Source organism: Lampris incognitus, chromosome 2 (assembly GCF_029633865.1).
Source record: "Lampris incognitus isolate fLamInc1 chromosome 2, fLamInc1.hap2, whole genome shotgun sequence".
Taxonomy (NCBI): domain Eukaryota; kingdom Metazoa; phylum Chordata; class Actinopteri; order Lampriformes; family Lampridae; genus Lampris; species Lampris incognitus.
The window spans coordinates 95562615-95619994 of NC_079212.1; the positions used below are offsets into that span (position 1 = coordinate 95562615).

The window sequence follows — 57380 nt, forward strand, 5'->3', positions numbered from 1 at the left end:
GGTGGTGAATAAGTGTGACTTTTCATGGAAAACACGAAATTGTTTGGGTGATCCCAAACTTTTGAACGGTAGTGTATATATATATCATCTCATCTCATCTCATCTCATCTCATCTCATTTTCAGCCGCTTTTCCGGGGTCGGGTCATGGTGGCAGCAAGCTAAGTAAGGCACTCCAGACATCTCTCTCCCCAGCAACGCTCTCCAGCTCCACCTGGGGGATCTCCAGGCGTTCCCGGGCCAGATCGGACATGTATTCCTCCAGCGAGTTCTGGGTCTACCCCGGGGTCTCCTCCCAGTTGGCCGTGCCCAGTAAACCTCCAAAGGAAGGTGCCCAGGAGCATCCTAATCAGATGCCCGAACCATCTCAACTGGCTCCTTTCGATGCAAAGGAGCAGCGGCTCTACTCCAAGCTCCCTCCGGATGTCTGAGCTCCTCACCCTATCTCTAAGGCTGAGCCCAGACACCCTATGGAGGAAATTCATTTCAGCCACTTGTATCTGTGATCTCACCCTTTTGGTCACTACCCAAAGCTCATGACCATAGGTGAGGGTTGGAATGAAGATTGACTGGTAAATTGAGAGCTTTGCCTTCCGGCTCAGCTCCTTCTTCACCACAGCAGTCCGGTACAATGTCCGCATTACTGCTGATGCTGCACCAATCCGCCTGTTAATCTCCCGCGCCATCCTACCCTCACTCGGGAACAAGACCCTGAGATACTTGAACTCCTTCACTTGAGGCAACAACTCATCCCCAACCATTTTCCGGTAGAGAACCATGGCCTCAGACTTGGAGGTACTGACTCTCACCCCGGCCATTTCACACTCAGCTGCAAACCAACCCCAGTGCGTGCCAGAGGTCGCATTCTGATGAAGCCAACAAAACCATATCATCTGCAAAGAGCATAGATGCAATTCTGAGGTTCCCAAAACGGACACACTCCTCACCTTGGCTGCGCCTTGATATCCTGTCCATGAATATCACAAACAGAATCGGAGACAAGGGACAACCTTGGCGGAGTCAGACACCCACCAAAAACTTGTTTGACTTTGTGCCAAGAATGTGGAAACAGCTCTCATGTATTCAAGGACCGGATGGCTTGTAGCAACTGCCCCAGTACCCAATACAAAACACATGTAGACTGGCTGGTCAAACTTCCATGCCCCCCTCAGCACTTCCGCAAGGGTAAAGAGTTGGTCTGTTGTTTCACGTCCAGGAAGGAATCTACATTGTTCCTCCTGGATCTGAGGTTCGACAATCGGTCAGAGCCTCCTTTCCAGCACCCTAGAGTAGACTTTCCCAGGGAGGCTGAGCAATGTGATGCCCCGATAATTGGAGTACACCCTCTGGTCCCCTTTTTTGAATATGGGAACCACCACCCCAGTCTGCCACTCCACAGGTACTGTCCCCGACCTCCACGCGACACTGAAGGGGCGTGTCAACCAAGACAGCCCAACAATGTCCAGAGCCTTCAGGATCTCAGGGCGAATCTCATCCACACCCAGCGTCTTGCCACTGAAGAGCTTTTTAACTACCTCAGAGGCCTCTGCCAGGGATATGGGTGGGGCTTCTCCTGAGTCTTCAGACTCTACCTCCTCCACTGAGGACATATTAGTCGGGTTCAGGAGCTCCTCAAAGATTTCTTTCCACTGCTCAACAACATCCCCAGCCTGGGTCAACAGTTCCCCTCCCCGGCTGAACACAGCCTGAGTCAAGCCCTGCTTCCCCCTCCTGAGTCGCAGGATGGTTTGCCAGAACTTCCTTGAGGCCAACCGAAAGTCCTCCTCCATAGCCTCGCTGGACTCCTCCCACAACTAGGTTTTTGCTTTCACGACCGCTGAAGCGGCAGCCCTTCTGGCCTCCACCCAATACCTGTCTGCTGCTTCAGGAGACCCCTGGGCCAACCAAGTCCAAAAGGCCTCCTTCTTCAGCCTGACGGCTTCCCTCACCACCAGCGTCCACCAGCGGTTCTTGGATTGCCACCTCGACAGGTATTGATGACCTTATGACCACAGCTCCTGCCTGCCGCATCTACAATAGAGGCTTTGAATAAGGCCCACTCCGACTCCATGTCCGCGGCCTCCCTCTGGATACATGAGAACTTCTTCCAGAGATGGAAGTTGAAGACCTCACGGACAGGGGCCTCTGCCAGACATTCCCAGTTCACCCTCACTACACATTTGGGTTTGCCAGGTCTGTCCAGCAGCCTTCCCCGCCATCTGATCCAACTCACCATCAGGTGGTGATCAGTTGACAGCTCTGCTCCTCTCTTCACCCAAGTGTCCAAAACATACGGCCACAGATCTGATGAGGTATGACTCTATTCATGTTACTGTCACTCATATCCGAATATCCGAGATAGCTGGCTTGTATAGCCTTAGGAGTCTAAGCCAAGGACTCTTATATACCTGTGATGGCCTCCATCCATCCATTATCTTAACCACTTATCCTGCTCTCACGGTCGCGGGGACGCTGGAACCTATTCCAGCAGTCATTGGCCAACAGGCGGGAGGCATCCTGGACAGGCCGCCAGGCCATTGCACAGGGCCGACATACACACACACACACACACCTAGGAACAATGTAGTATGGCCGATTCCCCTGACTTACATGTCTTTGGACTATGGGAGGAAACCAGAGCCCCCGGAGGAAACCCATGCAGACACGGGAAAAACATGCAAACTCCAACAGGATGACCCAAGATGATCCCCAAGGTTAGACTACCCGGGACTTGAACCCAGGACCTTCTTGCTGTGAGGTGACCGCGCTAACCACTGCGCCACCGTGCCACCCATGGAGATATTAGAAACTGTTCTTGTGGTGTGAGGTTTTGGTCCTGATGGACCTCAGCCTCTTGCCAGAGGGCAGAGTCTCTAAAAGATGGTGACCAGTGTGGGAGGGGTCGGCAACAGTCTTCCTACCTGTTCTACATGCTACAATTCAATTTCAGTTAAATGAATCAACTCATTAGCTGATATCACTACTACTACTACTACTAATTATAATAATAATAAGGATAAATTCTGGTAGTGAGCAAAGAGAGTCTTAGAAAATGTTCTCACCCAAAAGAAAAAACAAAACAGGAACCATCAAACGCACATGAATATGGTAAACGAGACCAAGAGCCAGTCATTAAAAGGGAACAGCATGGACCAAAAAAACAAGCAAAAACAATCTATGAGGATAGGAAATACATTAAAATGGTGCTGTTAGGGGGGCGCCCGGGTAGCGTAGCAGTCTATTCCGTTGCCTACCAACACAGGGGTCGGTGGTTCGAATCCCCGCTTTACCGCCGGCTTGGTCGGGCATCTGTACAGACACAATTGGCCATGTCTACAGGTGGGAAGCTGGATGTGAATTGTAGCGTAGTTGGCCAAGTACAACTGGGGAGGAAAAGGGGGGAATGGCGCTGTTGCACTCAATGAAATGTTGAATTGTGTGTCTGACTGTGTTGATGTGGAAGTTCAAGAAGAAAGTGTGTGTGTGCGTGTGTGTGTGTGTGTGTGTGTGTGTGAGAGAGAGAGAGAGAAGATGTGCACCATTTCAATTAAATTTGAGCTATCTGATATGAAAAACTAAACTGATCAAGCAGATAAAAATGCAAGTCTGTGGTTAAAACCAATTACAGATTCAATATTCATGCAACATGTGACCTTCCTCGGTTAAAATGGTCGACACAGCCCATCAGTGGCTGCATCCTGCGGTCCGGGAAGGTCATGTTTGTGAGCGTCTGCTACTGTTCCAGCTGAAAGTAGGTTTTGCCGGTTGTGTGAATTTATGAATATAATGACACGAGAGAGAAGGGGTGAATAACCATGCTCTTGCAAGGATGGGGTTTATGTTTAGCCTCTTGCAGAGGACATTTACCAAGCGGTGACAAATCATTTAAGGGCCCATGCTTTTGTTTTTCTTCTTTTTGTAGAAGCGAGCAGACCTTTTGTACATCCAGCTTTTCTGATGATCTATCCGACATGCACATTAGTGCTGCATGCCTTGTCTGCTGACTAAAGTGACGTCCGGATCTCACGTCACTCAGCACAATAAGTGAGATATTCTCGCTGTTCATGAGCTGCTGTTGTTTTACCAAGCCAGCCCTCGACTCTCCTCTCTCAGAGCAGGGGCCGTAATGGCTAACCAGCAGACGAGGGTACAAATTTTAGAAATGCCAAATTTCTGAAAGTTGCCGAGATGTGCTAGATGAAATCCAGTCTAGTCCAGTAACAAAGACGCAGTTCAGTTTAATATTTGGGCATAACCTCTGCACTTTAAGCACAGGGCAACCTCCAGCTTCCTTGTCATAACAGACTGAATAGCCAACCAAGATGGATTGATGTGTAACTTTGGGTGGGCTTGGGGGTATATACGGGCCTCTGGTGTGCATCTCTGTATCCCCCGCAGTTGCAGGTGCCCCTACAAGACATCTGTACTCCTGTCCCAGCCAGCATCCAGGACCCACACACAGGATGGGCGCACTAAAAGACCTGGTAAGTGGAGGGGTAATTGACTTTCTTTTTAACAAAAGAGTAGCATTTCACCTTTTAATGATTCATTTTTCTAAGTAAAGTTGGAATATGTTTTTTCAAACCGTGAATCTGTGAAAAAATGCATGATGTGAAATGTCCGCATTCGATCAGTGAGGTTTTTACAGCCTCTCTGTGATGAAGTGACCCTGGTGTATTTATTTTCAGCCCTTCAATTTCACAAGGGCGAAGTCTTTGTTATGAATTTCTGTTTCCAGAGAATGTTTGCTCTTGTTAAAAAAAAAAAAAGAGCCATTTCTGAAGCATGGGATTGACCTGGTAGAGAAGACGGAAGTAGAGCAAACCCCCGCTTGATGCTATGACAATGAGTTGTTGCTAAAGTGATGGCCTAAGACGACTTTGTGACCCTGTCCCAGGTGCAGTACTGGAGGCTTTACCTGCTGATGCTGGTGTTGGGAATTGGGGGATCATTTCAGTATGGGATCCAAGTGTCCATCATGGCCTCTCCAGCAGAGGTAGGGTTACTGCGCTGGTGTAATGCATTCCTCAGCACCTTCCTAGACATAAAGATTAACATTCGACACGCAGCACATCATTTAAGAAATGCCACATCCCTGTGAAATAGGAGAATTTAATTTCATGCAGTGGCTGTATGTGTTTTCAAAAACCCATGGGTAGCGCACCAACACGAGCATCGCCTGTTCGAATCCCCGTGTTACCTCCGGCTTGGTCGGGCGTCCCTACAGACACAATTAATTGGCCGTGTCTATGGGTGGGAGGTCGGATGTAGGTATGTGTCCTGGTCACTCAACTAGCACCTCCTCTGGTCAGTCGGGGCGCCTGTTCAGGGGGGAGGGGGAACTGGGGGGGAATAGCGTGATCCTCCCACGCGCTACGTCCCCCTGGCGAAACTCCTCACCGTCAGGTGAAAAGAAGCGGCTGGCGACTCCACATGTATGGGAGGAGGCGCGTGGTAGTCTGCAGCCCTCCCCGGCTCGGCAGAGGGGAGCAGCAGGAAAAGAAATGAGATGCATGAGAGATGAGATTGAATTATTCTGCTATGTGACGCAGCCGTTAGATTCAACGCATATTAACTAACCAGCTGAGACACCAGAATGACCCACTACCGACGTCTTCGTCCAACTTTCCAACCTCAGCATGTGCAGAGCTTCGTGAACCAGACGTGGCTGGGGAGGTACGAGGTTCCAGTGGAGGACTCTACCAATCTGTTCATCTGGGCCTTCATTGTGTCTGTGTTTAGCCTTGGTGCATGGGCTGGGGCTATTCACAGTGGTAGCCTTCCTGTACGTTATGGCAGGTGAGACATTAACGCGGACATTAATGTGTACGCGTACACACAGAGTCAAGCCCAGGCACATGCATACGCACGTTCACACACACGTACACAATGGTCACAGAAAGTCCTTAATGTGTGTTCTGATTTTGTAGGAAAAAGGCTCTTTTGTTCAACAACGTGGTAGCCATTGCTGCTGCCGTCCTGATGCTCTTCAGTCGCACGGCCAAGTCATTTGAGATGATCCTGCTGGGCAGATTCCTCTATGGATATAATGCAGGCACGTTTTATTGATATGTACTGTACATGTATTCCAGTTGTGTGTGTGTGTGTGTGTGTGTGTGTGTGTGTGTGTGTGCGCGCGCGCGCGCGCGCGCGCGTGTGTGTGTGTGTGTGTGCGCTTACATGTGAGACAACGTGCTTCTGTGATGCTGTATCTTGGAAAACTGATTTCGATTTAAAATGTGGGTAATACTTTCTATGAAGCTTGCCTCTATAATGCCCCATAAGCATCTATAACGCCCTATAAGTGTAGCTATAAGTCATTGTAAGATTCATTATAACCATGTATACGCCCTCACAACACCTCATAGCCACCTTTATGATACACTATGTCAATTTAAAACGGATTTATGTATTGTAAATATGTCATCATTAGCCTGTTTATCTGTCAAACGTCATAATGCATCATAGTCCAATTGTTTTGCTGAAGTTTTGTAGAGATGCATGATGAGACTTCAGAGCTATTTCAGTCTTCAGCCATAGCCGTTAGTCATTGTAATACACATTATAGGAAAGTATGGGCGTTATAGATGCAATAGATGCTTATAGGGCGTTATAGATGCTTATAGGGCGTTATAGATGCAAGCTTCATAGAAAGTGTTACCAAAATCTGTACCTTTCTTTTCTCTCTCAACAGGTCTTGGACTGAGTGTGCACTTGATGTACCTTGGAGAGATTTCCCCAATGAAACAAAGGGGTTTCCTGGCCCTCACAAGTTCCATCTTCATCGGCCTGGGCAAAGTCATGGGTCAAATTATCGGCATCAAGTAAGAGTCAGCTGCTTAGAGTTCGAAGTATTCGTTTGCCAAAATTTATAAACTTAGATCAAGAAACAGTGCGACACAACAAAATCCAAAATCTTCCCACTTTCTTGTTGAAGGGACTAAGAAATATTTATTGGGTTAAAAAAAAATCCGTCTTGCGTCATTCTAGATCACTGCCTCCTTAGTGCTCCAGATTAAACTGGTGGTTTGCCGTGCACAGAATAAATTAGCATGCCCTCAATTTAAATTCATGCATTAATTTTTCCCGATTTATTCCTCATGAGTGTATAACATAATGAACTACACTTATTCAACACAAACTCGTAAATTAATGTCCCATTCCTTTTCCTGTGAAATTGTATTTTTTGAACTGGTTTTCATGTTTCCCTCTTCAGGGAACTAATGGGCACAGAAGATATGTGGCCTTATCTCTTGGCTGTGAGTGGCATCCCTGCCATTCTGCAGTCTGTAGCATTGATGTTTTTCCCTGAGGCACCTCGATATCTTTACATCGACAAAGGCGACATTGAGGGCTGCAGAAAAGGTTGGCGGAAAGTGTCCAAGTCTTGTATTCACTGCCAAATGCAGCGAACACAATCTTTATTTGAATGTGGCCGACTATGAGCACATCCACGAAGTACTGAAGGTCTATATTGGCTATTAAAACGTGAACTGCTAGGGCATCTGGGTAGCGTAGGGGTCTATTCTGTTGTCTACCAGCACATGGATCACTGGATCGAATCCACATGTGGGTATGTGTCCTGGTCGCTGCACTAGCGCATCCTCTGGTCGGTCAGGGTGTCTGTTCGGGGGGGGGGGCACTGGGGAGAATAGTGTGACCCTCCTCCTCCTCCTGGTGAAAATCCTCACTGTCAGGTGAAAAGTAGCAGCTGGCAACTCCACATGTATCAGAGGAGGCATGTAGTAGTCTGCAGCCTTCCCCGGATCGGCAGAGGGGGTGGAGCAGTGACCAGGACGGCTTGGAAAAGTGGGGTAATTGGCCAAAATATCGGTTGTGGAGGGGGGGGGGACTTGAACCGCTTTGTTCTAACTCATCTTTACAGAGGAAATGGTCTCTTGCTGTTTGCAGAGCCAGTCTTGCGGTTACTACATGTACCAGCAAGCATTGCATGAGGACGCAACCATTTTGACAAACCGCTCCAGCTGTAACGCTTCTAATATGCCCCCACACTGTCTCTCTCCTCTCCCGTACTCTCTTAGTTCTTTACTTCCCTAGTGTGTGACGTCATCCGTAGGTGGCGCCAACAGAGAACAATCGAGTCTATGTACATGGAGTACATTTGGTCAAGCAAATCACCACTGTCCATGTGATTGTATCGCGCACGAGTTACCGAGTCTCGTGTTGTTTTTGAGCGCAGCCTTCCTTTAACGAGCTTACGGTAGCTGCTGGAGAGGCGCAAGAGTAGTTGAAAGAAATGCTGCACACCATCACAGCCAGGCTGCACCTGCTGTGTGCAGATGACCAATAGGTAACATGTGGAAAGTAACGCACAAAGGAGTGCATAATGCTCCGATTGTGTTACAGACGATCATACTGTGTTACAGAACCTCATACAAACATGAGGTGGTTCTCACATTTCTGTACGTGTGGCTTGTGTGCGTATGTCGGCAGCCTTGCAGTGGCTGTGGCAGGAGGACGACCTGAAGCTGGAGCTTGAAGACATGAGCAGAGAGAGAGAAGGCACGCTGGGCGAGAAAGCAAAGACTGTCCTTGATGTGCTCCGCTCAAGGTGTGTGAGGTGGCAGCTGTTTGCTCTGGTCATCCCCTGTTCTGGTGTCCAGCTGTGCGGCATCAATGCAGTGAGTTCATATCTCTCTCCTCTTAAAAACGTAGCGTTACATTAAACAGGGCGCTGTAGAAGGTGGCTTTGCTCTACGATCCCATCAGCCTCATACTTTCTTCATGTGATGTCCAATCATCCAGCTGTACTTCTACGCCTTCGACATCTTCCGCGAATCAGGAGTGGCGGAGAGCAAAATCCATTACCTAGCCATCGGCATTGGGGCGACCGAGGTGGTCACTGTAACACTTTGTGTGAGTATCAATACGTTTTGACGTCCACTTTGTATTGTAGCGTGCACGAATAGGTAGACACGTTAGCCCTTGGCTAACGGGTCGGACCCTTTAGTCGACTGGTTAACGTAGTCGCTTGCGGTGTGGGAGCCATGGGTTCGCGTCCCGGATGCGGCGTCCCGAGCTGCCCCCCCCCCCGACCGAGCTCGCGATATTGGTGTAAACTACTAATAAGACACGTTAGTCCCTAGCTAACGGGTCTGACCCTTTGGCCGAGCGGTTAGTGATGTCGCCTTGTGGTGCAGTACACCCCGTATCGAATCCCGCACCGGGCAAGAAAATAACCGGTTACATTGGTATCCCGGCTGCGGCGGTTCCTGCGGTTGTCCCCCGAATTCGCTACGTGTCAGAAGTGGGATCCCCGGCTGTGACGGTCCGGCCGGGTACGCCCTATCCCGAAGGAGGGGGGGGGGGTACACGAATAAGTAGCACTTGGCAAACGGGTCGGACCCTTTAGTCGGGTGGTTAACGTTGTCGCTTGCGGTGCGGGAGCCACGGGTTCGCCTACCGGCTGTGACGGTCCGGCCGGGTTACCCCCCCCCCCCGAATTCGCTACAGTATGGACAGAATAAAAAAAAAATTTTTTTGGCACTGAAGCAACCCCCTTATGCAGCGGTATTTTGTCCCAGTCTCTGCTGATAGATCGTGCCGGGAGGAAGAAGCTGATGGGATACGGCTATCTGTTGATGGGTGTTGCAATGTCTGTGCTAACTGTCACCTTGTCTATAAAGGTAACTCAGATCTACGTATCTTCTTTTTTATATATACATATATTGGTCTATGTCCTGCTCTTTTCTCCTCTGTTTTGCATGAGACAGATTATAAACCCCCACACCTCTCTCCCTGCAGAACCTGTATTCATGGGTCCCATATCTGAACATCGCCCTAATATTTTCTGTCATCTGTATTTATGGACTTGGACCTTGTGAGTTTTGCGTTGATTTTTTTTCCAGTTTGTAGTTGGAATTACATTTACAGGTACCACTTTACAACAAGACTTCCCTTATAAATGGTTTATGAATGGTTTATAATTTGTTTATTAATTAGGTTGGGAACACTTTATAAATCATTAATAAACGGTTACAACACATTAGATAAAAAGGGCAACAGTGACCTGTTGCTTGCCAAATAGTGAGCCCACATTTATCTTTACTATTAAGCCTCAGACTTCACTGGTTACTTAGCTAGCAAATAGCAAGATCTGCTAGCAACTAGCAAGTTCTGAGATTTAACAGAATAGATAAAAAGTGAAGCAGTAACTTGGTCTTGCCAAATAGTGAGCCTGCATAGATGTACAAAAACTCTGTTATAACTTGTTTATAATTTTTATTAATGATTTATAAAGTGTTTACAACATAATTTATAACCTAATTATGAACCATTTATATATCCTTTATAAGGGTATTGTTATTGTAAAGCGGTACCCTTTTATATTTACATTGACTCATTAGGCATACCCTTTTATCTAACATGACCTACAAGAGAGTCAGTATTTAGCAAATGAATTTGATTGTTACCAACTGGCATCACTGAGTGCTAAATGATAATTATATCACAGTATTACTAGATGTAGTAGTAGCAGTACATTTGCTACATAGTAATCATAATATAGTAGTACAAGATGGGCTAATAATAGCAGTGTATCTGCTACATAGTAATAATATCATAGTAGTACTATATGAAGTAGTAGTAGTAGTATATCTACTACATAGTAATCATATCATAGTAGTACTATATGAAGTAGTAGTAGTATATCTACTACATAGTAATCATATCATAGTAGTACTATATGAAGTAGTAGTAGTATATCTGCTACATAGTAATCATATCATGGCTTACATGTCAAGTGCATGTAGTGTGAGTGCACCTTAGATCATCAAAAGGTAGATATAGTATTATCAAAGTACACAGTAGAGTTACATTGCCACTTATAACAGGGAAATTATAACCATAGGTGATACATTTTTTGGTGTCTAGAAAAGCGCTATATAAATATTATTATCATTATTATTATTATTATTATTGTTATAGATGAAATGGAAATGGATGATCCGCTGTGGCAACCCCTAACGGGAGTAGCCGAAAGTAGTAGTAGTAGTAGTAGTAGATTATTATTATTATCATTATTATTATAGCATCTTAAGTAGGGCTGAGCAATATGGACAAAATCAAATATCACGATATTTTGGACCAAATACCTCAATATCGATATCTCGTTGATATTGTAGAGATGACTGTAGGTGCTCTAAACACGCATTAGTAATGCGAATATGATGTCCAAACAGTAGCGAGAAATAAGGAGCTAGAACAGTCTAATAAGTTCAGAAAATTGCTTCTCTTCACTGTAATGCAGCCTTTAGAACCATGAAAAGACAAAACTTATGCCACATCACATTATCCAAAGTCCCAGATAATATATATCTTACATCACGATGTCGATATAATATCAATTTATTGCCCAGCCCTAATCTCACGTACAAGTAGATCAGGGCACCATAGAAGACACCAACAATAATGGCGTTTAAGTAAGTAAGGGCTCAGTAGTATAATGGCACGGGATCTCAGCACTGATTTAGTTTGGTGCTAGTTGAGTTGGTGAGGCTGCAAGTGGAAATGTTATTTTCATCCCCTTCCAGCTGGCGTGTCTATGGCCCTCCCTGCTGACCTGTTCCTGCAGGCCTGGCGTCCCTCGGCCTACGTTATCAGTGGAACTGTCGGCTGGCTGAGCCTGTTCCTCATCAGCATGCTCTTCCCCTACGTGGTGGTGAGACACTGGCTTAGTCACCCGATGAACTGTGGAGTGTGCACTCAAAAAAAAATTAAATGTTGGATTTACTTTAACGTTATATCAAGTGGTTCCACGTAACTGTGTTAAGTAACTTCCTAAGAAGATGACTTATCAAATTGTCATGTTTTTTTGTTGTTGTCTTTCTTTCATTTCCCCCTATAGGAAGGACTTGGGCAGTTTTGTTTCCTGATCTTTGTGGCTTACTGCATATTGAGCTCAGCGTTCGTGCTTTATTTCATGCCAGAAACCAAAGGAAAGACAATGGTGGAGATTATGGAGGACTTCAGCAAACTGAATTTCAGCAACAGAGGGACTGACAGCGAAAAGGCAAACACTGCTTTTGAGACTAAATTTTGAGATTTTTTTTACATTTTTCACCGCAAGTTTTTCCACTTTATAGCTGTATTTTTTCATATCTTTTCATTCCTCTACAAATCTGTCGACATAACAAGCCATTTATTAAAGCCTCAGTGTTAAAAAGCAGCAAAGTGTGTAGTGTGTCTGTACATTGGTGGAAGTACTTACTGGTAATACGGGTAGTCTCCTTCTACATAGAGTCCAACGGTCTCATAATGCATTAAAACATGGGAATTGGCAGATGTTTCTCAGGCCATGAAAGTGAAAAAGAGACAACAGAATGTGAACATGTTGTGTAGAGAAATCTGCCCTGCAGTCCAGGTAGTGTATGTATCATTACACAGAGAACAAAAGAAAAAAATGGCGGCCCAGTGGTTAGTGCTTCCGCCTCACAGCAGGAAGGTCCTGGTTCGAACCCCAGGGTTGTCCAACCTTGGGGGTCATCCCAGGTCGTCCTCTGCGTGGTGTTTGCATATTCTCCCCGTGTCTGCGGTGGGTTTTCTCCAGCTCCGGTTTCTCCCACCATCAAAAGAAACATGCATTTGTTTACCGACCAGAGGAGGCGCTAGTGCAGCAATCAGGACACATACCCACATCCGGATTCCCACCCGCAGACACGGCCAATTAGTGTCTGCAGGGACGCCAGACCAAGCCGGAGGTAACACGAGGGATTCGAACCGGCGAGCCCCGCGTTGGTAGGCAGCGGAATAGACCGCTACGCTACCCGGACGCCCTCATTACACCGTTTTGCCTCTTTACAATTTGGAATTTGGCCCCGGATATGAGCGTTTCAGACATTTGTCAGCTACAGGGGGCAGAGAAACACTTGTTTGGGGTCCTTTTTTTAACCAAGTCTCACAATAGGACACAATGCCCATCCATCCATGTACGTGCTTAATCCAATACAGCCTTGCAGGGTACTGGAGTCTATCCCAACAGGCGTCAGGCAGAAGGCTGAGAGACACCCTGCCTATGTCACCAGCCCATCACCGTTTATTTGAAACAGTTACTTTGATTACATTGGATCAGTACCAACTAATAATAGTAACACAGGCGAGGGGAGATGAAATCTTTTTCAAATGCAGTTTATTTTGATGCTCACCTCTGTATCAAGGAGATGAGACTCAATAACTGAGTAAAAAAAAAAAAAACATCTATAGAAAAGTATGCTTGTATTGAAATATGCTCAGACTTTATAACAAAACATGTAACTCGTATGTTTTAGGAACAATCTTTTCAGTTACAATGGTTAAAATACCGATTTGACATTTTGTACATCTTTTGCGTGTGCATGTCTTTTCATACAAAAGTGTCGATGCCAAGTCACTGTGTACGAGTTTACCTACCCTTTAGAAAAGGGGACCTACACTGATCAGCCAAAACATTATGACCACTCACAGGTCAACTGAGCAACGATCATCTCCAAACGAGGGCACGTGTCATGGTCTGGGCAGATTAGACGGTAAGCGAACGATCAGTTCTCGTAGTCAACGTGTTGGATGCAGGAGAAATGGGCTGGAAAGACCTGAGTGACTTTGACAAGGGCCAAATGGCAAGACTTGTGGGGTGCTCCTGGTCAACAGTGGTGAGTACCTACCGACAGTGGTCCGAGGAGGGACAAACCACAAACCAGAGACAGCGTGTTGGGCGCCCAAGGCTCATCGATGCGTGAGGGCAATAAAGGCTATCCCATCTGGTCCAAACCAACAGGTCTACTGTGGCACAAGTCACACACATTTTTAACGATGGTTACGGGGGAATGTGTCACAACACCCTGGGCAGTGCCCATGATGACCCCTGTCCACCATCGAAAGCACCTACAATGGCCACTCGAGCGTCGGAACTGGGCCCTGGAGCAGTGGAAGAAGGTGGCTTCATCCAATGAATCTCGTTTTCTTTTAGATCACACAGATGGCCGCGTATGTGTGCGCCGTTTACCTGGGGAAGTGATGGCACCAGGATGCACTGTGGGACGATGACAAGCCGGTGGAGGGAGTGTGATGCTCCGGGCAATGTTCTGCTGGGAAACCATTGGTCCAGCCATTCATCTGGACATCAATTTGACACACGCCACCTACCTAAACATCATTGCAACGGTATTCCCTGATGGCAGTGGCCTCTTTCAGCAGGATAATGCTCCTTGCCACACTGCACACATTGTTCAGGAATGCTTTGAGGAACATGATGAAGTGCTCAAGGTGTTGCCCTGGCCTCCAAATTCTCCAGATCTCAATCCAACTGGGCATCTGTGAGATGTGCTGGACCGACAAGTCCAATAAACGCCGGCACTACCTCACAGCTTACAGGACCTGAAGGATCTGCTGCCAATGTTTTGGTGCCAGATGCTGCAGGACACCTTCAGGGTTCTTGCGGAGTCCATGCCTCGGCGGGTCAGTGCTGTTTTGGAAGCACACGAAAGACCAACGGCATATTAGGCAGGTGGTCATAATGTTTTGGCTCGTCAGTATATCCAATCCACTGCTGTGCACAAGTAGTATTTGGAAGGCACTTTGCAACAGACCAAAAGCATAAAGCAATAAACAAGAGCCGCAGCCTAAATAGCCAATGAAAACATTGAGTACCAACATGAATGAGGCAAAATTATACCACCAGCTGAAAGTAACAGCGCGTTATTTGGTTACCGGAAAATTCTAACATGTTATTTTTCGTGTTTTGTTGACAGCGTCTTCCATTTGTTCCAAAATGTAACACAAAAAACGCCCCCCCCCCCGATTCCCTCTACGTAGGGCAGTTTACCAGTGCATTATCTCAAAGTGGATTGAAAAAGGAAACCCAATGGTCAAGATGCATGAATAATGCAGAACTGGCGGCGTTTGCACCACCGGAGCAGAGAGACAGAACGGCGGACAGTGATACGACTGCTGCCAACCAGTGATCAACATTCAGTTCCCAGCTCAACTCTCATCCCAGGACGTGGCACACGGCGCCTCCTCTGTGCATGCACTGAAACAAATTTCAATCAAATGGCCATAACTTAATATTTTACCCACTTCATAGACATATATTTATGCATGATAGTGAGTGTTGAGCGTGTGAGTGTATACAGTATGTGTATATGAATGGTATATATACTTGTTACAATCACAATTTAAGCATAAATAATATAGGAATGTACTGAATTTAATGTCACAAATAATAATCAAAACAGGAGTACACAAACAAAGGAACACCGATCACACGTACAAACACACGGACAGCTTATATAAACACACGCATCACCGGGCTTTCCTACTCCTCTCCTCCGTTTACAGGCCCACCAGCGCACAAACAACACGCGGCCCTGTCCCTGTTACACACTACATTGATCGGCGTCTCCACAGACGGCTTGTGAAAACACAGGCCAGGAAAAACACCGGGACAGGAAAAAGGTCTGACGCAGTCCCAACTGTCGTGTAACAGGATGCAATGAGCTGCAGAATCATTTAATTACATTTTACACTATTGGTCCAAGTTTTACCCCCCCGACAGTCCAATCCATTAACTTGCAATTCGTTGTTGTGACAGAAACTGAATCAGAAAAAAATAAAATAAAATTCCAGCAAGCAAATCCTTACACATCTGGCCAAATAAACAATGTCTTTTTGAGGCTATAATATATTCTAGCATCGTGTGCTTATTCAACACTAAAGTATCTTGGATCCTTAGGCCTGACGTTTCCATTAAGCTGCAGACGAAAACCCAACAACGGGAGACAGAAACAAAAGCAACATGGAGGGGTAATGGCGTGAGTATATACTGTGTGAGGACTAGAGGGCACAGTTCAGCTGCATCTCCTCAGAAACAAGAGCCCTTCAACTTGTTCCACCCGTTTCCTTCTGAGTAACAAGCATACATTTCCATAGGTGGGTGGTTATAGCCGAGACAGGATGACCACCAACACCAGGCAGGTTTTCTTCGCCACAGCCCGACCAAACGCCGGGAGAGGGAGCGAGTAACGGGGAGTATGGCTGAGACGGCAGACGTAAGCCTGGCGAGATAGAAAGCCGAGTCGAGAGTGAGCCAATAACTCGAATCTCTTTTAAGAGTCCGATCGGTCAAGAGAGGCTGGTGCATCAGTTTATGAACAACCCCCCACCCCCACCCCCCCATCGATGCAGCTGTCGTCAAGCAGACACAAGGTTCGAATCCATCATTACACGACACTCACCAAACAAGTGCACATCTGTCCGAATCTAACATAATTTAGAGTGTAAGATTATCAAAATTAGCAAACCACAAGATTTTTGTTTGACAATCAATATATATATATAAAAAAAAAAACCAAAAAAAAAAAACCTTTGTACACAAAACTAGGAGGGCACGAATAAGTTAATAAAATATAATCTACATTTTTCAATTTATAATCACACCTGAACTTGGTCCCTGTTTTATATGTACAGAATTAATTTAACATTAGGTGATGAAGCGACAATACTTTCTTTGAGGAGTTTACGAAGCCCATCTGCAACAAGCTTGAGGCATGTTTCATGACATTCGTTACACGTAACCTTCATCGCACAAGCAATTTACCCTCACGCCTGAGAAAATCTAGCCTGTACAGCACAATTTTCCTAAAAATGACGATGACGATGATGATTTCATCAACGGCTCAACTCGCACCTCTTTCTACAAAGAGTGACTGTAAGCCATTATCATAAACCAACCGAGAGTCCAAAAAAAAGTATTTTTTTAAAGTTATTCACAAGAAAATGGGCCGCCAGCAGGTTCACTTCTTCTAATACATTCTTACAGTTATTCAACAATCCCCACACTTTGAAATGCATGTCATTACAAGTGACAAAACTACAGGAGGTAAGCATGGTGGATATTTAACAGTTCTAAAAGGTCTGATATTTCATCCAAATACAACTAGTAGCCCCTTAACTTGGACTCAGTGTATATTTTCACTTTGCTTGAATGATGGACTTACAGATAGGACAAATAGTGGTTACAGCTAATAGACCATAACCAATAATAATAATAATAATAATAATAATAGCCATAGACACAAGGTCGATCTGAAATGTAATTTAGTGCTGTAAAAATATCTTTATTTTTGCATGATCTGATGTAATAAAAACCCACCATCTTGACTTAAAAACATAAGGCAGTTGCAGAGCAACTAATTTTCTTAGGTAGGTCCCTCAGTTTTTAGGTATACATTACCAAGAAACCCCAGACTGCAGCTTTAGAAAGCATTTTCTCCATTTTTTTAAAATCCCCCCCCCCTTTCTCTCTCAGTTGTACCTGGCCAATCAACCCGCCCTCCGAGCCGTCCCGGTCGTTGCTCCACCCCCCTCTGGCGATCCGGGGGAGGGCTTCACACTACCACATGCCTCCTCCAATACATGTGGAGTCACCAGCTGCTTCTTTTCACCTGACAGTGAGGAGTTTCGCCAGGGGGGACGTAGCACGTGGGAGGATCATGTTATTCCCCCCCAGTTGCCCCTACCCAAACAGGCGCCCCCAACCGACCAGTGGAGGCGCTAGTGCAGCGACCAGGACACGTACCAGCATCCGGCTTCCCACCCACAGACACAGCCAATTGTGTCTGTAGGGATGCCCAACCAAGGTGGAGGTAACAAGGGCATTCGAACCGCCGATCCCCATGTTGGTGGGCGACGGAATAGACCGCCATGCCACCCGGACGCCCCTTCTTCATTTTTGTGATCTCATATCATTTCAAATTCCTGAACATTAATGAAACAAAAGCAGAAGAGGTCATGAGACAGGTGCTGCCAAAATGTGTTGGATCAATCCATAGGTACACTGAGCAACCTTTACCCGAGGCCTTCAACTCACACTATGTAGCAATGCTAAACAAGTGCTGCCCCCCCCCCCACACACACAAGATTTGTTTTGCTTTTAAATCTGACTGAATTAACCAGCAGAAACTCTGTTAAACTTGACAGTTATGAAACAAAAGCACTACGCTATTTTCTTCCACGAGGTAGCTGAATTTGTCACTGCGGTCACCGAAGCATTTCTTTGCCAGCATCTAATCATTTGAGACGCGGTATGGATGCCACCACACAGCAAACAATTCTGCTTCGACGAAACTGTTTTGAGGTTCTTCACTCATTTACAACCCAAAAACAAACAGGGTTTTTCTCCACCATTAAAAAAAACATAATAATCAACTTAAAGATCTGACATAATTTCTGTCTCTGAGTTTGTAACTAGCCCATCAGTCATGAAACATGCCGTAAGCCTGTAATGAATGTTGAAAGTAAACCCTTTACAAATAAATTCTTAAAAATTCGAGGCCAAGTTTTATCCCTGCCCTTGTCCTCCGCCCCCCCTCTCCTCAAACGCAGCAGAGCAGAAACTACAAAACTCTTGGGCGCTCCGAGGCGAGGGCATATCTGTTTACCGCCTTCAGAGCAACAAAGAACCAGAAATCAAACGCCGTCGTGGCCAAGGGTAGGTGTCCCGAGTGTGTCGTAAGCACTTCCATCGATGCAGATGAATACAGTAACAGATTACAAGTTGTGAGAATGCGTTAAATAATATTAATTCACCTCAATTGAAAAAACTGATAGGTATGCGGGCTTGATTACACTTACAATACAAACAAGTGGATAGAGATGAAAAATAATGAACAATCGAAGGATCAGATTAACAAAAACAATAGAAAACCTTCGAAGATATTACTTGATTGGGGAAACATAAAATGCAGTTCAACATTTCCCAACTCCGAAATAATAGGAACTCTATGGCGAAGTCGATGACACAGAGTAATGACATAATCAGATGCACAGTGAGCGACTCAATGAACAGCAGAGTAGTCTTGAGGCAAAGTTATTCCCAAATACAGAGGACCTCGGGTTGGCAAACCAGCCATTGTCCTAAAAAAACAGGAGGCTTTGACAGAGCTTAATCCCCCTGGGATTATGTCACTTCCCACCAAAATCGATCCCGCTCTGACCTGCCTCAGCATCCACCAGCGAAGAGGCAAAGGCAGACTGGACTATCTGAAAGCCAAAGGACTCAAGCAGAGACATGTTCTGTTGAGGGGAGAAAGGGGAGGTCAGGGAAGGGGTAAGGTCGGCCAAGCCAGACCCTGTTCCCCCTTGACCTTTCTGGGTTTTGTGTACTCTGTGCTGGTGCTTGTTGAGGTAGGACTTAGTGCGGAAAGCCTGACCACAGATGCCACAGATAAACTTCTTCTCGGGGTCTGTCTTGGCTTTGGCTCCCTCTGAAGAGCTGAGTGTCCCTGCGGAGGCTCCATTGCAGGCTAAGGGGGGCATCTCGAGCTCCTCGGCATCAGGCTTGTGTGGAGACTTGAGCTCGTCACCGTTGGACAGCTCCCCAAATGAAGGATCCGATTCCTCCGACTCCAGATGGGGGCATTTCCCAGCATTCTCCTGTCCGTCTGAAGTAAACACAGCAGAGTTGAAAGAGACAGAGCGAGCCATGAAGTGAGAAAGCAAGAGTGAAAGAATGCGAGAGAGACAGAGTAAGAGAGAGATTGAGAGAGAGGGGAGGGGAAAGAAAAAAAGTTAAAACAGAAATCAAATTAGGGCCAGTGCAATTGAAGCAGCGCTTCTCAACTAAAATTTCAGTCCAGTGTGAGGCCTCCACCTGAAAGGATTTCAAATTGGACCTGTTGAGGTGAGTTAGGCAAGTCACATTAAGGCAGTTGCACCAAACAAAGACAAGATTTTTAAATAAAGTAAAAGTTAAAAGGTCCCATGAAATGAAAAATATATTTCCATTCCAGTTATTCCTATCTTCTGAACCTAATCTACATCCATTTTAAGACTGTACTAGAAATTCACACAAAACAATTGGTCTATTTTTGTGTTCATAAGAATGTTTTTCTCTTCCTGACAAAAATGTTTTAGTTGCATCACCCTGCACTTGCACACTAAAAATATGTCCAATAAATTGGAAGCGAGATTGAGAGAAGACATGTGAGCTTCTATCGCCAAACTGAAACTAGCCAATAGCAGATCGGTGTCCACATTCTTCTCAACATGCCTGGTTATTATTGGCTATTAGTCAATTCAAACTCCATTCCTTCCAAAAATCCCATCCAACCATTCCGCTTTACTTGGATGTAAGTCACATCATGGCAGTTCGCAGTGCCCTAAATGCCGTTTCATGGGACCTTTAAGTTATTAAAAAAAAAACCACAGTATTCCTTAAAACCAATAAATAGGGCACAACAGTTATCTGGTACTAGAAGTAGAATTCGCAGCTCCACTTTTGTTCAATGTCCACAGAGGAATCTGCTGTGGTCGTCCAATCAGTGTGCTCTGCAGGCGCCATGCCCCCCCCCTCATCCCCCACCCACCTTCCTGCTGGACCGTACTGACCTGCAAGAGGCCCATGGAAGGGGAAGCCAGGGGCTCCGCCAGAGCGACACTCCCAGAAATATGGAGCCCCACCTGACTTCCCCAAGAGCAGCTCGGGCTGCAGGCCCAAGGCTGGAGGGCCATGCTGGGGGAGAACTGGGGATCCAGAGAGCCCACTAGAGTGACACTCTGCCTCAGGTAAGGTGACAAGCAGCTGGTGAGTAGTGCACAGGTCTACACAACACCCGGCCCCGGGGAAAGAGGGAAAAGGGAAGGGACAGACATGACAGGCCAGTGGAAACCACAGACACAGTTACCTTTGTTTCATCACAAACATTTACAATACTGTCATATTTAGCAAGACAAACAAAAACGGTACTCTATTTTGACTGAACTCATCATCTGAACTATAAAATTTCTATTTAAAATTGTGTGAATTCATCAAACCTCCTCCTTTATAAAACTGTCCCTCAAGTGAAGTGTTGGAGAGAAAACTTTTGATTCCATCGTGTTCATGGCTCAGCACCTTCCAACCACTTTATCATCTAGAGTAACTGATAATGACAAGTTATATTCAAAGTTGCAATATTTTATAAATTTTGAGCCATCTCATATTAACTAAGAGGAAATATGATGTCTAGAAACAACCAAGTGATTACAGCATAAGCACACTCTGCTGATATAATAAATGCACAAACATAAATGGTCTGGTGTCTCTTACAAATAAAACAAAACAAAATTATGACTTTAGTAAAATAAATAAATAAATAAACAACCAGAAAGGTAAGCTATACGGGCAGTACACATTTCTGGCCCAAGAGATAAACACACATTCTCTTGGTTTTCTGCTCAAATATAGCTCATCATATTTTCCTGATGTTGACTCATTATAAAGCAAATGATAACTACATCATTTGAAAACAGCAGTAATTCAGAGTTGAATCAACTCAAGTCGCTAGACCAGTGTTTCAGTGAAATATTCATTACAGAGCTGGTAAATGACTGTCAGTGAGCAAAAAGCTTTTAAATCCCTTTACAACCGGGGTTCGTAATGGGAGGGTTACACACTTTCCTGGGAAAGTAATCTGATAAGCAGCCTGGTATCTTGACATTTGATTTACATTCAGCGGAGAAAGTAGCACAAACTCAGACTCAACTACTGCTCTTGACTCCTGTTGAAAAAGGCTCAGTGCCTTTCTCGACAGCTCTTTGATGACAATTGCCTTCTGGATTTTCCTTGTCCCAAGTTCATCCTAATGACTGGGCTTTGTTGCACTCACGTCGCTATTACATGAAGGCAATCTGTATCATCTATAGGATCTAATCCAATGGTTCTAGTTTGTATAGGCTTTGTTCTCTAAGGATATCTCTCGTGGGTTTATCCCTTGCGTCCCCACTTAGCACTGAAAAAGCTTTAGTCCATGCCCACCTAATTGTGGGCCCCACTTGCGGCCGCAACTCGACTATATATTGAACCAAGGCCATATAATCGAGTCCCATTTTTCTTCAGCTACCGCTGCAAGCACTGGAGAAGACTTTAGAAGTAAAAGAAGAAAGTGAAGATGCCTTTGGTCAAATTTGACGGCAGCGTTCTGCTTGCAAAACAGGATACAGTATAGGCTTCGACCTGCACAGCAATTTTATGAGGGCTGCCTGGGGTCCAGAGCACACTGGCCTGGCACTCACTCTGCAAGCTACATACCCCTACTGCGCACGTCTCCTCAGGCAGAGAAACAGCGGAAGATGGACGCTTTCGCTGTTGCAGCCGAAGATGCATGGCCGGTGCAAGACAATTTTTCGGTGGATGAAGCCTTGGACCCGCTGGATCTGATGGATGCGCTGGAGTCTGCCGGTGGTCCGCTGGATGAACTCCCAGGAGTCTCCTTCTCGGTCTCCACTGCCCTGTCAGTGATAACAGTCCTTGTTCGTGAGTTCTAGGGTATTATTAAGAGAGCAGCGGCCTAGAAGGGCCTTGTCGTGTTGCCAGGGCAGGAGACCACTCCCCCGGATGACATGAATGGGGTTTTCCCTCTGATGCAGGAGGCTAGACAGGACCCTGTCTTTTGCTTACCAGCCATCAGATGGTATCAGGAAGGGGTGCCAAAGGACCCCAGGAACCTGCAGGCCCTTGTCTCCACCTATGTGCCCATCACCAAGGTGGATGGCATTTCGGAGCATGGCTTTCCTCCTGTCCCTGCCATGGAATCCAAGCTGACCACCTTTTTAGGGGTTAAAAAACAGGCAGACTCGGTCACAAGTCAGAGTCCAGTACCACCTTCCTCCCGGGACCAGCTGATGGCCCACTTAGTCCATGGGCCAGAGCCCAAAATTTCCTATTTCGGTACACTCAAGGTGGCAAAACTTACTTATAATTTTTGAAAGGATCCATGTCTGTAGATGATATTTTGGTATGATAACCATTCCTGAGTGGCAGCTTTATCACAGTTATCAGCTCATGAAGTTAACCACCCCCTAAAGTAAATTGCATTTTAGACGCTGGTGCATATCCTGGTTTAGCCTCATGGTCAGGACATTTTTCAATGTTCTATAATATTGTCTTTGGTATCATTTTAAAGGGGACCTTCTTAGCTTTCATTCAAGCCCTGTTGTGGATATTTCTCACAAATATAGAGGTCACTTGAGCTCTTCAACCTGTCAATAACACACATCTTTCTGCAATGTTCGCCTAAACTATATACTTTCTTTTAGCCCTGTGGCATCTAGGAATATCAGGGACACAAAACACAAAAACTGGAATACTCACAGGACTGTAAAGATTCAGGAAATGTATAATATACCCATACTATTTCATTATGTGAGGTGATTGTGAACCTTAAATTAGAAGGGCATTATTACTAAGAAACTAACTAGACCAAAGCCAGTTAGTCCATGGGTCAGACCAGATATCGATATCACCCAAGGTGACACAACTTCACTGGTGCCATTTTATTTGGTACACTAACAGAAGTAAAATAATACATGATAACCTTTCCAAATGAGCAGCTATTTCATTTTTCTTTCAGGAAACCTGTTTCTGTGCCTCTCACGATTGTGTATTTGCCCAGATTTTTTACAAATATAGCATTTCAACACCCCTGGTACTGATTAGCCTAGCTTAAACTCTGGGACAGTTCTTAGTTGGCCAACAACCAAGGATAACCAGTACTGTGTACTTCCATTCATTGTGCTAAGCTAGGCTAACGTGCAGCCAGATAGCTTTCTACTAAACACATATAGAGGAAACTGGTATCTATCTTCTTGTCTCACTCTGGAGAAGATTGTAAGCTAATTTCCCATAATGTTAGCATGTTCTTTTAATGTATATGTTAATATGATTAGTTAAAGTGGCTACGAGGAACTTTCATCTCGTGTTGATTTTAGCGGCCTCATGTGGACAAAATACAGCTGTTGCATAGCAACTAGGTAATGTATCTATTTGTGGCTATGTAAGATAAATAATGGTAATATGACGCTGGTGAAGAAAGGTAAACTTTGTTTTAGTAGTGTTCATACAGCTAAGTTACATGTATTTGTTTGTATGTGGCAGGTGAAAACTGACTGAATATGGCCACTGGTGAACAAGCAAGTTTTTACCCAATACCAAAGCGCCCACGGGTGGAGTGCATTATCCACTGTTCTGATGATACAGATAAGCTGGTTTCACTACAAAGTGTCGACTCATGGAGAACTCTGCTCAGGGCAGCTCAGATACGAAATCATGCACCAGTTTTGAAACTGGCAAAAGACATTCCTGAGGGACAGATTCCAGCAATCTACTACCACAGAAAGTGTCGCAGTATCTTCACTATGAAGCAAATTCTTGATGGCCTCCTTGCAAAAGAAAAGAAAAGTTGTGTCTCTGCTGAAGAGAAACAATCTAAGAGAGTAGCTCGACATGCTCCAAGTACATCTAGGACTTATGATGCAGAGTGCATATTTTGTCAGAAAAACAGCAAATACTCCAAGAGACAGAATACGAGAGAAGTACTGGTGCAGTGTCGAGAACTGCGAGCTGATGCAAAGATCAGGAGTGCAGCCACAAAGAAAAGGGACAGCAGAATCCTTGCCATTGTGAGTAGAGACCTTGTAGCAGCTGAAGGGCACTACCACAGGTCATGCTATAGACTTTACACCAAAGAAGAGGTTTCCAAAGGAGAGGTTGCCAGCAATGAAGATGATGATGCTGCAGCCCAGTATGAAGCTGCTGTGAATAAGGCATACAATGAGCTGTTCCTCTTCATCAGGATGGAGCTTTTTGGCAATCCTCAAGTGATGACAATGACTGATCTCTCTTCTAGACTGGTAGCTTCAATGAACTCCCAAGGCATTGCCCAAGTCAAGGAATCAACCAAGAAGCACATAAGGCGAAACCTGGAGAGTGAGTTTGCTGGAGCCTTTCAGATATTCCCTGATGAGAAAGGAAAATTCCTCCTCTATCCCGATAACTTGTCCATGAGGGAACTTGCCAAAGAAAATCAGTCTCTCAAAAGGGAGCTGCAGACCCTGAAAAGTGTCAGTGCATAAGATGTTATAGCCAAAGCAGCCATCAAATTGAGAGCAGACATTAAAAGTCAAGATGTTCCTCGAACCTGGCCGCCTGAAGTCAAACCAGAAGCAGAATGTCCTACCATTCCAGAGTCGCTCATTATCTTCCTGTACTCTCTACTCACAGGCTCAAATGATCCTGATCATGCATCCCAGAGAGTGCAGTGCCTTCTGCAGTCATTTGGCCATGACATAGTATATGCAGTGACATGTGGAAATACCAAGCCTTCCAAGCACATTGTTCTGCCATTCAGTGTCAAATCGTTGACAGGAAATGTAGAGTTGATAAACATCCTCAACCGACTTGGTCACAGTGTGTCCTATTCACAGATGGAAGAGATCAACACTGCCCTGTGTCTCCAGAAACTCTCATCATCAGGGAGTGGCATTGCCCTTCCAGCTAACATCCATCCTAGCATATTCACAACTTTAGCCTGGGACAATATCGACCGTCTTGAAGAAACTGTCAGTGGTGAGGGAACATCTCACAGAGTCAATGGGATTGCTGTGCAAGCAAAGCCAGTCAACCCACTTCCTGTCCAACCCATGCCCACTGTTCCCAAAACAAAGAAGAGAAGCATTGATGGACCCCCACCAATGTTACCAACTTACAATGCTGGACAACGGGTAGGGCCACCACAAAGCAAAAAGTCAGATGCCGATACTGCAGCCAATACTAAGCTTGCCAGAGAGAAAAACCTTCTTTGGGTCCTAGCACGCATGTCACAACAAGAAGAACAGTCAGTCAGCAGCTGGACAGGCTTCAACATCCTGACTCGAGGAGAGATGACGGTCATCCCCGACAATATAGGCTATCTGCCTACCATCAATGCTCCAGCGACACAAATGTCTACTGTCAACGAGGTGCTTAACCAGTCACTGAGCATCATGCAGTGCTTAGGCCTGAGGAAGATTGTCTGTGTCTTTGACCAAGCCCTGTATGCGAAGGCTGTCGAGATCACATGGAAACACCATGACAAGTTCCATGATATCATCGTTAGGCTTGGGGTATTCCACACCATCTGCACACTGCTGGCAATAATAGGTAAGCGTTTCCAAGATGCTGGACTCAAAGACCTCTGCATTGATTCTGGCATGATTGCAGAAGGCTCAATTGCTGGTGTTATGGATGGCCGCAAGTACAACAGGGCAGTGCGACTACACAAGCTCCTGTATGAGGCTCTCATGCGACTGACCTTGAATGGTTTCCTGTCCTGGTTGGAAGAAACTCACAGGAATGACATGGTTCACCTGAATGAGACACTGAAGACCATTGACAGCCTTGGGAAAGAAGTCTCACAACATGCTTTGAAGGAGGTCCTCGAGAACAGCTCTTGTACACGCATCATGGATCTATTTGAAGTCTACCGTGAGTTCCTTAGAGGTGGAAACGGCAGCCTCTCGAACTTCTGGATGTCCTATTTGGACATGGTTGAAATCTTGTTGGGGCTCATCCGAGCATCCAGAGAGGGAGACTGGATGCTACACTTGGCTAGCATTCGAGCAATGATCCCATGGTGCTTTGCTTATGACAGGATGAATTATGCACGCTACCTCCCCTACTACTACGCCCAGATGTCTGAGCTGCCCATCACACACCCAGATGTGTACACAGAATTCATGGAAGGAGGCTTCTCAGTCCAACTGGGCTCCACCAATCCCTTTGGCCGAATCCCTGTTGACCAAGCTATAGAAGAAACGGTGAACAAAGACACCCAAACAGCTGGAGGGACAAAGGGATTCAGCTTGAAGCCAGGAGCTGTGACCAAATATTATCTCACAGCTGAGTATAGAAGCATGTACCTCAGACAGCTGAGAGACCTGACAGGTCAAGGCAGGTGCAAATGGTCTCATCCAGATCTACAGTCCAAGGATCAAGAGAGATGAAGCAGATGTCCAGTCTCTCATGGACCTTATGGAGAATAACTGGCTCAATCCTATGTCCCCTGATGAGATTGATTTGGTTAGCCTCTCCACTGGCAACATGGCTCCACCTGATGTGACCATAGATCTCTTGAGAGCTCTTGAGAAAGGAGAAGAGGCCTACCAAGCATTCCAGCAAACAAGGTTAGATGCAGACCCACCACCTGTGAAATTCCATGACAAGATGACCAAGCAAAGTCTGAAAACATTCTCCAATGTCAGCACAAAACAAGCTCATGGAAAGAAAGCACAGGATGTGGTTCTGAAGGCAGATAGAAACCTTTTCAGTCACATGATCCTGGTGGCTGAAAGCAGGAAGGTGAATCTGAAGGATGTCCTTGCCTACCCATTGGGCCCACTACCATGGGCACTGGCAAATGCTGATGGGTCCTTACGAAAAACAAACAAGGCTGCACTTGCCAGAGAGCTTGAAAAGAATGTATCTCCTGCAGAAGACATCCCAATCCCATCTACTTCCATCATTGATGGGATGAGCCTGGTCCAAAAAATGAATGGCAACAACAAAACCTTTGCACAGGTGGCAGAGTCAGCCTTGACCCAGGTCCTCCATGAGGGAGCACAGAGTGGGAGGATTGATGTTGTTTTTGATGTCTATCACCAGACTTCGATCAAAGATGCTGAACGACTGAACCGGGGTGGAGACATCACTCTCCAGTACAAGAATCTTGCAGGGGGACACCACGTCCAGCAGTTGAGAAAATTTCTGTGCAGTTCCTCCAACAAGACCAGCCTCATCAAGTTTCTGGTGGAAGAGTGGAAACTCCCACGATACAGAGCTATGCTGCATGGCAAGGTGTTGTACATGACCTGTGAGGAAACCTGCTACAAGTTGACAGAAGATGGATGTGAGGAAGCAGCAGAACTGCGCTCCACACATGAAGAAGCTGACACCCGTCTGCTCCTGCATGCATTGCATGCAGCAAATGCGGGCTCAAAGTCAGTTATCATCACAGCTGAGGACACTGATGTCATGGTGCTTTGTCTTGGCTTCCAGAAGGACATCACCTGTCCCATCTACCAGAAGTGTGGGACTCAGAACCGCACACGGTTTGTCGACATCACCAAACTGGCAAGTTCACTTGGAGACAGCATCTGTGACAGCCTAATTGGCTTACATGCCTTCACAGGCTGCGACACTGTCAGTGCATTCGGTGGTCGAGGGAAGCTGAATGCCCTGAAGATAGTGAGAAAGCACACTTCCTGCCAAGAGACTTTTAGTCAACTGGGACAGACATGGAATGTTGAGTGATGAGCTGTTCCAGAAAATTGAGCAGTTCACCTGTCGGATGTATGTTGCTAATAGCAGCACTGCTGAGGTGAACAAACTGCGTTACCAGCTCTTCTGCACCAAAAGGGGAGAGGTTGAGTCCAGCCAGCTGCCACCATGTAGAGACTGTCTCTTTATGCATGTTCAACGAGCCAACTATCAGGCAGCAATATGGAAGTGCTGTCTGCAGGCTAACCCTGTGGTGCCAAGCCCTACTGAGTATGGATGGACAGACGATGAAGGCAAACTGGCAATTTACTGGATGCGCTCCCCACCTGCACCAGATGTGGTCTTGGAAATGCTAACATGCAAGTGTGTGCATTCATGCAAAATGCCAAGCTGCATGTGCCTGTCAAATGGACTTCCATGCACAGACATGTGCAGGTTACAGACCTGCAGTAACCAAAAACAGCAGGATGGTCCAGAACTGGACTTTGAACTTGGGGAGTCAGATGATGAGAGAAACGAGCAGTTTGATGAATGACAGTGTGATGATTCTGATGGTATTACTGTGGTAGTAGTCTATTGATGCACAGGATGTTGATTCTGGACTTGGTTACCCAGAGCTTGATAACAATAATGTAACCATATTCACATATACCCATTACCCTACCCATTACCATTACATATACCCACTAATGATATGGGATTACATGTATCATTGACTAAGTATATGTAAATGTCAATGTTGTTTAAAATATTAAAATAGTTCATTACCTCACTATGGTATTCCTTTTTATCATGTATTTTGATTGTGTATTTAAACAAATGTATAGAGACCAGTTTGTGACCTAACTGGCTTTGGTCTAGTTCTCATTTAAGGCTCACAATCACCTCACACAATGAAACAGTATGGGTATATTATACATTTTCTGAATCTTTACAGTCCTGTGAGTATTCCAGTTTTTGTGTTTTGTGTCCCTGATATTCCTAGATGCCACAGGGCTAAAAGAAAGTATATAGTTTAGGCGAACATTGCAGAAAGATGTGTGTTATTGACGGGTTGAAGAGCTCAAGTGACCTCTATATTTGTGAGAAATATCCACAACAGGGCTTGAATGAAAGCTAAGAAGGTCCCCTTTAAAATGATACCAAAGACAATATTATAGAACATTGAAAAATGTCCTGACCATGAGGCTAAACCAGGATATGCACCAGCGTCTAAAATGCAATTTAGTTTAGCGGGTGGTTAACTTCATGAGCTGATAACTGTGATACAGCTGCCACTCAGGAATGGTTATCATACCAAAATATCATCTACAGACATGGATCCTTTCAAAAATTATAAGTACGTTTTGCCACCTTGAGTGTACCGAAATATCGTCTGGCCCATGGACTAACTTGGTGGAATGGGCACACCAGTGCACCTTCCAAGCACTGGCAGCAATGAACAGCACTGTCTTTTCATTGCCCAGGTTGGCCATCCAGATGCCTGAGCCCCGGAGAAAGAGGCGGAGCTCAGTAAGGCCACCAGCGCCATTTAGACACTGTGTGCTTCTGTTGCAGTCTCCCAGGCCAGAGTTGCAGCATGGCAGACCATGATTCATCGTAAACTATGGCTACAGCAATCCTCCATTCCAAACATGTCGATAAAAAGAACTGATTAACGCTCCCATCAGTCAGAACGGACTTTTCGGACCAGGTTTTCAGAACATGGTGAACACTTTGTTCACATCTCCTGGGCTTGACCAATTGTGCAACCGCTACGCTCCTCCAGTCAATTGCGGGACCACCATGATCATCAGGAGCGTCGCCAGCGGCACAGACATCCCGTGCTACCATCTTCCTCTGCCTCTGCAGCCTCCACCACAGCTGCCACCACCTCAAAAGAGCTCCAAGTCCAGACAGGTGGCCTGTTCTTGGACCAACCCTTCCCAGGAGCCTCCCCAGAAGCAGAGCAAATGATGATTGTTTGGGGGGATGTCTGTTTACAATTGAATATATTCGATGATTGTTTTGATGTTTTGAATGAAACACAAACATTATCTTAAAAAGAGCTGTTATCCTGTCTAAAACCGTCTGCTCCTGAATCTTCAGACTCAGCATTAGCTGTTGAACACACTTCCCCCACACCATGCGAGCCAGCAGCCCTTAACCTTTCGGTTGACAGTCAACCCGGATGGATTCATGTCTCCTATGCAGTACATCTCCATTTCTCATTTGGAGTTTTCTTCCAAACATTTTTTTCTACTGAAATGTGTGAAGATGAGTCCACGAGCGCCGACTATTCACCTCGTGTTGACAGCACTCATGTGCTTTCGTCTGTCAACAGCATCTCCTCTTATCCCCTTCTGGATGCGAGTGCGAGCGTTCCATTACGTCATGTTTATGAGTCTCCTCTCCTGAATGACAATTTTAAGATGCTGTAGCTTCTGCTCAGCATGCTCTGCCCCAGGGGCTTGGCCACAGAACGGGACTGTTGAGTGAGGCTGGGCCTCTCACGGGACATTGTGTGCACTATTTAGAGTGCCAGAGCCACGTCTACCAGAGCGTCTTACGCAGCTAAATTGATGACTTTTCAGCATTGGTGTGTAGAGAAGAGTTTGGATCCCACTGCGTGCTGCTTGTCTCACTTGTTTTCATTCCTGCTACTGCTGGCAGACAGGAATGTAGCATGGTGAAGACATATGCTGCCGCTATTTCGTCATGTCATGAAGGTTTAGGTGCCATATCGGTGTTCAATCAGCCGCTGGCGAAATGCTTCTTGAGAGGCGTAAGGAAACACCGGCAAGTGTCACATTCTCTGGCCCCTCAGTGGGATTTAGCACTGGTTTTATGTGCGATGGGGTAAGGCTCCTTTTAGCCTTTGGACCAGGTGTCGCTTAAGTTTTTGTCTCTTAGGTCCCTTTCACACTTGAAAGTCCAAACCAAGGTCTGAAACAGAGTCTGGTTCTGGTGCTTTCACATCTGTTATTTTATAGTCATTAGGTTCAGGACTTTTGCTTTCATACCAGCGGACCTTGACTTGAACTTTTGGCTCGTTGTTGCCGCCAGGTGCGCTCGTTGTTGCCAGGCGCACTCGCTGTTGCTAGGTGTTACTGTTTGTGTTTGTTTTATCACTTCCTATGATTGATCCGAAAGTCCGAACCTTTGATTTCACATTAGACATTCATGAACCTTGGTCTGAACCGAGACTACCTCCTGAGCTTGGACCAAAGACCGAGTCTTTGATCCCTGTACCCTAGTCCAAGAGGTTTCACACCTGGCAATCTGGTTCGGACTTTTCTGGAAAGTCTGAAAGTCCGGACTAAACGACATAAGTGTGAAAGGGCCCTAAAAACAACCTTGCTTTTGGTGCTGATGTCTGCGAAGAGAGTCAGCGATTTGTCTGCTCTCAGTGGCTCCGTTGTGTCTCAGGATACAGAGATGGCAGCTTGGCTATTTTGCGTCCTAACCCGGTTTTTACATCGATGAGCATTACTAGCTCCTTTAGGTCAAGAGTAGTGACTCTGGAAGGTTTCTTTCCCCTCCTCATAGTTCGGAGGAGGAAGCCATCTCACATCTCCTCTGCCTGGTGCGCATGCTGTCTTGCTATGTTACACTCACGGCTGTCCTACACCGTTCCCAGCGTTTGTTTGTGCATTGCAGACAGCACTCTCAGGGGCTTCCTCTGTCTGCACAGCACCTGTCTCATTGCCTATGTGAGGCAGTGTCACAGTATCTTGCTTCCAGGTTGGTTCCCCCGGAGGGCATCAAAGTACACTCCACTAGGGGGATTGCATCCTCCATGGCTTTGCATGGAGGAATGACAGTGGAGGACATTTGCACTGCAGCTTTGGGGTCTTCCCCTTGCGCTTTCATTCGTTTTTCTTTACAGGATGTCTCCCAATTTTCTATGACTCATTCTGTAGCGAGTGTACTGACCGAATTATTGATTTCAGGGATTCCATGTTGCACAGGTATATGGAGGGGCGGTTTCGTTCCCCCCTACTCTGCTCCACGCTGGACTGTTAACTTCATCTTTACTTCCTCTCATCAGTAGATATTATTGTTTCAGCATTCATTCCCACATAAAGAATGTTAGATATTCTATGTTGTGTCATTGGGCACGCATGGGGCTTTATGAGGTGCCAATATACACAACACAATGGCGAGCCTTTAGGAGCTTTTGTATTGTGAAGTAGGTGTATGTTTGTGCTCACGGTACCGGACAAACCCAGTTTGGCATAGACCATATCCTGATTCACCATTAACCCATTAGCGATAGTCTTAGAAGACGAAGCCTATACGAAATAGAACGATAGTTACGTACTGTAACTCTAGATTCTATGAGTATAGGCACAGCCCTCTAAGATTTGGGCCTCACTGGCTCCATAATAGATAAAGAAAAAGCTGTTATGGGAGCCAATTATATGGCCTTGATTCAATATATAGTCGAGTTGCAGCCATAAGTGGGGCCTACAGCTAGGTGGGCATGGACTGAAGTTTTTTTTTCAGTGCTGCGCAGGGGCGCAAGGGATAAACCCACTAGCGATAGCCTTAGAGGGCAAAGCCTATACTCAAAGTACGTAACTATCGTTCTCAATGCAGTCGTTAGATACCAGCATTACTGCCATTTTCTCTTCTGCCCAGTAGTTCATTACACTCACCTATTGTTACAGTTAGTCTAACATCCAATCAGGGAGGTTTTAGACCTGGAACAACAGGTGAATGTAATAAACTAGCTGGCAGAGTAGAAGACCAACAGCTCTGGTGGTACCAGATGACTGCATTGAGAACCACTGACCTAGTTTATATAATATGTGTAGCTATGGGCTGATTAGCCTCCTCAGTTTCATTACATCGAGTCAGTGGTTTCAGCACTTAAAGTTTGAGTTATCAGTCGAGTTATCAGTAGTTTAAGTGTTCATTCACTGTGTAATTTTACATTTTCACATTTTAAAAATCAGTTTCCTAGTGCAGGCCACATTATAGAAGCCAAAATGGAACATCCTTCCACTGAAAGTATCCATTCTACAAGTTAAAAAAAAAAGGCTTGCATTATTCTAATACTGCACCTGAATCTGTAAATGGCTTAAACAGCCAATACAGCAGAGTGCATACATCCTTATCTTGCCGCGCTTACTCTCTTTGCCTGTCTAGCCTGAACGATGTTCTGCTAAACAAATGAGTACTAGGATAAGGGAATCACTGTGACACTGTTTTAGCAGAAGTGGCATCCATTTAGTTGAAGCTCTGTTGCTAATACTCTCACATTTACATGAGTATGTGTCTTTAATCTAACTGTCCTTGCCTCACCCCATGTCTCCATTAACATACCTTAGTACCTAAAGTGCACAGTGTAGGCATAGTGGTTTATACACCTCTGCTCATACCACATTTGGTACTGAAATGATGAACTGTTTATCCTACCCAATAAGATCTTTAAAAATCAGCCAAGAAGACTTTCAAATAATTCTTGCTTATAAAGGAAAAAGAGAAATGCTGTTTGCGATAAATATATTCAGGACATGAAATAAAAGATTGCTACTCCATGTTTATTCTTAATTATTTGCTAGGTAGATAACCACTTTATATAATAGTCTACTACGGGTGCAAATTTCCATTAACCTACCCTGATGGACTCCACGCTCCAAAAAATAATTAAATGAAAAAATAAGTAAATTTGCCTACTACCTTAACAGCAGTTTTCATATAGTGTAGAGATCATCTGAGAATTCAGGTTACTGGAATGTCAGAAAATAAAGAATATACTGTAGATTTAATTACAGGATGAGCGTTTTGCCTTACATCCTTTTCTGTCTGCAGGTGTGACTTTCAGTTTGAGACATTGTGCACCGTCTCTGTACTTGCTAGTTTCCAAAACATATGACACATCTAAAAATTTGCAAAAAACTCAAGGGCAAAATAGAGCATATGTTTCGACAATCATGCAACATCAGTGCATCATTGACCACCTGGTGATGGACAAGCCAAGCAGAAACATACAGTTAACTTCATATTGCCATGGACATGCCAAACAGACAGACAAACTTAAATAAAACAAGACTTAGTACTTCTAAATTCCTACACAAGGCCTGAGTATAGTTTTTGCAACCATCAATAAAATGATTGACTTACTGCAACTCCACAGCAATTAACAGCCAACTTGAGGTCCTTTACCATCTATTCTTAAAATAAGAAAAGCTAAACCTACATTATACACTCACTGGCCACTTTATTAGGTACACCTTGCTAGTACTGGGTTGGACCCCCTTTTGCCTTCAGAACTGCCTTAATCCTTCGTGGCATAGATTCAACAAGGTACTGGAAACATTCCTCAGAGAGTTTGGTCCATATTGACATGATAGCATCACGCAGTTGCTGCAGATTTGTCGGCTGCACATCCATGATGCGAATCTCCCGGTCCACCACATCCCAAAGGTGCTCTATTGGATTGAGATCTGGTGACTGTGGAGGCCATTTGAGTACAGTGAACTCATTGTCATGTTCAAGAAACCAGTCTGAGATGATTCGAGCTTTATGACATGGCGCGTTATCCTTCTGGAAGTAGCCATCAGAAGATGGGAACACTGTGGTCATAAAGGGATGGACATGGTCAGCAACAATACTCAGGTAGGCTGTGGCGTTGACACGATGCTCAATTGGTACTAAGGGGCCCAAAGTGTGCCAAGAAAATATCCCCCACACCATTACACCACCACCACCAGCCTGATCTGTTGATACAAGGCAGGATGGATCCATGCTTTTATGTTGTTGACGCCAAATTCTGACCCTACCATCCGAATGTCGCAGCAAAAATCGAGACTCATCAGACCAGGCAACGTTTTTCCAATCTTCTATTGTCCAATTTTGGTGAGCCTGTGCGAATTGTAGCCTCAGTTTCCTGTTCTTAGCTGACAGGAGTGGCACCCGGTGTGGTCTTCTGCTGCTGTAGCCCATCTGCCTCAAGGTTCGACGTGTTGTGCGTTCAGAGATGCTCTTCTGCATACCTCGGTTGTAATGAGTGGTTATTTGAGTTACTGTTGCCTTTCTATCAGCTCGAACCAGTCTGGCCATTCTCCTCTGACCTCTGGCATCAACAAGGCATTTTCGCCCACAGAACTGCCGCTCACTGGATATTTTCTCTTTTTCGGACCATTCCCTGTAAACCCTAGAGATGGTTGTGTGTGAAAATCCCAGTAGATCAGCAGTTTCTGAAATACTCAGACCAGCCCGTCTGGCACCAACAACCATGCCGCGTTCAAAGTCACTTAAATCACCTTTCTTCCCCATTCTGATGCTCGGTTTGAACTGCAGCAGATTGTCTTGACCATGTCTACATGCCTAAATGCATTGAGTTGCTGCCATGTGATTGGCTGATTAGAAATTTGCGTTAACGAGCAGTTGGACGGGTGTGCCTAATAAAGTGGCCGGCGAGTGTATGTTCACACACTAAGTAGGGTATTGGCATGTCCCGATTTCTTTAAACAAGAAATGTTCTAAGATCAACATTTGATATGTTGGTCTTGGGCTAACTTTAAGTGTGTATCTAACATGAATCTGGTTGGATAAATGACAGAATAGCCCAGGGACAAGAGTCAAATGTTAATCCAAGAACATCCCTCTCTTGCAAAAATAAGAAATAAAAAATCAGGGAGCCAATTTATTGACCACAGAACTGAAAGAATGTGGAAGGAACTTTTGGAATGAAACAGTATATCTGAACAGGTTGAGTCACAAACTCATTTTGGTTGCCATTTGCCATTTTTGGTTGACCACTGTAAAAAGCAACATGTAGTGGAACCAGTCTTCACTTTAGTGTTAAAACTGTTCAGAAGTCACTTCAAATATACTTCAAGATGACTGACAGATTCATAATTAATATTATTTATATTACAAATAGTTAACCCTGTGATTTTGGTGCTTTGGAATATATGGAATGGAATTACCGGTCTGCCAACTGCCCTGCATCGATTCCAAAGCAAGACAATGGTGTTCAAATATTTTTGCAATTCATCCTTGACATTAGTCATTGGAGCAGTTAGAGGCACTTCCACATTTGCACAAATCAGCCTTGCTTGTGACTGTACTCTACTGAAGATGTATTATAACCAGCCTTACTGCTTTACCAAAATATACTGGCCTGAACAACTATTTAATCCAAATTGTCTACAAGTTATGAAGAAGTAAATCTAAAAAAGCTCAATCAAATCAAAAGCTCACATTTCCATAGCATAGTTATCTCAAATGCACTTCAAGCTACTTTCCATCTTGAATCAACCATGCAGACACAAACTACATTGCAGCTAGGTTAAGTGTATGGTGTGCCTGTGAGGCAAAGGCCACCTACGGTCAGCGACAAGATTGAAAAAAAAAACATGACATCGAAGAATAGCAAAATGGGGAATGTATGAGCAAAAAGCTTTGCAGCAGAGGTTGGCGTATGCTCATGTTCAAACAGACACAAAGATGCAGCAGCACAATCCACCCATAAGCAGCAGAGCAAATGAAAGCCAGAAACATGAAAGTTTGGACTGGGGGACGGCCGGCTGCTTGCCTTCCACTGAGCACTGGCGTCCCGTGTGGTAAGGGGTGCCGTTGTGCATCTGCGGTCCCCCCCTTGGCTCAGGGAAGGTGTGCAGTGTGGCAGGGAGAGGCAGCGGTGAGCTGTGGTGTGTCTTTATGTGCACCTTAAGGTAGGACGCAGTGGAGAAACCTGGGACCAGGAGAAGAACACAGAACAGGAAAGTTGGTGGACACTCAAGGCCTTTCTCTATGAGAGGGGCCTCCTGTAAACAAAGACAGTTAAGAGGATCAACGGCACCCATCTATCCATCCTCAACCCTGACGTGTGTGGTTAACACTGATGAAGACCAATATTTCTGTGGAATATTGATGCGTAAGCTAGGGATGGGAATTGCGTCTAATAATATTGTAACTTAGATGACTGTTACAGACTCCAACCCTAATGTAGAAAAATAGAGGTCAATGTTTGATAATTTCAGATCTATTTTATTGTGTTTATCCCCCCACACACACACACACATGAACATATGTGCACACCTCAAATACAACTAATCTAAATTGCATTTAGATCTGAATAGCATTTAGATTAAATTATTTTCCCATTTAGAACAATGAATGTAGGCCTTTGCTTTTATATTTTGCTGCATGGAGTCACATCTATAGCAAGCTGGAGGTGCAAAGGAGTCAATACTGGTCTGGCTGTTTTGACTTGCTTGGCTTGGCTCCTCGTGAATTTGACATGTTTGAATTTGATGTCAGTTCGACTGCCATTTTATTATTGTGGACTGTTTTACCAACTATGTACTGGTGATGGGGGGGGGGGTCTGTGTAGGTGTCAGCAAAAGTGTGCTACATTTTCAAAAAAGTCCCATGTTAATTGCCAAGAGGAATTCTTAAGCATTTCCATGGGTGTGTGTGTATATATATATATATATATATATATATATATATATATATATATATATATATATATATATATATATAAACTGAGCACAAAAAGTAAGGAAATTTGTGTTTGGTAGATTATTTCTTTGTTGTAACAATGCTTCTTGGTAATAAATCTTATATCAGGCACCTGATTGTCAGCACCTGGGGTACCAGAAGCTCAAAACAAGAGTCAACAGCAAAATAAGCTGTTTGTTATTGGCAGAGAAGATTTGGCAAATTTTTCATGGGCGCAACCCACATACTCAGCTCTGCTGCTCATCCCACAAATGCATGTTCCTTACAAATGTGGCACCATTTAAACGGGGAATAAACAGGCTTTCCAATGGTATAAGATTTATTGCCAAGAAGCATTGTTACAACAAAGAAATAATTTACCAAACACAAATTTCCTTACTTGTTGTGCTAAGTATATATATATCTCCTGGCTAGTGGCCCTGACAATCACTAACCCTCAGGCTACTGAACTTCGGGTGGAACCCTCCATGTATTATGAGGAGTTTCTGTGTCCAGGTATCTGTGGCTTGTATCTCCTCCTTTGGCCAGCTTATTATGCCAGCTGGGGATCTGATGACTGGTAGGGCATATGTGTTGATGGCTTGGATCTTATCCTTCCCATTGAGCTGGCTCCATAGGACCTGCCTCACCCTTTGGAGGTATTTGGCTGTAGCTGACCTCCTTGCTGCCTCCTCGTGGTTTCCTTTTACCTGTGGAATACCCAGGTACTTGTAACTGTCCTGTATGTCGGCCACCACAACATCTGGTTGGTTAGCCAGCACCTGCTTGTCAGTATGGAACCTGAAGTCCCACAGGATCTTAGCTCTGCCATTCTCAACCACCTTTAGTAGTGTCTCCCATTTGGACTTGGGGACTTCAGTCTGTATTCAGTACAGATGTTCCTGTACATTATCCCAGCCACTTGGTTATACCTTTCAGTGTACACTTTCCCAGCTAGCATTTTATACCCTGCTACAAAGTGCTGGCTGTCTCAGGGGCACCTTTGCACAGCCTGCATCTTGGGTCTTGTCTGGTGCGGTAGAACCCTGCCTCAACCGACCTGGTCCTGAGTGCCTGTTCTTGTGCTGCTATGATCAGAGCCTCTGTGCTGTCCTTCAGTCCAGCCTTTTCTAGCCACTTGTAGGATTTCTTGATATCAGCTACATCTTCTATCTGTCAATGGTACATCCTATGGAGGGGCTTGATCTTCCATGATACCTCCTCCTTGATATAACCATCAAATGTGGCATATACCAAAGTGATGCACTATCCCCGCTGCTGTTCTGCATAGGCCTGAACCCCCTCAGTCAGGTCATCACAAAGAGTGGATATGGATACAGGTTCAGAAGTGGAGATACCATCAGCCACCTCCTATACGTGGATGACATCAAGCTGTATGCCAAGAATGAGCGAGACATTGACTCACTGATCCACCTCACCAGGATCTACAGCAATGACATTAGGATGTCATTCAGACTGGACAAGTGTGGTCAAATGGTGGCAAAAAGGGGAAAGGTAGTGGGGATGGACAGGTAAGTGAATAGCATTGATTATCTCGTCACAACACAGTGCATCGCACCCTTCTGCGTATGGGGCTGCGTAGCCGCAGACTGGTCAGAGTGCCCATGATGACTCCTGTCCACCACTGAAAGTGCCTACAATGGGCACGCGAGTGTTGGAATTGGACCTTGGCGCAGTGGAAGAAGGTCGCCTGGTCTGATGAGTCCTGTTTTCTTTTAGATCACGTGGATGGCAGTGTACGTGTGCACCGTTTACAAGGGGAAGTGATGGCACCAGCATGCACTGTAGGAAGATGACAAGCCGGTGGAGGGAGTGTGATACTATGAGCAATGTTCTACTGGGAAACCCTGGGTCTGACCATTCATGTGGACATCAATTTGACACGTGCCACCAACCTAAACATCGTTGCAGACCTGGCACACCCCTTCATGGCAATGGTATTCCCTGATGGCAGTGGCCTCTTTCAGCAGGATAACGTGCCCTGCCACATTGCATACATTGTTTGGAAATGGTTTGAGAAACGATGAAGTGTTCAAGGTGTGGCCTTGGCCTCCAAATTCTCCAGATCTCAATCTGATTGAGCATCTGTGGGATGTGCTGGACCGACAAGTCCAATCTAGGGCGGCTACACCTCGGAACTTATAGGACTTGAAGGATCTACTACTAATATTTTGGTGTCAGATACCACAAGACACCTTCAGGGGTCTTGTAGAGTCCATGTTTCGGTGGGTTAGCGCTGTTTTGGTAGCACAAAGAGGACCAGCAACATAATAGCCAGGTAGTCATGTTTTCAGCGTATATCCATAGAGATCAAAGCATATGGCCAATCAGAAGCAGTGGCCTTAATGCAGACTGGTTAAGCATCGTGCTCAGAAGTACTTTGATAGTTTTTTTTTATTTTGGGCATCTACCATCTGACTCTCAAGCCACAGGTTGGGCTCTACAACCATCTGACCATAGGGCCACATTTTGCTGTAAGATGTTTTACTCCCAAACTATATATGTAGCTAGGGTTCAGTTTACTGGTGAGATTGTTAGAAATTCTGGACATCACTAACGTTGTGTAAGCGTACTGTCTGAAGTGTCACCACAGCAATATCTGCCATTGGAAAAAGGGATTAAAAAAGAAGAGACTATGCAAGACAATGCTAATGTTTACAAAACGGCTTTAGCAAATGGTTAGCTCCATTTAAATTAACACAATTAACAAATCATGATAGTCATGATGTCACACCTATAATCACAAAACCTCTGACATGTAACAAAGGGACACGTCAGTGATGGCTTATTTAATCAGTACAGATAAGTAATGTAGTCACTGAAGCAATAAAGTCCTCATTGTGTATGATATTTTGACGGAAAAATCAGAGTTCTTCTCTTTACAGAATTTCCCACAGCACCTACACACACCAGAATGCATTGCACGCAGGCCTCTGCATTGTCGTCCATAAAATCCTCTGCACTACTGTTGTGGGACATAATATCCACAATCAGAAACATTGCTTAGCTGAAAGGATAAGTTGTTGAACAGCGTGTTTAGAGTAGATTAGAGTATCAGAAACCCAGCTAGGCTGTATTTAGTTTTTCTGGCTGCCAAATGACGTCACGATACATAATTTGGCGGCTGGGAAAAAAAACTGTTGTGTCACTGCCGCCCCAGAGATGCAAAACAATTTAGAACAACTACAGGTGGTTTTCATGTCCCTGTTGCAGACAGACAGAGATAAGGTTGAAAACTGGTAAATGTTCCCTTTAATAGCAAGTCCCAATTAGCCGCCTCTGTACAATTTGCATGATTTTTGCACTCCCAACATAGCCAAAACTCGAGCCTCAATACTTAACAATTAACTCCAGCTCATGTCAGTCTTTACAATAATAACAGATCTGTACTGTTGACAATTGTTAGTGCTGGCTCTGCTCGTCTGTCAAAGCTTACACATTTGCTGGTACACCTGAATCAAACAGACCCATTATTAATGTCATCTGCAACTCTGTTTATCCTGCTGTGCTAACATCACAGAGTACCAAGACTAGCCAGCCATGTTTTTTACCTTATACATGGTTTTTAACCTGAAGATTTCAGCAAACTCACTAAAATGGTCTACAGTTTAGTTACTCTTTACAATGTTGTTACTCTCAATATTTTCATTAACTAAACAGGCAACTTTATGCATACGCAATACATGTAGACAGAAAAAAAAGACTTTTGCACACTGCTTGCAGAGCTCATGCATGCTAAACTTTTTAAAGCTGAAATGTGTGCTTTTTTTCCATTAATAAAAACTTATATTATCCATCTGGACCATGAAATCAGATTACATAATACTAACTGGCATCTTTACCATGATTGGATAACTCTTCATATACAGCTGTTGATAGTTTTGACTGGGTAGGACAACCAGTGATGTAAGTAAGTGGCGAACACAAACCTACTCAAGCGTGAAAAAGGACTGAAACATGAGGATGATGTGGCGATGCTTCTGTTGGACCAGTACTCTAACAATTCCACAATCAATATTCAAGTATAACAGTGTTCCCCAATAGTTTGATTAAGTTTGTAACACATTAGATTGCAGGTGTTAGCTTTGGTCTAGGGACGCCATTTTTACAAGGGTGGGAACTGTTTACTGCTGAGCTGTCAGCGCACAAAAAACAACAGCTGCTACACACCTTGTTTGTAGCTCCAGCAGGCAGAGGGGAAATCACGGATATCAGCTTTAAGGATCATCATCACTTGGGCTTCAGTTCTTCACTAGTACAAATGAGCCTTCAGCAAAAGAAAATGTTCCCTTTTTTTATTATTATTGCAGAATCTATGGTTCATGTTCATAAAATTTATGGCAGGATTGCCAGTAGCAGATAATAGCATTGCCATAGACATTTATGTAATTAATATTCAAGGATTAGAGCCTCACTTTTTACTGTTCAAGCTATTTTGACCACACCACCTCGTGATTATTTGCATATCCCATGAGAGACTCATAAAAGTACTGTTGTGCAAAAATACTGCTTCCCAGGGGCGTCCATTGCCCAGAGGCATCCATTGCCTACCAACATGGGGATCTCCAGTTCAAATCCCCGTGTTACCTCCGGCTTGGTCTGGCGTCTCTACAGACACAATTGGCTGTGTCTGTGGGTGGGAAGCCGGATGTGGGTGTGTGTCCTGGTCGCTGCACTAGTGCCTCCTTTGGTCGCTCGGGGTGCCTGTTCGGGGGGGGGGGGCTGCGGGGAATAGCATGATCCTCCCACGCGCTACGTCTCCCTAGCCAAAATCCTCACTGTCAGGTTAAAAGAAGCGGCTGGCAAATCCACATGAATCGGAGGAGGCATGTGGTAGTCTGCAGCCCTCCCCAGATTGGCAGAGGGGGTGGAGCAGCGACCGGGATGGCTCAGAAGAGTAGGGTAATTGGCCGGATACAATGGGGAGAAAAAGGGGGGGGGTACTGCTTCCTCTAGCAAGACAGTATAGTTTCAATTTATGATAATCTACATTTGAAAGTTCCTTAATAAACTGAATCCATAAAAGTTATTTTTTGTCAATTTGTGACAGCGTGCTGTCCTTGGAAGTATATCTTAGAAACCAAATTAAGAGGTAACATTTGGCACGAAATTTTCAATTACCTATTATGGGCCGTATCTAAAGCCGAGTCTACATCTAATTGATATGGGTCTGTGATACACAATACTGTCATAGCATGGGATTTGGACAAGGAAGAGAGTGACTTGTTAGTGGAGGAACACTCACAAGTGATATCACAAAGAAGTTTTGCCCAAAAACACATTCTGCTCTTTTAATATACAAAATTCTCCTGCAGAAAAAATTTGGTTTTCTTTGCTTTTGTGGCCCATTGGTGGTGGTTGAAGTGAGTTACCCCCTTAAATGTGAAGCACTTTGGGCGACTAGAAAAGCGCTATATAAATGTAATGATTAGGGATGGGTATCGTTAGGATTTTATCGATACTACTACTCTTATCGGTACTGCTTATCGGTTCGGTACTTTATCGATACTCTTATCGGTTCTTTTTGATTATTATGCAAGAAAAAAGACAATTAAGAACAGAATCGACATTGCTTTATTATTCTATTATATAACTTTATATAAATATAAACAAATATTATTTATTCAGCAGCAACAGCAGCAGCAATGTTTTAAATGCGTCTGAATTATAGACTTTATAATCAACATTCAACAACAACAAATAAGATAAAAAATAAAAGTAGATAAAGATAAAGAGAAAAAAATATTAAAAATAAATTTTTACAGCAAAAGGCTAATGGAAGTTCAAACAAACAAGAACCTAGAACATTATCCTAACAGTTCTTCTGCAGAAAAATCAACCTATCTGCCTTCTCCGGCAGGAGTCGTGATCTCTCCTGACTTATAGTGTCCCCGGCTATTAGCCTAGCTAACTCCATATCTATGGCTTATATATTTGTAGCTAAACAATAAGCTAAGCAATTATATTTTATTTATTGGCCTATTCGTAATAATTAGTTATTAGCCTAGCTAACTCCGTATCTATGGCTTATATATTTGTAGCTAAACAATTAGCTAAGCAATTATATTTTATTTATTGGCCTATTCGTAATAATTCGTTATTAGCCTAGCTAACTCCGTATCTATGGCTTATATATTTGTAGCTAAACAATAAGCTAAGCAATTATATTTTATTTATTGGCCTATTTGTAATAATTCGTTATTAGCCTAGCTAACTCCGTATCTATGGCTTATATATTTGTAGCTAAACAATTAGCTAAGCAATTATATTTTATTTATTGGCCTATTTGTAATAATTCGTTATTAGCCTAGCTAACTCCGTATCTATGGCTCATACGGCTTACCTGCAGTGGACGTGGATGGAACACTACGAGCAAAGCAGTGGAAAACTCCGCATTTCTGCAGATTAATACCATGTTTCGACAAAAGATGTTTCGACAGATTGCTTGTATTGCCACCCTTACTGGCAAATGATTTGTTGCACTTGTGGCAACGAGCGTTGTTGTCATCGACTTTTGAAAAATATACCCAAACTTTTGAACGTTTAGTTCTCTCCGCCATGATGAGCCCTTGAGCAGAGCTGTCTGTGCGTGTGTGAGCGAGTGTGTGGAGCACAGCACAGCCCCGCCCCTCGCGCAGTAAGAGAGAGAGACAGAGAGATGGAGAAAACGGCAAACAAGATTATGTTCGCGACGTTTAAATTCTTCGAAAAACACAATTGCCACAATATAAATATCACTCCATGATTTCTCGAGTACCTACCGACTACCGATAGCAGAACCGAAAACGTTGGATCTTAAAAATGCTCCGGTTTTTACTAATTTAGAACCGGTTCCCGTTTAGAACCGGGTTTCGGGGGGCATCCCTAGTAATGATTATTATTATTATAATTATCTAGTTGGTGATACACTGCATTTGCATACGGCTGTGGATGATCAGGGGTCGTTAAATATGCAACAACACATTTACTTATCAATTTTAATTGACGTTCACCGGGGCCACCACTAACTACATCATGTTAGTGTCTTGGCAGCAGTTACCACTACCAAGGCACATTTATGAATGACCTCAAGTTATACCGCAGTGCAGATTTTACGTGCTGCAATGATTTTAACTGCCAAGTTTTATGAATATAAGGCTTTTATTCCAGCAACCACTTGAATGACTTTTCAGAATGTGGGTTAAAAATAAAAAAAATCACCCAGTAAGAAAGATTTCATTCAACAAAAAATGTATAATTTCATAAGAGAGAATAAAGAAAATTCACTTATATGGGTTTTCTAACAGTGGTGGGCTGTCAGGACCAACAGTGCCTTCTTTGCTGGCCCTGACAAAATCAAAATCATGATTTGTTTTTCACAGTTAAATTGAAGTGTGCCTGAAATGTGTCTGAATTCAGTTACTTGTTTTCTCGCGGGGCTGAGCAGGAATTTCCTGTCATCTAAACGCATCACAGTTCCTTGGACCAGCACTAGTAGTATTGCTAACCTTTAGTTGAAGCCCGAAGCAGCAAACTGAATACAACTTTGAGTGACCGTATCATCAGCCAATCAAATTTTGATGTGTAGTGACAGAACACCCCAGGGGCCCTGCAACATGTCGTCATCAACTTCGAGCTGAGCCTTTGGCGGGTTGTGAGCAAACTAAGCACAATGGCCACCACATTCCCATTTACTGACGATATTGTTGCTGATCTGCTTAGTGGTTTTTTTGCAAATCTGGAAGGATTTTCTGCATTTTTTAACACGTTTTCCCAAATGAACTGAATTACTGGATGAATTTTACGACAGAAGGCCGCCATGAGTCTTTCGAGTGAGGCGGAACTTCAACTCCGGGTTGGTGTGCACATTTTTCTCATTGAACTGAAGGCAGTGCACTGATAATATTGTTGCTACACTTAATTGAATTTGTGTGTGTGCATGCGTCCAAGGTTAATCTCATGAACTACTGGACACAGTTATGTGCACAGTTATGACTGGATAAACACGAAGCTCTGGTGGTTGCGGGGATTCAAAACCTTCGGAAAATGTTCTTGCTATTGCCGCTCCCTCTCTTCATTAACTCTCTAGCTCGTTCGACCAACACTGCTCTCTTTTCGCTGCACGCATGCGCCCGATTGACCTAGATCAGGGAGCGACAGTGTCCATTATGTATTCGGGTATGAGTTTTGAAAGTAAACGAGACATCGATCATATTTCACAAGTAAGTAAATCATTCACTGCTGATCTCAGCACAGGAGAACTGGAGGAACACTGGATGAACAAAAAATAATTCCCCTTATTCACCTCGCTGCCATGTTTGTTTAACTGACATCATGAAGGGGATTAGAAGTGGATGTGCCATAGATTCCAACGTTAACACTCCACTATAAAAATACCATTTCAAGAGTTGGAGATTAATCACAGTCATAGCTAGAAATCATCTCAGTAGTTACAATAAAACATTTCCCATGGCCGAGCTATGTTTTCTTACTGTCGTTTTATTGCTTTAGAATGAATGAAAGTCATTTGCCTACATTAATTTTATATCATGAAACCACGGCAGTTAAACATAACTGAAGTCTTTTAATAAGGACCCCTTCTCCCAGTAGACAAAAAAGGGGTGGTTTGCTGCCAAGTCCCTGCACCGGAGAAGGGGAGATATGCCTGGAAGAGATCTGGACTCTACTGACTTTTTGTTTTCGGGCCATGTGGTGTGCATGAGCAATCTGGTTGCTGAGTGACATAAAGGGAGATCTGCTGATGATGATGCTGCAATAGCTGCTATAGTACACAATGTGCGTGTGCGTTGTGGTTGCTGAAGATCGGCTGTCTTGTTGGTGTTGATCCAGTAGTATATATAGTGTGTGATAATGTATTTTGTATGTGGCTGTGTTGGCTTATCGGCACCCATATGAGAAATTTGTGTGTATGTGTGTGTTGGGGGGGGGGGGCAGCTCGTTACTGAAGGTCCTGACTGAAACCCCACAGTATGCTACTGGTTCTGAATGATCCCCACGATCCTAAATTGGATCAAGTGGGTAAAGACTATGGAAGGATGGATGGATGTTTTAAACGTCTTCAAAGCACTGGATGGCATGTGTAACACAGACAAAGAATTACCTTTATTGCAAATGCCACAGTAGTTGTGAGTTCCTTCACTGTGTTTCTTTAGGTGGTCTGTCATATATGCAGCCCGCAGGAACTTGCCACAAACTTTGCAGGGGATTTTGTCCTCGTGGCAAGCAAGGTGTGATCGCAGACGATCTCTTGTAGCAAAAGAAGCATTACAAATCTGAAATACAGAAATAAACCTATCAGCACCATGTTTACAATCATGTGATTTCATTAGCAATTTCAATGGTGGTGTTAAAAAAAAAAGATTAAGCCACGAGGAATCCAATCATGAAAGTGGATCTCCATTGTCACCTGGCACTTGTGGGGTCTCTCCGTTGTGTGAACCTGTTTAATATGTCCATTCAGATGGTCTGGTCTGGAAAGGAAAGGAAAAGGAAAATAACTGCTATTTTTGTCAAGTCAAACCATCTCTTGGTTTGTCATTTCTTCAATGACTGTTAAACAAATGACTGCTGCCGCCTACCCATTTCTGTCAATCACATAACTGTGACAACAACCAGCAGACACCTAAATCTCCCCGATCTCCTCCCACCTCCCCTCAAAGGATTATCTCTGACAAACTGAGGCCAAAGCTAAAAGAAATGGACCAGTTGCTCACGGATGTCAGCAAGATATCCCCCCACTTGTCCAAATCTAGACAAACTCTCTAAGAATTGTATTTAATAATAACAGTTGATAGCTCCAGGGTCCTTGTCTCCCTTACATTCGTTTCCTGAACCTTTCCCTACTGAGCTGGGACCCAATGCAAGTCTCAAGGTCCCGCTCTCTGAGCTACAAAATGCAACTTTTGGCCCTCAAACGTTTGTTTCAGTTCTCATATCTCGCTGGGACCCGGTGTATATTTTGCTTCCCTCCCATCACAACAGATTCTACATCAGTGCCTACAACCTCCCCCAGTAACAGAATAAGCAGGATGCAACCAACACTGCAAACTTACCACATTTGTAATCAGTTCCTAGCATTGTTTAATGCTAGATCTCGACCAAACAAATCATTTTAATTAATGTAATCATTTAATCTAATTATCACTTATAAACATGATTTTTTTTTTTTTTACTAAAACCTGGTAAGCTAAAAATGGTAGTGTAGCTGTTCTTATTGAGTCCCCCCCCCATTTCAACTTAAATTTAATTTCGACTTTGCTGTTAGAGCTGAAAAGACAGGAGGTGGCTTTATTAAATGTTTTGTCCCAGTGCAAGTAATTATCATTTGGAGAGTTCTCATCTTTTGAATACCTTTCAGCTATGTTGAAATGTTCCCCTCAAGACCTACGATTAACTTTCTACCAGATCACCAAAAAACACTGCAAACTTATTTGCTGATTTTGCTGTATTATTGTCCATTATTTCCACTGGCTTCGCTTGTCTACGTACAACTGGTGATTTTTACATACATAGACAACTCCAACAAAAACATATTGATGCATCCTCAATAACCCAGGTGAGGAAATCACAGAACGTTGGATCAGTTCAGTGTCCAGATAAACTGATTCAACTCTCTGTGATCCAACAAAACAGTGTTTAACAACTTAATATCTAAACTTATGTTGAAATGAACCTTGATTTATTTGATCGTTTCTGTGCTTTCTTTAATATGTATAACTCCAATCCTCCAAACTAGATCAGTAACTGTTAAAAATGGTATATCAATGAGATTGTAAGTGCACTGTTCATAAGGAACATCTCCATCTCTTTTTCACCAACCATCACTTCAAGCCTCTGTTAATGATTGTTTAGATCATTTCAATTCCAAAATTGAGAATATCATTGATGTCACTGCACCTGCAAGGGTTAAATCAGTTTCTCGTAAGCAAAAGAACCATGGAGAAACTCTTAATCTATGTAAATCCAGAAAAGGGGGTGCCAAAAAGATAGTGAAAAATAAATCTTCTGGTTCAAAATGACATCTATAAAGAGAGACTTCATATTTAAAATTTAGAACTGAAAAGTAGACAATCCTTCTCAAACATATTTGACGCCAATATTAATAATGCACCATTTTTTTTTGCTACTGTTGACAGGCTGACTATCCCCTTAGTACCAATAGCCCCTGAACTTCTCTCCACGTATAGATACAATGAGTTACCCAATCTTTTTACTGATAAAATTAAAGAAATTAGACACACCATCCAAAAGGCCAACAGAAAATGCAGTTTTCATCAAACAACAAAGTAATTTGATACACTACACGACACAGTAGAATGCTAATTATTACAAAACTCAAAAAGAATTTGTAAGACATCTTAAGCCATCCACCTGTTGTCTTGATGCTCCACCAACAAGCTTCTTTAAAATTTTTTAACTCACAGGTTAAGGTTCTAAATGACAGTTGCATACACACTGATTCTGGCAAAACTGTCTTGCTTTTGACACTTCTTTTGACACTGCCAACCATGCAATATTACTGGGCAGACTGGAAAACTGGGTTGGACATTGTGGCAGTCTTTAATTGGTTCTCAGTTGGCAACTGTGTATCCAAGTAAACCAACATGACATGTGGAGTTCCCCAAGGTTCCATCCTTGGGCCTCTTTTTGATTACCCTTATATTCTCCCATCGGACCAAATTATGCAAAATAATAAAGTAATTCATCATTACTATGCAGACGACAGCCAAATTTACCAAGCTCTTTCACCAACTATGATGTGATATAGATTCACTTATGCTATGAATCTACAGGAATTTATCCCCCCCACCCCCATCCTATGTGACTCTCCAGTTACCACTGTGGAGTCATTCCATTTCATGGGCACCACCATCACTCAAGACCTTAAGTGGGAGCTAAACATCAGCTCCCTCATAAAAAAGCACAGCAGAGGATGTACTTCCTGCAACAGCTGAAGAAATTCAACCTGCCACAGACAATGATGGTCAGTTTCTACACCTCCATCATTGAGTCCATCCTAACATCTTCCATCACCATCTTGTACACTGCTGCCACTGCCAGGGACCAGAGCAGGCTGCAGTGCATCATTCACTCGGTGAAGAAGGTGATCCGCTGCTGCATCTCTCCAGGACCTGCACGCCTCCAGGACCTTGAGGCAGGTAAGGACCAAAACCTCACGCAACAAGAAGTTTCTTCCCTGTACAGTCGGACTAATCAACAGTCCCCCCCCCCCCAACTAATCAACAGGCCCCCAGCCAACTGACAACCACTCTCCACACACACACACACACACACACACATATATATATACGTATACATAACTTCGTTAAATGAAATACTCAATGGTAGGGAAAGCGCTCAACAAATAAGTAGCAAAATTATCCAGTGATTCAGGTAAATTCTTTAATGGACAGTACAAGCCTGTTTCATGCCATAAGCAATCATCAGCTGTCAGTTATTAGATGTGACTGACAGCTGCTGATTATTACTGGGCAAGTCACTGATCCACCTCAGCACATGAAGATGGGAACGCATGTCTCGGACCCTTGGATCACAGCACTGGTTCCCCCAATGGCTGCGTTCCATCCCTGCGCCTCTTCTCGCTTTACACCAATGGCTGCACTTCCAGACATCAATCTGTAAAGCTCTGTACTTCCTGTGGCAGCTGAAGAAATTCAACCTGCCACAGACAACGATGGTGAAGTTCTACACCTCCATCATTGAGTCCATCCTTACCTCCTCCATCACTGTCTGGTGCGCTGTTGCCACCGCCAGGGACCAGGGCAGGGTTCAGTGCATCATTCAATCAATGGAGATTGTGATCAACTGCCGCCTCCCATCTCTCCAGGACAGGGGGCAGGGAAGATTGTTGCCAACCCCTCCCACACTGGTCACCACCTTTTTGAGACTCTGCCCTCTGACAAGAGGCTGAGGTCCATCATGACCAAAACCTCACACCACAAGAACAGTTTCTTCCCTGTTGTAGTCAGACTAATCAACAGGTCCCCTGCCCCCCGGACTAATCAACAGCACCCCTCCACCCGACTAATCAACAGGCCCCCTGCCCCCCACTGACAGCCACTCTCCCACACCACACACATATATTGTGAGCTATATATAAGACTATACTTTTTCTTTTTGCTGTTTATATTTTTCTAGATCTGTTATATATCACATACTTATTTAATCTAAGACATTTTTATTGCACTCGTAACTGTACCAACAATGCTAAGCTAAACTCCTAGTTAATGCCCATGGCAATAAAATAATTTCTGAATCTGATTGATAGAAAAGCTAATGTTAGTTAGCTACTCAGTTCCAAAGGCACTAGTAGTTAATTAGTGGCTATTTTGTTCCACTTGACTTTTTTTTTTTGCAAGCATTAGTGATTCCATGCACCCTGAAACAATTTTCTGCTATGAAAGCAGTAGAGAAACATGCCCTCATGCTAGATAGACATCACTTCCTTCACAGCAGTCCATTCGTCTTGCTATGCAAAACTGCGCCCAAGTTAAATCAAACTCCAAGGTTGCCATGGTATTAGTTCAGTCAGTTACCATGGTAGCATTTCTTGCATTTATTGCCACTGCTGCTGTGAGCTTGTCTGACAAGTTGCTTTGAGGACAGCACGGCACAGATGTCACGGAGAGGTCACGGCATCTCTCTATACACTACTCAGCTGGTTGTGAGGTACCCAGTTACCATTTGTTTATTCAATACCTTAAAAATTCAATTTTTTATGAGTGTGGGGGCACCCCAACTTTATCAACTGTATTTAAGTTTTTACTTTGTCTAAGGGACAGCAAGTAGATATTTCTTCACAAATTAGTAGGTAAAGTAGCAAGTGGTAACTTTTTATCTTCACCTTCCTATTTTGACGATGTGTAATTCGTACTGTCTCTCTCTTGGCATCTGTCTACCCCCCTCCCGCCATTTTCCTCCCGAATTGTACCCGGCCAATTACACCACTCTTCCAAGCTGTCCCGGTCACTGCTCCACCCCCTGTGCTGATCCAGGGACGGCTGCAGACTACCACATAATTCCTCCGATACCTGTGGAGTCACCAGCCACTTCATTTCACCTGACAGTGAGGAGTTTCGCCAGGGAGGGATGTAGTACATGGGAGGATCATTCTAGTCCCCCCAGTTCCCCCTCCCCCCTAAACAGGCATGACCAGAGGAGGCGCTACTGCAGCGACCAGGACACATACCCACATCCGGCTTCCCACTTGCAGACATGGCCAATTGTGTCTGTAGGGATGCCCAACCAAGCCGGAGGTAACAAGGGGATTCGAATTGGCAATCCCCATGCCGGTAGGCAACGGAATAGACTGCCACGCTACCCGGACATGGCACCTGTCTTTAAGCGAGGGGCAGGGCTCTTACACACAACTTGAGGTGATTGCGCAATCACGAGAACCGAATCCTTGAAAATGTCCTTACACTTCACGTAAGTCAACAGTGACGATGCACAATCGTAGAAGCGCAATATAAGCCTTGCAAATAAGGGAGGCTATACGAGCAATTTATCCAAACATCTGTTGACCAAGTGTAAAAGAAATCTACAAAAATGTGCAGTTTTCAACTCCTATGCTCACAGTCCATCCCTCGCGGTCCCATCTCTTCTTCACTGCAAGTTAATCATAACAAGAGCTGTAGATACTGACTGTTGGACTAATAAATTATTATGAACAGGCTAATAAATGAAAGCTAACGGATTAGTTAAGTGTTTGGTTATGAATACATTTTAAAAAATGTGGCAACTTTTTGTAGACTGTTATGCTGAGGCTACAGCCACCACAAACCAGGCCACCCACCCCTCCTCCATCTACCATCGATCACAGCCAAGCCCAGAGCCCCTTTACACTAGTAGCTAGACAATAAACCAATTTCGACTCTGTTCTTCTTTCTTGTGAAACAATCTGAAAGAACTGATGAAAGTATTGTAAAGTACCGAACCAATCAGCTGTCTCGATAAGAGTAATAGTATCAATTAAATTTTAATGATCCCCATCCCTAGTAATTAGACTTTTCAGTTGAACCAATGACGACCTAATAGGGTAGTGATGTGCAATGGTATGTTGTGAAGGTGTCTGTGAATGTTCTCATTCATCCAGGTCATGGTTATCCAAAGGAATTGAATCGAGTGCAACTGGACTTGGTATATATCCGTGACGACGTTTCGCCAAGCTAGCTTGGTCTAGTCAGAAAGGCGCGAACTGATGAAGCCTCTTGGATGAGAGGCGAAACGTCTTCACGGATATATACCAGGTCCAGTTGCACTCGATTCAATTCCTTTGGATATGTTGTGAAGGGTTTCCAACCTAACACTACACCAGCTGATTTCACGTTTAACACACCTTCATCCAAACGGAGGAGGACTAAAATCAGCTAGTGCAGTGTTTCTCAACCCAGTCCTCAAGGAACCCCTATCCTGCAGATTTTCATTGTAACCCTGCATAGGTAGCCCTGCTCGTACTTACTCGACCAATCATCTCGCAGCACTTAATTATGCAAGGTGTGCAACATCTGACAAAATTCATTGCTGATTGGTTGAATAACTACAAACAGGTACCTATTCAGGGTTGCAAAGAAAATATGCAGGATAGGGGTTCCTTGAGGACAGGGTTGAGAAACACTGAGCTAGTGCTAATGTGGGGTTGGAATGAAACGTGCATACACACCTGGCCCTTTCCCTGGCACGTAGTTGGGAGTATCACTGGTATAGGTGATACCTCTCATGTATGGCTGTGTGCTCCTATTGGTGTTCACCTGGACCGCGTCGGAGTGTAAAGATTCCCACGGCGCAACCACAGATAGGGATTACTTCATACGAGATGTCACACGTGGATTTAGAATGAAAACTCACCTGGAAAACCCTTTCCCGCAGCTTTGACACACGTACGGTTTGCCGACGGAGCCGTCGTGTGACCGCACATGGTATGACATCCTGTCCTTGCGTTTAAACCGAAGACCGCACACATGGCACGCGTAGGGTTTTTCCCCGGAGTGGGAGAGCTTGTGTCGGTTCAGGTGGTAAACGTCGCGGAAAACCTTCCCACAAATGTCACAGCCGACGTGCCGCCGGGTCCTCTCCCGCTTGCGCCCGTTGTCCAACGTTATTCCCCCGTGCAACGCCATGCCGTTCTCCACCAGCGCCGCGGAGGGGTGCGACGTCAAACTAACGCCGCCCTCCGGAGACAGGCCGACGGCGACGCTGTTTACGCGGGCCGCGGACGCGCCGTGCTGCGCTTCGTGGTTCTTCAGACGCGCCGCTTCCGTGAACGCTTTGCCGCAGGTGCCGCAAGGAAACAACCCGCTGTCTTTAGGGGTGCTGTGGTTGAAATGGAGCGGCTCCATGACTGCCCCCTTCTTTGGTCTTCCCCTGCTCCTCTTCGACCCAGGAGACCCGCTGTCGCTGTTAAACGCGTTGCCTGTTAGTTCTGGTGACGACATGTCTGACAGCCCTTCCACTGGCTGCAAGACTGGCATAGACGACTCGGTGCCGTCCTCCAGCAGCACCACGTTAGTGGTTTGGTTCTCACCGAAATGCTTTTGCTGGCTGTCGGCGAACGACGATCCATTCACCAACAAGCCCGTTCCGTTTACCATGTCCTGCTGGCCCACTTGGAAACCCAACTCGGGAGCTCCCGTGGCCTGGAATAGACTGGCGTCCCCTCCTCGAGTGGACGGCACCAGGATTTGCACGTTGGACTGTTTAATGACCTCCTGACATATCTCGATTACCGATCTCATGAGCAGAAACTTGGCAGCTGTCATCAACTCTGGGAAACACTCCAGACGCACCACGATCTTGGACGTGTAGGCGAAGTCCAAAATGTCCTTAAAAACTTTAGGGTTAATGGTGTGCATTTCAAGCTCCTTGGTGTCCCTGTCGACCTCTGACTGGCAGCTAAAAACCGACTCAAAGTACTCGCTGCACGCAGCCAGCACAGCTTTGTGAGCGGGGAAGCTCTCCTCTCCGACGCGCAAGATCACGTCGCAGAACCTGCCTCCATCTTTCCTCTGTAGGTTGAGGTTGTGTAGCATCTCCGCACTGTGCTTGCTCACCTGGTAGGTGTAGGAGGAACTCCAAGACGGCTCTACTGCTTTCTCCATGCCGAACTCATCAAACATCTATGTGTATTTGCGACAACGTTTGAACGTAAAGGGCTTTGTAAATTTCGACCCGCTTGTGTTGGCTAGCTAACAAACACAACAGCCCCTCCCCGTCGATTTTAGCATCTAAACGTTAGCAAGCAGCAGCGGGGAAAAATGGCAGCCCCCCAGCTTCCTGTGAACTTTGACCCCTGCTTCTTGTGACGGTGGGGGTCGTCGTTGTTTTTCCACCCTCTCTCGGGACAGAACGGGGCTCTACAGCTTTCCCCGTGGTTGTTGTTGTTGTTTTTTGTTTTGTTTTTTTAACGGCGTTTATCCCCCAGATATTGTGGCCAGTGTCGTTGGGGTCTCCGGAGCTGCCATGTTTCTCTTCCTGATTTGGGTTTGTGAGCCCCCTCCCCCATCACTAGCCTGACACAGCCGCCCCCTCTCTAGCCGCTAGACCAGGCGAAATTGTCAAATTCAGGTCAAGTCATATTTTATTCGTTTAGCCCCGAACCACCATTTACTCACAGATGTCTTTACAATCACATCGCATCCTCCAATAGATGTTAACAGATGCCAATACACAATATCTCTGTAACATTAGACCCTAAAAAAAACTAACGAAAGCCCCCCCCCCATTTTTCTGTTTTCCCTCCAGATCTTAAGTGAAATTGTACCTAAGCAAGAATAAGTTTAGTCGTTAAGGCGATCAAGTAGCGTACATTAAAATGTAATTAGCGTTTTTAATTGGAATTTTTGAGCGTTTCAAGACCGTTCGGCTACACGTTTTTCAATTGTCTAGAGGCAGAGTACTCTGACGGGTGATTAGACAAAGGTTTAAGGAAAGCCCATTAGCATTCTCGCTAAACATAAAAATGTCATGAGTGACATATGTATCGTCAGTTCTCAGCGAAATCCCTTTTGTTTGAAAAATAAACCCGAAATTGTTGGCGCATGCGCAGACGGTTGGCCGGAGACGCATGGCTTGAAAGGCTGGTGCGTTTGAGATCCATTTGGTCCCAATGTTCAATATTTTCTGCCATCATAAAGGAGTCTGCTTTATCACAAAAAAATGGAAATGAAAAAAAATCAAGTTGAGCTACTTGTATGAAAATACCAATCTGTAATATAACTGACTGCTTACTCATTTGAATTCATCTACTACATGAAAACAAAAAAAAACAGAATCCGAAATTATTTAATTGCAATGTGTATTATGTGCACTAGGAATTTAGCTTGGCGTTGTTGGTACAATTAAGAATGCGAGAAAAATACTGTCTTAGAATAAAATAAGTATATATATATATATATATATATATATATATATATATATATATATTCCCAAGCCACGGTCTGTTTGAACTCCTACCCTCTGGAAAGCGCTACAGAGCAGTGTGCACTGCAGCCACCAGAGACAGGAAGTCCCCCCCCCCCCACAGACCATCTCTCTCGTGCACACTTAACAGCATGGTGCAATAATGGATACTTGTGCAAATATGACACTTTGTAAATACCCCCCTCTGGTCAACACGCCCCACCCACCTATCTATGATGTGCCGTACAAATGTTTGTGAAATAGAAAAGTACAGTTGTAAATACACATTAAGCTGCAGTATACTGGCAACAATTAGTCTTTATTCATGCTCGATAATCCAGATAAGAAAACCAAAGAAGGTTGAATCAGCTCATCTGGACGCAACGTTTATTGACAGATATGTTTCATCACTCATTCTTATTATTGTGTAAACACAACATCCGTTGCACGTTGTCCGTCTTGGGAGAGAGATCCTCCTCTGTTGCTCTCGCTGAGGTTCCTTCCCATCTTTTCGCCCTGCGGAGGGGTTTTTTTGGGGGGGGGGTTGTTCCTTATCCGATGCGAGGGTCTAAGGACAGGATGTTGTGTGGCTGTAAAGCCCCTTGGGGTAAATTTGTAATTTGTGATATTGGGCTATACAAATAAAACTGACTTGTCTCATCTAAGTGACCTCTTCAGTCTCGACTGACTGCAGGTTATCTCCACCCTTATAAACAATACAGTGGCACAACGAACGACAAATGAACTCTAGTTAGACGTGACTCTAGTTAATGGTCACGCCGTATTTGCATATGCGAATATGGGCGTGGCCATTAACTAGAGTTCCGATGGCCATGCGCACTATTCACAGAGGATGTGGGGAATGTTTGCAATCGCAGCATTTTAAGATGGCGACAGATGCACTCTTAAGCCCCCCTCCCAACCGAGCCGAGGTTAGGGGGGTGTGGGGGGGCTTAAGAACACAGTTTTATATACAGATCACAATATATACGTGTGTAGGAGAGTGGGGGGGTCCGTTGATTAGTAGGGGGGGCTGTTAATTAGTCTGACTACAACAGGGAAGAAACTGTTCTCAAAAAGGGTGGTGACCAGAGTGGGAGGGGTCGGCAACAATCCAACCCGCTCGCCATCCTGGAAGATGGGAGGTGGCAGCTGATCACCTTCTCCATCGACTGAATGATGCGCTGAACCCTGCCCTGGTCCCTTGGCCGTGGCGGCAGCGCACCAGACGGTGATGGAGGAGGTAAAGATGGACTCGATGGTGGAGGTGTAGAACTTCACCATCATCGTCTGTGGCAGGTTGAATTTCTTCAGCTGCCACAGGAAGCACAGAGCTTGACAGATTGATGTCTGGAGGTGCAGCCATTGGTGTAAATTGAGAAGAGCAGCGGGGACGGGATGCAGCATTGGGGGGGGGGGGCGGGGGGACTGGTGCTG

General features: G+C 44.6%; 1 protein-coding gene across 3 annotated transcripts; it reads right to left on the bottom strand.

Annotated features, from left to right (window-relative positions):
* Window positions 1-18359: 18359 nt before the first annotated feature.
* On the bottom strand, window positions 18360-54687 carry patz1 (POZ/BTB and AT hook containing zinc finger 1). 3 transcript variants are annotated; one of them, XM_056274817.1, is made up of 6 exons: window positions 53394-54687; window positions 46933-46996; window positions 46627-46798; window positions 36595-36753; window positions 20381-20593; window positions 18360-19434 (listed from the first exon to the last, which is right to left on the bottom strand). In XM_056274817.1, exons 1-6 carry the CDS (start codon window positions 54659-54661, stop codon window positions 18956-18958), a joined length of 2355 nt encoding a protein of 784 aa, XP_056130792.1. In that variant the 5' UTR covers window positions 54662-54687; the 3' UTR covers window positions 18360-18955. The 3 variants fall into 3 exon arrangements, with proteins under 3 accessions (XP_056130792.1, XP_056130793.1, XP_056130794.1); XM_056274818.1 differs by lacking the exon at window positions 20381-20593; XM_056274819.1 differs by lacking the exons at window positions 20381-20593; window positions 36595-36753.
* Between the last annotated feature and the right edge of the window lie 2693 nt (window positions 54688-57380).

What these genes read in the sequence shown, in the direction of transcription:
- patz1 (XM_056274817.1), bottom strand. Translation starts at nt 54,661, where the DNA reads ATGTTTGATGAGTTCGGCATGGAGAAAGCAGTAGAGCCGTCTTGGAGT. An exon ending in TGCGGGAAAGGGTTTTCCAG is followed by an intron (nt 46,997 to 53,393) that starts GTGAGTTTTCAT and finishes TTTCCTTTCCAG; the next exon opens with ACCAGACCATCTGAATGGAC. An exon ending in CTGTGGCATTTGCAATAAAG is followed by an intron (nt 36,754 to 46,626) that starts GTAATTCTTTGT and finishes TCCTGGTCCCAG; the next exon opens with GTTTCTCCACTGCGTCCTAC.